This window comes from Adelges cooleyi, unplaced genomic scaffold (assembly GCF_023614345.1).
Source record: "Adelges cooleyi isolate 19-005CV unplaced genomic scaffold, UGA_ACOO_1.1 ACOO_flye_CR_arks_rails_tigmint_CR_PRNA_118, whole genome shotgun sequence".
Classification (NCBI taxonomy): Eukaryota; Metazoa; Arthropoda; class Insecta; order Hemiptera; family Adelgidae; genus Adelges; species Adelges cooleyi.
Window position 1 is genome coordinate 1,640,737 of NW_026095771.1, and position 70,414 is coordinate 1,711,150.

At 31.0% G+C, this 70,414-nt stretch overlaps 3 protein-coding genes across 4 annotated transcripts; 1 reads left to right on the forward strand and 2 right to left on the reverse strand.

Moving 5' to 3' along the window:
• Positions 1–8,649: 8,649 nt before the first annotated feature.
• Positions 8,650–12,599, reverse strand: LOC126847749 (uncharacterized). Of its 2 annotated transcripts, none has more exons than XM_050588145.1 (6): positions 12,535–12,599; positions 12,164–12,214; positions 11,458–11,631; positions 10,175–10,267; positions 9,847–9,961; positions 8,650–8,901 (listed from the first exon to the last, which is right to left on the reverse strand). In XM_050588145.1, the coding sequence occupies exons 2-6, from the start codon at positions 12,203–12,205 to the stop codon at positions 8,651–8,653; spliced, it is 675 nt and encodes a 224-aa protein (XP_050444102.1). In that variant the 5' UTR covers positions 12,206–12,214; positions 12,535–12,599; the 3' UTR covers position 8,650. The 2 variants fall into 2 exon arrangements, with proteins under 2 accessions (XP_050444102.1, XP_050444101.1); XM_050588144.1 differs by having other exon boundaries at positions 10,148–10,267.
• Positions 12,600–54,438: 41,839 nt separating this feature from the next.
• Positions 54,439–59,355, reverse strand: LOC126847750 (uncharacterized). The gene is made up of 7 exons (XM_050588146.1): positions 59,215–59,355; positions 58,701–58,872; positions 58,247–58,320; positions 58,035–58,182; positions 57,594–57,667; positions 56,634–56,781; positions 54,439–54,539 (listed from the first exon to the last, which is right to left on the reverse strand). The coding sequence occupies exons 1-7, from the start codon at positions 59,299–59,301 to the stop codon at positions 54,463–54,465; spliced, it is 780 nt and encodes a 259-aa protein (XP_050444103.1). The 5' UTR covers positions 59,302–59,355; the 3' UTR covers positions 54,439–54,462.
• An 8,114-nt stretch (positions 59,356–67,469) lies between these two features.
• LOC126847710 (cytosol aminopeptidase-like) lies at positions 67,470–69,957 on the forward strand. The gene is made up of 3 exons (XM_050588088.1): positions 67,470–67,474; positions 68,271–68,858; positions 68,919–69,957. Exons 1-3 carry the CDS (start codon positions 67,470–67,472, stop codon positions 69,955–69,957), a joined length of 1,632 nt encoding a protein of 543 aa, XP_050444045.1.
• Positions 69,958–70,414: the final 457 nt, after the last annotated feature.

Consider the following 70,414-nt stretch of genomic DNA (forward strand, 5'->3'; position numbering starts at 1 on the left):
TTTAGAGTAGTGGAGGAATTATAAATGTAGTATATTAAGAAGCAGTAACAAGCCAGTATATTAAAACATCAAGTTTCTGGCTAATATTTTAGTGTTTAATATCTGGCTTAAAACAATTCATAAAGAATTTGGGCCCTTAAACTATTTCAAATTTATCATTTAGTTCTAATTTGAACGTTGAACGTACAACATATCTATTATCTTATATCTCCTATATATTACCCCTATCCCCTACCCACTATATCTTACCCTTATTTTTTACCCTTATACCTACTCTCTATTTCCTACTCTTGGGATATGATAGGGTGTTTATTGAATGGGGTTGGGGTGGGAAGTGGAATTGGGTTGAAGGTAGAATGGGATTAAGCTGTTTCTGATAAGAAATAATGTTGAATATGTAGAAATATATGTTGAATAATGTAGAATGTTGTACGTTCAACGTTCAAATTAGAACTAAATGATAAATTCAAAATAGTTTAAGGGCCCAAATTCTCTATGAATGGTTTCAAGCCAGATATTAAACGCTACAATATTAGCCAGAAACTTGATGTTTTAATATACTAGCCACCTTAGATACTAGCTTTTTACTGCTTCTTAATATTCTATATCATTATCTATAATTCCACAACTACCCTAAATGTATTCAGTACTTCAACGAGGCATGAAAATGCACTTTCGTGGTTGGAGAATCAGCTGAAAAACTTTTTTGATAACATTTTAAAACAGTCCGTAAAAATTGTTTAACAGCAAATATTTTAAAAATATTATTTATAATTTAAATTTAGTCCAAAATCTATATTTACTTACAATAAGGCCGAACAAATACACAACACTCATGTTGGATTTCATCTTAAATACCTAAAACAATAAAAAACACATAATTTGTTATAAATAATAACCTTGGTATACGATACAAAGTGTTCAAAAGTGGTTAGCGCTCTAAAAAATAACAAAAAAAAAAGTTTAAAATTTGGATAATTTATAAGAAGTTAAATATGGTAAAGTTTAAATGTAAACATTAATTATTTTTTGAGAAAAAAGCATAAAAATATGTTCAGTTTTAATGGTTTTTGTTGGCAATAAGAAAAACCATTTTAAAATTTAAAGAAAAACTTGTCCTACGATACCATTGTCTTACGAAAAGCATTTTCAAATATCGCTTACTTTTTTTAATGCTTGACAAACTTAACGCAAAGAACATAAAAACACACTAATGCTGTTAGTGGTGCTCGGGATGCCGTTTGTTGGTTAGATTTGTGACTTTTCGCATACGCCATTGTTTTGTGTTTACTTAAGACAAAATATGCTTTATTCAAGATGTTATTACGACGATAACATACTTTTAGACCAATTCGACTCAATTGTTCACGCCCTACTTTCCGCCACTTTGTCAGGTCGGTGTACTGCGGTACTTACAAGAATGTGACACACCTAAAGTTATATAAAGGGTACAGCGATGGTGATGACTAATAAAAAAAAAAATTTTAAGTTATTTTAATGAAACCACTTTAATTTTAGTTTATAAGTCTGGCAACATAATTTAGCTTCAATTTTTAAATTTAATAAGTGGACATGCAATCTCTTTTATGATAATTTTTTTTTTAAATTTTTTTTTATTGATCTTTAAATTATTTGAACAGCTATTAGAACTAAAGATCTCAGGTATTTTAAACGATATACTTACATCATGCCAACATGGATTTCGCAAAAAAAAATCAACTGTAACTAATTTATTAGTTTTTTACTCAGACTTAGTCTCTGTAATAAGTAGTAAGAGTCGAATTGATGCTATCTATACTGATTTAAGGAAAGCTTTCGATAGTGTTAATCATAGGAATTTAATTTTCAAACTTGAACAGCTAGGTGTATGTGGTTCTTTCTTAAGTTGGGTTAATTAATATATTTCTAATAGAAAACAGATTGTAAAAATTAATAATTGTTTATCGAAGTGTATTGATGTTACCTCTGGAGTACCACATGGTGGTCGTTTATCTCCAATATTATTTAATATTTTTGTTAATGACTTAGATACTGTTTTTTATTACTATAAGTACCTTTTGTTTGCCGATGACTTAAAGCTTTATCTGGAAATAAATAGTGTCAATAATTGTAGGAAACTGCAAGCTGATTTGGATAGATTCCAAGAGTGGTGCAGTAATAACTCCCTTTTTATTAATGCCCTTAAATGCTCCCGAATTACATTTTGTAGGAGCAAAGAATCACCTGTTTTCCATTATAATATTGACGGTGTTGCGCTGAATATAGTTACTCATATAAAGAATATAGGTATAATTTTGTCAAGTGACCTTTAAGTCATTTAAGGAACATATTTCGCGCATAAAAAATAAGGCTTTTAGGATGCTGTTAGGTCAATTGTCGAATATGGCTCGATTATATGGTGTCCTTATCTAATTGGATAAGTCAAAGATCTCGATAAAATACAAAACCGGCTTCTGTATATGATAAGGTTTAAGTTAGGGATGCTGGATTCTAGAATAGATGACATAGCGGTTGAAGTTAATTTGGATTCGCTTGCCAAAAGAAGATTTAATAATTTAATGACATCAAATTTGTTTATAAGTTATTAAATAATGATATTGACTGTACCGAGCTTTAAGCCCAAATTCCTTTCAATGTTCAAACACATCATAACAGATCCCCTCCTTTCCTGTATATTTCTACTCAAAAACAAGACTACATTACGCATGCTCCTCTGAATAGGATTCTTTCTAACTGTAATACTTTAGGTAATGTTGATTTTTTTTTCGACTCCCTCCCCGAAATTCTTGCTCAAAAATATTATGTTTTATTAAGATTATTATTTTTGTTCATAATATTTTATTGTTAAAATTTAATTTTTATTAATTTAGTTATGTTGTATTTATATTGGTTAAAGTGTTAATTTACTGTTTAATTTCTGTACTGCATGCCTATATGGGCGTAATTAATAATTTATTTGCTTTATTTGCTTCTAATAAATTATTATTATTATTATTATTATTATATTTTATATTCGCATCATAATAATCTTTTACAAATTTGGTAACGTATTCTACATTTTTGTGTTTACAAGTACACTGTTCACACTAAAGTACATATTTAACAAACATTGTTTTGAAAATCATTTTTACAAAGAAGTGTTTTTTTTTTTACAGATTTTCTATAATACACAGTTTATTTGCATAAATATCACAGCGAAAACGTATCCTACATATTTTGTATTTATCATATTATATTTTCCAAAACATGTATGTGCCTTAGTAATACCGTTAACACTTATGGATATTCAAAATCATTTTTGGTAAAAAAACAAAAATTCGCATAAACAGCACCGTCATGACCTAAATTAAAATTTTTTTGGCTATCAAAACGAACGTGCGACCGTATATTTTTGTACCTAAATACACATTTGGTAACAAAAATATATTTCCATCGAGCATCTTTTTTGTTGAAAAAATACATTTTTCGTAATATTAAAAATTAATAAAATTAGGTTACATTCTTGGAATCGTCAATTTTTTTACAAATAAAGACTAAAACGCGGGTCACTTTCTGAAGTGTCTACCAAACCGATTTTAATAATTTTTTTTGGCTTTATAGTTTAACATCGTTTCTATGAAAGGCTATTATTTGTGTGTATAAGTTATGAACGAAACTATATAAGTAGATATTAGCCAGACACCAGGCGTGGATCGAAGGAGGTGCCTCACCAACCCCATCCCTAAAAAAGTATTTTCTATAATCGCCAAAAAACAACGGTTTATTAATTTCGATTAATAATCATTTAAAAATCGATTCAATGTGCTTTAATCACATTGAAAAGTGAATTATTCCCTATTTTGAATAATTCATCTATTAAATAAAAAAGCATATTTTTTAATTGCATTTAATTATGAAAAATTTGGCCTTTTAGCCCCAACAGAAAAATATAGTAATCTTCTCATAAGCGACCTTTTGTTTTATAAGCGCCTATAAATGGGATATGCAATGGATATAAGTATAGAAAGTGATAAAACGTTAATTTATCTTTTTTCGAGTACCACCATTGTTAAAACTGTTTTTTATAAACAATAATATATTTTTACATTAAAAAAACTCCTTCGTGTGGTATCTTTAACTTTTCAATATTTTCCTTTTCCATTTGGTCTAGCAGGTTGTTTACATTTTTTTTTAAATAATATTGTTTTTATATTTATATACATATTTATATGTGTAATTGTTATAAACATATATTATTCTCGCGTGATAAGGTTCTAATCCCACCGAAATGTCGGAAAGTGGCTGCTTCAATCTTCTCTTTTGGTGGCATGTACAGTTAGCCATCTAGTTTATAATATATATATATATATATATATATATATATATATATATATATATATATATATATATATATGTAATATTGTGTTTATTACATAATATCACAGACGACACGATTTATTGGGAAAAAAACCTATCCGTGTACTTATTAAGACACTTAATGATTCTGATACGACAAAACCACTGTCGTTATCTCGTTATTTTATCGCCTGCGTTATATTACCGTACCGAAGGTCAACTATGAGTATATAAGGTCCAACTACCTGCAAATTATGAAGAGGACTGTTGTTTTTTTGAATTCAGATTAAGTGTTGGTTTTTATGCAGTATAACGCCCCAAAATGTATTTTTTATATTATTATACTGTTATTCATTTAAAGAGATTCACGCATGATTGTTTAAATTATCTTATATAAGATATGTAATTTGCTTCGTGCTAGTTTTAATTTTTTAGTTTATAATTTTATAGCTCTAATTTTGTATAAAATATTTCATTTTTTTATTTCTATGTTCAAGTTAAGATATATTTTAATAGTATTTAAAAGTCATGAATGATAGTACTTTATTTTATGACTAGATCAAATCTCGTGAACATTTAACATCATGATACTGCTTCTATACTATTATTAAAAAAACATAATTTTTAAAATCTCCGTAAAAGGTTATTGTTAAATAACGGCAACAGCCGACCGCTAGTGGCTATACACGTTAGTAATATTTAACTAATAAGTAATATATGTAGGTAAAATGTATTGTATTCTCCATCACAGTATCAGTATACAATTTATTTTAATTTAAATGTAAAAAAATCAATTTTTATTTAGAAAATAACAAGAAATTAATATACAGGGCGGGGGGGCAGTAAAACGGTGATTTTCCTATGTATTTAAATCGAAAACCATTTCACTGCCACACCCTTTACATTTGAGGATCTATGAAAAGGTTTTTTTAGTTGCATTTTATTTTGTACATTGTCAATCTAGTAAAGTAGAAATATAATATAGCTTCGAAATAATATAATCTATGAAGTATAAATAATTTGTGTGAGATTGCACTAATGGAAGTATATAATACATAAATATTAATTTTATTGAGAATAAGTGATTATAATTTTAACTATGGAGTACAAACTATGGTTGGAACTAATATTCGGATTTTGCGGATATCCGAATTATTTGATATCCGGATAATTCGGATACGGATATCCGAAATCCGGATAATTTCGGATATCCGGATAATTGATCAACTATCCGGATATCCGAAACTATCCGGATAGTTTCGGATATCAAATAATATTTCAATTATCCGTAGAACCAAAACTATCCGAATAGTTAAAAATTATCCGGATAGTTTCGGATATTCATTTAATTTTTAACCAGCCGAATATATTTTTTTGAGTACTCAAATTTATGTATTTTTTGAAACTTTCACGGGTTGAAATATCACGTGGATGATTTTCAGATATATCCGTGTCAGTGGTTATTAACCGGCAACGGAACAGTCGTGACAACCCTGAGGATGGACTCTGCTAAGAGTCCAAATAGTCGGTTAACAACCACTGGAGACGGATATATCTAAAAATCATTCATGTAATAGTAAAATTTAATTAGGTGTCATTATTTTACTATTTGGTATAATTAAAAACACTGTATATTTTTAAGGTATATTTGTCATATAAAAATAAAATGAATATCCGCAACTATCCGGATAATTTTTAATTATCCGGATAGTTTCGGATATCCGGATAGTTGATCAATTATCCGGATATCCGAAAATATCCGGATTTTGGATATCCGAATATCCGGATAGGCCCAACCCTAGTACAAACGATTGAAACATCAACCGTCGACCATTCCAACAAAATTTTACAAGACATTGTATATGTGTTATTTGGTCAACTACGTTTTTGCAAAAAAAAAAACCAGTACAGTGGGGTCAGGGCATAGTGGGGACGGAGCATAGCTGGGTCGGGGTATAGTGGGGACGGGAAGGTTACAGGTTTACAGTAATTTTTAAATCTGAAAGTGATAAAATCACTTTCGAAAAAACGCTTCGATGCAAATCGGTAGTTAGTATTTTCAAGCCAGTACAGTCCAAACCAAGCACAGTATAAACCAGCAAAGTAAGAAAGTTTTAAATGAAGGTTCTGTAGTTACAAATGAGCATCAAAGCGTTTATTTGAAAGTGATTTTATTCAATTTTATCACTTTAATTTATAATAATCCCTGTAGACCTGTGACCTCTCTGTTTCCGCATTTCTTTGATTACATTATGCCTATACTCTACTGTACCAGTTATAAATAAAAGTGATAAAATTGAATAAAATCACTTTAAAATAAACGCTTGTATATCAATAATGAACATTTTTTATGTATTGTGGATTTTTTATTTAGTATTGGGAATAATATCGAAAGGCGCTTGTATGCTTGTTGTAGTTTGTTTGATATATGTGGCCACCACGTTAGCCTTTTATCCAATGTGACTCCAAGATATTTGACTGAAGGTTTCCAAGGCATCCTCATTATCGAATTGTAGTGGTATCGGAGTACAATAACGACGTAGGCTAAAAATAAGTCCTGTGCTTTGTGAAGGATTTATTTGTATTTTCCAGTTTTTGCACCAGTTTAGTAATATATCGAGATGGTCCTGTAGGTTGACAGTTATCGCTTCAATATTACGGGATTCACTGTAAATAGCTGTGTCGTCAGCGAAGAGGGCAATATTAGTACGTGGTGACTGCGGAAAGTCAGCTACATAAATATTAAATAATATGGGACCCAGTTTAGAGCCTTGAGGAACTCCAGCTGAGATAGACCGAAGGTCAGAGATATTATCATTTATTTTGACAGTGAATTTTCTATTCGATAGGAAGGAGTTAATTATATTAAATAAGTTTTTCGGCGTATTGATAATTCTTAGTTTGTACAAAAGACCCTTGTGCCATTATTTATCGAAGGCCTTAGAGATATCAACAAAGACTGCCTCAGTATGACAGTGTCTTTCAAATGAAGTGCTTATATGTTCCGTTAGACGAAGAAGTTGTTGCACCGTTGAGTGATTTGATCTTAAACTAAATTGGAATTTTGGAATGGCATCTACAGAGGACAACTTGTTGCGTCGGCTACTGGTGACGAACTGTGATAAAGTAAACTATACGATGGGTGTTGAGTCCGATGACTACAGTAATCATATAGCGTTTTTATTCAACGGTCAAACCGCACCAATCAAGTCATGGAAGAATAAATCAAAAATCACGTGGGTTCGGGTTAAACCCCCCCCCCCCCAGAGCCAGGAAAAAAATTGTAAAAAAGTGATATATTATAGGTTGTATTGTAAATTGTTGTAGGTTTTTATTGTATAACTGTTACAATGTTACTTTTCTGAAGTAAATTAGAACTTAAAATAAACAACTATAATAAATAATAATTTAATTATATTTTAATGCAGTTTTGACTTTTGTCTACCAAATGCTCAAACGCATACCTATACTGTAAACTATTAAAAAATATGTACATATAACTAATAACACAATAATATTTATTGTTATTGTTAATTTTTATTAATTAATATATTTTCAGGGATGGGCAAAATAGTTACCAAAATGCATTTCAAAAGCAAAATTGCAACTAAAAACAAGGAGTAAAAACGTGTAAAGAAAGTCCGAAATTTCGTTGGTGTAAAGAAAATGTAAATAAACGTTTTTTCAAAGTGTTTTATAAAACTTTTTTACTCTCAGTTTGAAATAGTCAAAATAATCATAAAATGAATAAGTAAAATTTGAAATTATTTTTTCAAAGTATTTAATTTGGAATTTACAATTTTATCAGAGATAAAAATATAAAATGCGGCCTTCTAAACAAGAGTTAAAATATCTTCGGAACTATTTTTTTACAACCCCCCCCCCCCTCAAAGCAAGACTGAATGTACGCCAATGATTATACAACCAGCGCTACATTATTTTTAAAAAAGTACTTTCTTAATTATTTAATTATTCGTTAACTGGGTGGAAAAAAGAGCCATAGTAGAGCACAGGCAATGTTGTTGCCTATATTATGTCAAAATTTGGTGTCTCAGTTTTAATTACAGCGTTTGTAAAATTAGGCCCACTAAACGGGGTTTTTGATAAAAAAAACTTGTGCTAGACGCCTTCTTAATACAATATAATAAGGACTAATCTATTTGCTTTGATGACAACGGGGCGACATTTAAAATTAGCCTTAAATCTTCAATAGATAACAATATACCATTAATAGATAACAACAATAATAAACATACAGTTTATTATAAAAAATAAACAATAAAGCTCCAATCAAACAAAACAAATATAATAAAATTTAGAAATCATTAATATTTTTGTTTTTATAATAATTTTCCACGTCCGTCATGAACATAACGATTAAATCTTTTAGTTTATTCTTTGCATATATATTTCTTAATTTTGATTTTGTGAAACGGTATATATATTTACGTGCACTGATTTGCAGTTCACATAAATTTGTCGGATTCTTTGAAACTATTTCACGAATAAAGTTCACAGTAAAGATAAGCTGTCCAATAAACTCTGAGTCTAGTTGTACTTTCGAAACTGTATACAAAAAATATTTCAAGTTTAGTCTCGTCGTTGTATCAAAATAATAAAATATTAGTTAGGTAACATATTGTAACATATGTTGGCGTAAGTCGGAAAACAACCATTGAAAAAAAACTGACATGATACCTTGTCGCTTTTTATATCTTATTTTCATTGTACTTAGAAACTTTTTAAGGGGCGTTCTGTTTAAAATTCGAAAATCGACTTATTAAGGACCATCCTAATGTACTAAAAGAGGTTAGGATGCGGCTTGTTGTTAAGTATTTTTGTATGAGCAATATTTACAGGAAAAAAGAGGTTTTAATAAATTCCGACCATATAAATTAATTTATCCGTAATGTATAAGCTACTAAGTATTATTTTTAATTTTAAACATTGTTTCTATAAGTAAAAGCAATTTTGGTTTATTTAAAAATAATTTCAAAAAGCAACACTAAAAATTTGCAATTATTTTAGAAGTAAATTAGTGTAGAGTGTTAAAAGAATTACTCGGTATAATATTTTCAAGCTGGCTTTACAGATCTTTGTTACACAAATTTCCACAAAGTTACAGACATTTATAAGTTTGGGTTTTGGAAAACAATAAAATTGACAAACGCTTGACTACAAATGTGTTTTTCAATAGGTCCATTTTTCTAAATGGACCTATTCAGAAATAGGTATAATTTATATATTAAATTTCTCTTGATATACTGTAAATCTAAATTTTGTGATAATTTCTGTCTTTAATTTCTACTATACCAAAAAAGTAAATTTTTTTAGAGATGTAAGCCCTCTCGGTAAGTTTTTTCTAAGTACAACTGAGAATTAAAAAAATATAAATTTCTAAGAAAACCCAATAAAAAAACAATAGACTGTTGTACAGTATTGAAAATGAACAATTTGAATTCCCTTATTTTCGCTTTTCTTATTAGAGAAAAATACTTTTTTAATACTCACAGAATCTTAAAGTTGTTTCATCTTTTACATCATTTAGTGCTTTTAAAAAATCAGGACCATTTATCAATTCTAATACATTTTTGGGTAATGCATTTCGATTTAATTTAGACAAAAGCTGAAACACCCACATATTAGTATTAGTATTATTACTTGTATCATAGTGTTCTTGTCGACTGTCGTCAAATACCCTATGTATTAATGTACACTAGTTTTGCAGTTCCAGTTAGGATTGGTCAAAGCAAATGTATTAAGCAACATTAGTGCTTGATCACTATATAAAAACTAGTTTTTATGTATTTACATTTATAATAAAGTTTCTTATAGGTACGGGCAAGATGGTTCGCTGATTGTTCCCTGATGGTTCTGATGTCCCTGATGTCTTACCACCGCTTGGTACCATAGGCGAACTATTCAAAGAAACCTAAAAGACATACACTAATATTAGTAATAACATACTTCACTTGCAGTGGTATTATAGATCTCACAAAAGAGTAGGAAAAATATGCGGTTGTTCAATACAATTACATCTAAATCTATTGATACAGCCAACGAATACTAATACTGGTAAAAGTGGCCCATATTATATGATGGTAGTCAAAAAGTATTTGAAAAATTATTTAGTAAATATTAAGAAACTACATTATCCACACTTTTAAGTTTTAGTTTTAATAAAATATTAAAAATCTGGATTTAATTAAATTTATTTTTTTTTGATAAAACTAAATGTTTAATAAAATCTAAATTAAAATGTGGAGATGGGCCATATAATTTTTTTTCCTGAGAGCAAAAATGCTCTAAAAAAACAGATTATTTAAAAAAAAACAATCTGTAATAAATGTTTAACAGTAAGCATTTTTAAAATAATATTTACGAAAAAATAGTTTCATTATTAACATTAGAAGGAACTCCCACATTTGGGACCCCACATAGGCAATTTATTATGAACTTATTGAGGCTCTGGGAGTTAGTGATTGCCCAATATTACAAGGAAATAAATAGGCAATAGCTTGTGTGCTGTCAAGATTGATATCATATATTTATGATTGATGATTGAGTTACTGCGGTTATTTTAAATCATATTATAATAATATTGTCCATACAAAAAGTAAAATACTATTTATATTTAAAAAAAATATATTTTGAAATAATGTTTATTTCTATTAAAAAAGAGAACATTAGTTCTAAACATTTAAAAAATATAAAATTTATATATAGATTAAACTATTGAGATTATTTCTAAAAAAAAATAAAAAACTAATTTAAACTATATATTATTTTTCTATTCCAAAAATGTACGAAAAAAATTATACTTATTAGTGGTTAGGTATATGAATATTTAAAGAAAAGGATCAAACTATATTAATAATAAAATAGATAAAATTTAGTCCAAAATCTTACTTTACGTACAATAAGACCGAACAAATACACAGCAAAATAGCGCAACACTCATGTTGGATTTTGACCGTCATCAAATACCCAATGTATTAATGTACACTAGTTTTGCAGTTTCAGTTAGGATAGGTCAAAGAAAATGTATTAATCAATTAAAGAGGCTCCGGAAATCATCAGTACATAACCTATTTAAGTAAAACTTAGTTTTTATATATTTACATTTACTAAATAGTTTCTTATAGGTTCGGGCAAGATGGTTTCCTGATTTTCCTCTGATGGTTCTGATGTCCCTGATGGTTCTGATGCCCCTGATGGTTCTGATGTCCCTGATGGTTCTGATGTCCCTGATGTCTCACCACCGCTTGGTATCATAGGCGAACTGTTCAAAGAAACCTAAAAGATATACACTAATATTAGTAATAACATACTTCACTTGCAGTAGTATTATATATATCACAAAAGAGCAGAAAAAATATGTGGTTGTTCAATACAATTACATCTAAATCTATTGATACAGCCAACGAATATGTAGGTTAGGTTAATACTAATCTTAGTACAAGTACCCAATATTTTACGATGGTCTTTTAGAAGTCATCCACACATGACGTACAACTTAAACAATAAAAAAATCACAACAAACAAATAATTATCACAGATATAAATTTATCACAGTCGTTTTGGGACCATTTTCATGTCTCGTTGAAGTACCGAATTCATTTAGAGTAGTGGTGGAATTATAGATATAGTATATTAAGAAGCAGTAACAAGCTAGTATATTGAAACATCAAGTTTCTGGCTAATATTGTAGTGTTTAATATCTGGCTTTTAAAACATTTTGAAACAGTCCGTAAAAAATGTTTAACAGCAATTATTTTTTAAATATTATATACAATTCAAATTTAGTCTAAAATCTATATTTACTTACAATAAGACCGAATAAATACACAACACTCATGATGGATTTCATCTTAATTACCTAAAACAATAAAAAACACATAATTTGTTATAAATAATAACCTTGGTACACGAAACGAAATGTTCAAAAGTTGTTAGCGCTTTAAAAAATACCAAAAAAAAGTTAAAAATGTATATACTTTATAAAAAGTTAAATATGGTATAGTTTGAAATGTAAACGTTACCAAAGTTTAATAATTTTTTGAGAAAAAAAGACATATATAAATATGTTCAATTGTAATTGTTTTATGTTGGCATTAAGAAGAACCATTTTACAATTTAAAGAAAAACTTGTCTTACGATACCATTGTCTTACTAAAAATATTTTCAAATAACGCTTACTTTTTTTAATGCTTGATAAACTGAACGCAAAGAACATAAAAATCACACTAATGCTGTTAGTGGTGCTCGGGATGCCGTTTGTTGGTTAGGTGTGCAAATATTCGCATACGCCATACTATTGTGTTTACTTAAGACAAAATATGCTTTATTCAAGATGTTATTACGACGATAACAAACTTTTAGACCAGGTGTGTCACAAGAATGTGACACACCTAAAGTTATATGAAGGGTACAGCGAAAAATAGGCCTGCATTTACGTACAAAATATTTATTGTAACATAGTTCAAACATTTGAATAAACAAACGACAAAACAAAATTAGTTTAAGAAAAATAATCACTTGTTTTCGATGAACAACAAACGACAACATGATATTTTTAACTTTTGTGTGGTAGAATACAATAATAAAGCTATGCAAAAATTGTGGGAAACTACTTTATAAAATGTAAAAAAAAATGTATTATATGTAAGGAAAAGATATGCTGATTATAAAAAGTATTTGCAATCAAAGATTAAAGTAAAATTGAAATGCAAGTTTAAAAAATAAAATATTACTGATTAGGCATTAAAGGCCTTGCATGTTAATATATATGAATTAGAATAATGATTTTTAATTCAACTTCCCAAAGTAGCGATAAAATTATATTTAATTATTGTATTGTTGCAACTTGTAGTTTTTAATAAGATTGCAGTAGTGAATAAAAATACATAAAACTACTAACTATAAGTAACTGTTGACTGTGTCTAATTATAATTTATAAGTATTTTGTCTATTATTGGATATCTTTGATTCCAATTTACATTACTCTAAAATTGCGTTCACACTTTTAGGTTCCACCAAAAGCATAATTCGCATAACAATCTAAACTCCTCTTTTTTTCATTACTTCTATTTCTAGTGATGACTAATTAAAAAAAAAAAAAGATGTCGCTTTTGATAGCTATAAATTTAAGTAAATAAGTAACTATTCCTAAAATACAAAGTTAGTCTATCTAAAATTGTGATTAATTTAAGGGTACAAAACATTTTCAGTTGGACAAAATTGTTCCTATTGCCATTGAGTTGGGCCAATTATTTATTTAGTCGTTCTAACAAGAAATTAATCGTGTCCCTATATTAACTATATTTTAGTTGGTCCTAATATGTATTTTTTCTGTTTAGGAGGATGGTATACAAATCAATAGTAAAAATATGTGACATATATTTAATGTTGAAACCTTAACGACCATTCATTAAGGATAAGACACTACTTTGTTGAAAAATAATTTTAATTTTTAGTTTTTCTAAAAGACTAATTTTCGATTAATTAGTTTTAAAACTATTAGGCGTCGAATTAAATTGAAATAGGTATAATATACATTATTTAACAAATATTATTCAAACTATGTAGATACAGTTTTATTAAAGTATGACGCAAAAGGCAATGTTATTTGTAAAATAACAGACCGTTCTATGTGTCTAAAAATTACCATGGCCGAAAAAAATACTTCGATAACAAAAAACCATCTGGGTTAGCGTTGTATAAAATACTTGTCCAATATTCTAGATATTTTTTGAACTAAATATTTTATTTTACAAAGCCTTAAGTTAGAAAATCATCGATGAAACAGTTTTTTTTAAAGAATCCCGATCAAATATAAAAATATATTGGGCACAAGATGTCCCTTTTGATAGCTTTAAATTTAATTAAACAAGTAACTCTTCATAAAATACAAAGTTGGTCAAACTAAACTATGATTAATTTAAAGGTTAATAACATCTCCAGTTGGACTGACTTAATAAAAACTTGGTCCAACTAATATTAGTTATTATAGGGATTAGGTGTACAGTATATTTGTATTTGAAATAACTAAATAAAAAACAGCCATTTTTCAGCCGAGTCTGCAACCACGATAGAACATTTTCATGTCTCGTTGAAGTACCGAATAAATTTAGATTAGTTGTGGAATTATAATAAAAAATGACGTGGAGCTTCCAGTTACAGCACAAGGCCAAGAAGATTAAATATATATGTACAATCAATTTTCTGGCTAAAATTGTAGTGTTTATTATCTGGCCAAAAGTAATTTATCATAGAGAAGCAAACTATTTTGAATTTATTATTTAGTTCTAATTTAAACGTTGAACGTACAATATCTCTTATCAGATAACAGCGTAACGCTTTTTTCGGTTATGTGACAGAGCTAAGACATGAAAATGTCAAAAGTCCTTTCTTAATTATTTAATTATTCGTTAACTGGGTGGAAATAAAGGCCATAGTAGAGCACAGGCAATGTTGTTGCCTATATTATGTCAAAATTTGGTGTCTCAGTTTTAATTACAGCGTTTGTAAAATTAGGCCCACTAAACGGGGTTTTTGATAAAAAAACTTGTGTTAGACGCCATCTTAATACAAGATAATAAGGACTAATCTATTTGCTTTGTTGACAACGGGGCGACATTTAAAATTGGCATTAAATCTTCAATAGATACCAATATACCTTTATTTTGGACAAATAAAGTATAATACCTAATTGGCGGAAAATAGGCCGTGTGTTTTGTTTAACTGTACGTGACAAATTAAAATATAAACAACGATTTTTAACATACAGTTTATTATAAAAATAAACAATAAAGCTCCAATCAAACAAAACAAATATATTATAATTTACAAACATCAATATTTTTGTTTTAATGATAAATTTTCACGTCTGTCATGAACATACTGATCAATTTGATTTGTTTTCTCTTTGAATAATATCTAGTTCTTAATTTTGATTTTGTGAAACAATATACATATTCACGTGCACTATTTTGCAGTTCACATAAATTTATCGGATGCTTTGAAACTATTTCACGAATAAAGTTCCTGGTAAAGATAAGCTAACCAATAAACTCTGAGTCTAGTTGTACATTCCAAACTACACAAAAAATATTTCAAGTTTGGTCTCTTAATTGTATAAAACTAATAAAATATTAGTTAGGTAACATATTGTAATATATGTTGGCGTAAATCGAAAAACAACCATTAGCACGAAACTGACTTACCGTACTGACGATACTCTGTAGCTTTTTATATCTTATTTTTATTGTACTAAGAAACTTTTTAGGGGGCGTTTTGTTTAAAATTCGAAAATCAACTTATTAAGGTCCATCCTAATATACTTAAGGACATTAGGATGTGGCTTGTTTTTAAGTATTTGTGTATAAGCAATATTTACAGGAAAAAACAGGTTTTAATAAATTTCGACCATGTAAACTAATTTATCCGTAAATTTGCATAAGCTACTAGGTATTATTTTTAATTTAAAACATTGTTTCTATGAGTAAAAGCAATTTTGGTTTATTTAAAAATATTTTCAAAAAGCAACACTACAAATGTGCAATTATTTCAGAAGTAAATTAGTTGGTAAATGATAAAATTGACAAACGTTTGACTACAAATGTGTTTTTCAATAGGTACATTTTTCTAAATTTAAATTTCTTTTGATGTACTGTAAATCTACATTTTGTGATAAATTCAGACTTTAATTTCTACTATATCAAGAAAGTACATTTTTTAGAGTTATATGCCCTCTTGGTTACTTTTTTCTAAGTACAACTGAGAATTAAAAAAATATAAATTTCTAAGAAAACCCAATAAAAAAACAGTAGACTGTACAGTATTGAAAATGGATAATTAAAATACCCTTGTTTTCGCTTTTCTTATTAGAGAAAAATACTTTTTTAATACTCACAGCAAATTAAAGCTGTCTCATCTTTTACATCATTTAGTGCTTTTAAAAAATCAGGACCATTTATCAATTCTAATACATCTTTGGGTAATGCATTTCGATTTAAGTTAGACAAAAGCTGAAACAACGACATATTAGTATTATTATTATTACTTGTACCATAGAGTTCTTGTCTACTGTCGTCAAATACCCAATATAATAATGTACACTAGTTTTGCAGTTTCAGTTAGGATAGGTCAAAGCAAATGTATTAAGTAATTAAGGAGCCTCCGGAAATCATCAGTGCTTGACCTATTGATGTATAAACTAGTTTTTATATATTTACATTTTTTAAAAATTTTCTTATAGATACGGGCAAGATAGTTCCCTGATTGTTCCCTGATGGTTCTGATGTCCCTGATGTCTCACCACCGCTTGGTAAGACCACCCGAAAGACATACAATATTATTAGTAATTACATACTTTATCAGCAGTGGTATTATGGTATAATGCAAATATATTTATGATTGTTGATTGAGTCGCTATTTTAAATCATATTATAATAATATAGTCTATATAAAAAGTAAAATACTATTTATATTCTTAAAAATATTGTGAAATTATGTTTATTTCTAATTAAACAAAAAAAACATTATTAGTTGTAAAAATTTTAAAAATCTTATAGAATTAATATAGAGATTAAACTATTGAGGTTACTACTAAAATAAATAAAAAACTTATATAAACTATATAATTTTCTATTCCAAAAATGTACGAAAAAAATAATACTTGTTAGTGGTTAGGTAAATGAATATTTAAAAGAAAGGATTAATAATTAATTAGAAAAAATTTAGTCCAACATCTTTATTTACTTAGGTACAATAAGACCGAACAAATACACATCAAATAGCGCAACACTCATGTTGGATTTCGACTGTCGTCAAATACCCAATGTATTAATGTACAGTTGTTTTGCAGTTTCAGTTAGGATAGGTCAAAGCAAATGTATTAATAAATTAAAGAAGATCCGGAAATCATCAGTGCATAACCTATTTAAGTAAGAACTAGTTTTTATATATTTACATTTACTAAATAGCTTATTATTATTATTTATAGTTTTATTTAGTTCGACAGTGGTTTTGTCGTATCAGAATCATTAAATGTCTTAATAAGTACACGGATAGGTTTTTTTCCCAATAAATCGAGTGTCTACTATAATCAGTTACACGATTTAGTCGTCTGTGATATCATGTAATAATCCCAATATCATGATACCGATCATTGGGCCCTAACCCAATCTAACACGGATAGACGTTACCAACAGTTTTTAGTGCCTGTTCGTTTCTCCCATCTGGTACACCGGGTTTTTATTAAAAAAAAAAAATTGATGTTTAATATGCTATGGATACATAATGAGTTCCAACTACTGACAAATTTTCAACCCAAAAGGTTTAAAATTACCACTAAAAACCCCGAAAAACAAAAAAACTTGTACCCCCCCTAGGGGGTAGGAAATGGGTATAGTTTAAATTTGACACAACTGACGTGTGTGGGCATACCAAATAATTATTTCTTATACATTTCAACTCGATCCGACTCTTTTTCTCGAAATTATAGCCAGTAAAAGTTCTAATTTAAAAACCCGTACGGTTTTTTTTTTTGTTTTTTCAAATTTCGTCTGTGAAGAATTAAACTTTTTCAACTTTTACCCCCCCCCCCCAAAGCACAAATTAGATAAAATTCGTGATTTTTAGAGTTGCTATTCGAAGGAATTGGTCTAGTATTAAAAAAGTTACATTGCGTACAGCTAAAAAAAAAAGCCCACATCAGAGTAAAACCAATACCTTCTCGCTTTGCATCGAAGCTAAAATTATAAGTTATTTTTATGAAACCAGTTTAATTTTAGTTTATAAGTCTGACAACATAATTCGTTTCGAGCTTCAGATTCAATTTTTAAATTTAATAAGTGGACATGCAATCTCTTTTATGATAATTATCGGATAGGAACTTGAAAAAAATAAACGATTAATAATTTATGAATTTTATAGATTCCTAATGTTGTAATGCTGTTAATGTATCATTAACTGATAATGTTACTTTTATACACAAAATTCAGTTTACTGTAGGGTAAAAAAATTTCTTATAAATGATGAAAAAATCTTTAGCAAACATTTTTAGCTTCGATGCAAAGCGAGAAGGTATTGGTTTTACTCTGATGTGTGGTTTTTTTTATCCGTATACACTGTTACTTTTCTAATACTTGACCAATTCCTTCGAATAGGAAATCTATAAATCGAAAATTTCATCTAGTTGGTACTTGGGAGGGGGGGGGGTAAAATTTGAAAAAGTTAACTTCTTCACAGACGAAATTTGAAAAAAATATTCTTTTTTTTTTAATATCTTTTATAATCGCATTATAATAATATTTTACAAATTCGGTAATGTATTCTACATTTTTGTGTTTACAAGTACACTGTTCGGACTAAAGTACATATTTGGCAAACATTGTTTTGAAAATCATTTTTATAAAGATGTGTTTTTTTTTTTTTTTACAGATTTTCTATAATACACAGTTTATTTTCATAAATATCACAGCGAAAACGTATCCTACATATTTTGTATTTATCATAGTATATTTTTACAATATGTGTGGGCCTTAGTAATACCGTTAACACTTATAGACATTCAAAATCATTTTTGGTAAAAAAACAAACATTCGCATAAACAGCACCGTCGTGACCCCTAGATTTATTTTTTTGGCTATCCAAACGAACGTGCGACTGTATATTTTTGTACCTAAATACACATTTGGTAACAAAAATATATTTCCAGCGAGCATTTTTTTGTTGAAAAAATACATTTTTCGTAATATTAAAAATTAATAAAATTAGGTTACATTCTTGGAAATCGTAAATTTTTTTTACAAATAAAGACTAAAACGCAGGGTCACTTTCTGAAGTGTCTACCGAACCGATTTTAATAATTGGTTTTATAGTTTAACATCGTTTCTATGAAAAGGCTATTATTTGTGTGTATAAGTTATGAACGAAACTATATAAGTAGGTATTAGCCAGATACCGGGCGTGGATCGAATGAAACGCCTCGCCAACCCCATCCCTAAAAAAGTATTTTCTATAATCGCCAAAAAACAACGGTTTATTAATTTCGATTAATAATCATTTAAAAATCGATTCAATGTGTTTTAATCACATTGAAAAGTGAATTATTCACTAGTTTGAACAATAATTCATCTATTAAATATATAAGCATATTTTTTAATTGCATTTAATTATGAAAATGTTGGCCTTTTAGCCCCCACATTAAAAAATAGTAAGCTTCTCATAATCGACCTTTTGTTTTATAAGCGTCTATATATATTAAATTTAAATGGGATATGCAATGGATATAATTATAGAAAGTGATAAAACGTTAATTTATCTTTTTTCAAGTACCACCATTGTTAAAACTGTTTTTACATAAACAATAATATATTTTTACATTAAAAAAACTCCTCCGGGTTGTATCTTTAACTTTTCAATATTTTCCTTTTCCATTTGGTCTAGCAGGTTGTTTAAATTTTTTTTTAAATAATAATATTTTTTGCACAAATACAGGCTAATCCATTTGATGCAAGACACTCATATTCTCGGAAAATATGATTATTTTGAAAATAATTTTTTCTGTTACTTGTACCTACGTATTTTACTACATTTTTCAAATGGAAACATATGTTTTTAATTCTATAAATATGTAGAAAAAACATTTAAAACAATTTTAACTTTTGAATTTTAAATTTTCATCAATCTGTTCGTTTGACATTACAAAGATATTTTATTTCTCTTTATAACTGATGTCTTCGGTTTTCCAAAATTCAATAGCCCATAAAATTCATACCTGAGTTCACATTGTCCGTTAGGCGAGAACACCGATAACCAGACACAACGAAATGTTTTGAGATAATGACAGAAAAGGTGTTTTACCTGTTCAAACACAGTGACAGTGTTATTGACGGGGCCAATGTTTCTTAGCATGCGATGATACCGAGAACTGAGCTTGTATTATTTTGCAATATTTTTCGCTGCAAACTTGTGCGTTCAATGTATTCAGTATTATTTAACACTATACCGCAAAACCCGTATCAGTCGAGACTAATTTACTCGGCCGACATCGTACAAGGTATAAGGGTTTTAATATTTTAGCATAAAATATAGGTGAACGTTACATTCTACTGGAAAGTTCAGACGAGTAAAGTTGGTCCCAAACCCCTAACGCAGAAGACATATTCCAAGATAGCTCAAGCGACGTAAGCTGCTTATGTTAAATATAATATATGGCGAAATTGATTCACCGAAAACGCTGTGTGTTATTATTTTTTTTTTAAATTACAAACCACGATTATTTTATTAAAATGTTTATTTCCCAATTTATCGCTCAAATCACAGGGCACCCCAAGTGCTAAACATGTTCATGTTACTAGAAATATTGTAGGCTTTCATCTTCAGAAACTTTCATAAAGGTTTGTTGTTTAGTTTAAATGCAATCGTAAACGTAACGGCTAGAATAGGTAGTAAACTACAAATTATAATTAGTTTTATCTTTTTTTAATGCATACTTATAAAAAGGGAGTAAAGACAATATAAAACCGCTAAAATATTATTAAAATATAAAGCTGAAAAAAAACGTTATTCAACTTTGATACGGATCTTATTCAGCTGTTGTATTTAAAGACTTAACAGACTTAAGGTATTTGGCCAATACGAGAACAAAGGGTACGTTAGGACAACGGTAAATATTGTGGACACTTGACGAAAAATATTAAAATTAATTAAACAATATTCTAGATGGTAAATAAAATGGTATAAAAAAAATCTTTTTAAAGTTAAAAGGAATCTTTTGTAGTGAGTTTTGGCTACTTCGACCACAGTAGGGAGGAAAGTGTCTCTATAGAGCGTGTGTTGGAGATTTTTGCTGAACCCCAAAGTACTATACCATAAGACCATACCGGTTTAAGTGACATTTTGTAAGTTTTGTTTTTAAATTAATTTGTGATTTATTGTTTAGTAATGGCCGAAGAAGCCTTAGGCGCTGATTTAGGACTATTCTTTTCGCGTGTAAGAGGGGTTGCCCATGTGAGACGTTTATCTATAATTAGTCCCAGATATTTTGTTTTATTCTCAATTGGGATTGGGAGTTGTTAATTAAAACTGGAGGTTTTTTTTTTGCGTAGAGTAAAGGTACATTTACTCAGCAGATTTACTCTCATTAATTTTGACACGCCATTCTTTATACCGTAAGAATTATTAGTTATAAAATAAAATATTAATTTATAATATTATACTGTTAAGGTTAAAAATGATCTCAAAACTAATTCTTTACCGCAATCACTGATATTACTAACTAGGTGTTGTCTTTAAATGTGTTCGTACCTATTTTATTTGCAAAAGTTATATTACATAAACTTTTTACTAAAATTTAAACATGTGCATTTACCGAAAAGAATGTGGCTTTATCGTTCCTAACATAAACACGGTTGATTTGCGTGGTTTTACATGGTTACAATATAAGTCGTCTTATGATGTCTGATGTTTCAATGGGGTTCTGCGGCTGGTAAGAAGCAATACATCTGTACAGCGAAATACCCTATGATGTGTTCGGTAGTTTCACCGTTTACTTTATGATCATTAGTCGCAGATTATTAGAATTTACTGCAATAGAATCCTTTTGGAAATGACGACTTGTTATTGCAATGTCAAAGTGCCCTTTTTGTGTAGTAACGAATGACTACGATACAACACACACACATAAATATAAAACTATTATATATATTATATATATATATATATGTACATCTGCCTGGAGGATTATGTAACGTTGTCTATTAGTTCTACCATGCAATATTTTTTAGTTCCAATCCTATCCGAGTAACAATTATTAATGAGGTATGTAGTATGTATGTATTCTTTATCCGTAGGTATAGTGGCTTTTCACTGAGTGCAGTATATTACATTTTTTATACTTTTTATATTTTAGTTTTGCTAGGTTTTGCTAATTTATAACTCAATAATATAAAAAATATGCAATATACTCAACGTCTACCTCACACAACATTTTCCCCATATGTATTTGGACAATAAAAAAAAAATATTTTTAGATACATACATCTTACTTTATCATCACCTAAAAAGGTATTCGCGCAATTTCGACTCTTTTAATAATTTTAAATTTTGGGTTTATTTCGGATGATTTGATAATTGGCATAAGTATTATCAGTTTCCAAATGTCAATGGTTAGGGTAGGTTTACCGTTTACATACCTTGAGTTCATAATATTATATAATGACTATAACATATACGATTTTCTTTCAATAGGATCTGTAAGACTTTTAATTTTATTTAAGAAACCCCTCACCCCACTAAAAAATGATAAAATTACACTTTGACTTACTGGTTCTTTTTGATTTTCAATTATTGTGCCAATCGAGGTAAACTTAAAACTACAATTATTGCTTATAGCAGTATTTTACAATTTATACGCACTTTGCTCGAGTTCTATTAACGGGTTGGGATGTATTTTCTGGATGGCCTTTAGAATAATACAAACCGGTAAACACCGGTTAGGTTAGGTTGTACAACCCGCGAAAATAATTGTTAAATAATTAATTGTTTTGGAAGTATTGTGATTCTTTCATCTGATATCAACGAAAAAAAAAACAATAATTCATAAAGTGGAAGTGGACAAATTATGAAAAAGTTTATTACTTCAGTTTAGTCTAAAAAAATGTATAACAACACAAGTATGGCAAACCGAACTTAACGGAAACTTACACTTCTCCGTTTTGAGGAAGGTACCAGCCAGATAAATTGATTAATGCAAAACAAAGTATATTATATGTGTAGAAACAAAACGAAAATACAATCGCGAGCAACATCATGTAATATTATGTGGTACCGAATGTATGACGAAAACATTATTATACATTCTATAATTATAGATACCAAAAAAGAAACAAAAAAATGTAATCCAAAAGCTGCGACTATTTTTAGTGCTGATTGTCGTATCAAACCGTATACGATTTTGCTGATGTATTCCGAACAGCAGTCCGTGGACGGCTTAAAACGTTAAAGAGCTTTTTTAGGGTCTCCACGTGCAACGGACTCTCTTTGGCTTCGGCCATCAGCCTTTGGAGCACTTGTTCCCATGCGGTAATTGCCGCCACCTCATGTTTGTAATGAAGCAAGATTTTTATCAACCTCAGCACATCCCTCGACGCCTGTCTGACAGTAAGTTGTAGGTACCTGCAGAACGTTGATGTTAGTCATGTGAAATATAACAATTGCTTACTGGTGAGAGATATTTACATTTTTTTATCGTCCAGCTCTTCCTTCCGATTCTGTGTCGCTTTAAGACAAAACATTTTTTTAAGACAAAAAACCGACGTTTTAGAATGTTTAAAAAAACTTTGAAAATATTAAAAAGTCCGCAAAATCCGACCGTTAAGAAAACGTATACGCTCGTTAAGATTATAAATAAGAGATAAGGGGTTAGAGATTAGAGATAAGACATATTGAATAAAGAATTAATAATAACATATTACATATAATATTTTTGAGATTAGATATAAGAGATTAGTAACGGAAGTACCCAATAGTACCACAAGTACCAGGGTCCTAAATATGTATAAAATTGATAATAACTTTTTTGGCTTTCTTGACCGAGCATAGGCTGAGGCTTCAGGTCTTTCCCACTAAACATGTAGATAGATGGTTCACCCTTTTCCACCTCGAAGTAATCCACTAGAACTAACGACCGGTTTTCCCGGGTTCCGGAACTTACCAAGCCCTTCTTCCCGAGTTCCCTTTTTAATTCCTCCATAGTTAATTCACTAATATAGTTTCCCCTTAGCCATTGTGCCCTTGCCCACGCGTTGTTTCGATTAATTTGTGTTTATATCTTGCCACGTGGACGGAAAACAGAGCAAACCAAAAACCTACTTATAATTTACCAACACAACGGAATATCATAATCATTATCGATGTGATTGGGCGAAGGTACGTAAATATACCATTATCGTTACCATTTACCGGTGTTATTATCTAAAATGTTTAATGCAAATTGGAAGGTTGCTAAGCAGACCATCGTGTAGTTATATTTGTAAACTACAGTATTATTCTTAATAGTTTCAATCAAAATGTCTCACTCTACATTTGTCGTTTACACATTATGTTTGTTGATATTTTGCATTTCGTGGAAAGCATCGCCGTGTGTGGCATTTTCCTTGGACGGATTCTTCGAGGAACCAAAAATGGAAGCTGATATATTCTTCGACAACACCGCAGAAGTGGTAACCACGTGGTCCATATTCGGTTAACGTGAAACATGTTTCTGTGACCATGACCTCACCAAAAGCATTGTGAACGGTGGTTAATAAAGAGAAGAAGCTTAAAAGAGATATGACAGTGATAACACACAACTTTGTGGAGATAACAATGGAGAGAAAGCTGATAAAAATACTATAGTGATAAGTATATACTTATTGATGTGGATGACAAGCTAATAAGAAATATGATGGAATTTTTACCAATTGAAAATCATTGTGTACTTAACGAGCGAATTAGAAGTCAGTGGCTAAAATATGCAAAAGGTTGGAAATTGAAAACAACTACCTACCCCTAATTTTATTAGGTTATAATTATTGATAAAGGTTATGGAGCATTGGGAAGTATGGGGTGAGAAAACTTAAAAATGGAGAACTTTGTTAATGTAAGTATATATGCAGGTATGTTCAAGCACAACTCTGGAAAGCCTAGAGCAGTTTCAACCCTACTTAGTACCCATAGGGACGGAAATGGAAAGGGGATACGTGTAAAAATAATCAAAAACGACCTATAAGTATTAGTGTCGAATCCATAGTTTTCGGGACCATTCAAAAACATGTGCCACATTTGCTGATTTTACCCGAAAATGTGTAGCTGATTGGTTTTAAAATTTTAAAAAATGTTGTCTTTCCACTAGGATCGGGGTAAGCGGTCGCTATCGAGCAGTTATATAAGAGAAATGAGCCTGTTTAACGGATGGAACGGATTAGGTGCTAGCAAACCTGAGTATAACCGCAATCAAACGTATTCAACCCGCGGTACATTATCGCCGTTTTATTAAAATTATTTATCCATACAAAACGCTGTTGTATAATTGAACATGAAATATACAAAAATTGTTGTATTATATCGTCGAATGATGAGCAAAAATTAAAATAGTATCCAATTGAATATATTATTATGTTATTAAAATAAAATTATAATAATAATATATTAATATTGAAATATTATTTTCTTAAAGCTTATAAAATTTTAGCTGAAAATAATTTTCAAGTGCAAAGAATAGTTTTAATAGTTAGTAATTATTAATCGATAAATTTGTGTATGATAAAAAAAAAGAGGATAGTTTTAAGTGGGACCAATGTGGGATGATGTTAAGTATGGATGAAGTAGAGATGGAATGATAAAAGAGAAACTAATCATTCGTAGATGAAGATTGAATTTTCATTTTCCTTGAAAATAAATTAAAATATCTTTCATCGCTAAATCATATAAAAAGTAATAAAAAAAATTGGAAATTCTGCAAATTGCTGCCTTAAGCAATACACCTACGTTGTCTTCGTCTTGCACCAGCCCTGAAGTTGAACATACAGCATTAATATATTTTACAGTACTTTTTAAAATTATAAATGAACAATAGTTTGGCAACCTAATCCAAGTAGTAGCAAAAAAAGATACTGACCAATGAATTCGTTATTTTCCACTAAATCCCATAGCATCATATTTTGTTTTGTTTTTACTATGACATAAAGATTTAAAATAAACGATTTGGGTCGGAAAAAATATGTTTTCGTCGATTTGCATATCGAAAACAATAAACAGTTATTAACGTTCAACCGAAGAGTGGATAAGAGTAAATTGCTGAAAACCACTGCTTGGCTGTAAATTACATACATATGTTCACTTGATATTTTAACGGTGTGAAAATTCGCTTTGATTTCGAATTTCTCCCAAATGAAACGTCGAAATATGTATTGCAATACTTTTAGATTATAACCTATTTTTATAGGTATGCATATGGAAATGAGTGGTGAGATTGGCTTTTTATACCGTCTACTGTATGTATGTCATTACCTCGAACGGTATTGTGATTTTAATATATTTACATGTTTATTACGCAGACCCTCGTGTTTTTTGCCCGAACCAAATGAAAATTTAATAAAAAAAAAAAAATTAAAAAAAATGGTAGTTTTTTTCAAACGTTGAAAACCAGCAGTGCTCGACGTGCTTTGTACGTAGTACGGTTAAGCACTATAGTAGTACCCACTGTTGGATTTCTTTCATATCGCCACAGTCTGCATGTCTGCGGTTCCATTACGAAAATAAATAAATAAACCATCGTCAAATAAATGTGTACCTACATACAAGAATGAACGCTAGTTATTCGCCGGAAATGCAAAAGTATGAAAAATTAAGTAAAAAATTTGTTAAAATTGGTTTACTGAACTCTACGGTGAACTCATTGCCAAACGACGGGCAAATATTTTTATTTTTTAGATATTTCAAGGTCTTTCAACGTTAGACTAAATTTAAACGATATTGCATTAGATACGTGTCTCTATTGGTATTGATAAATAAAAAAGCACACCAGTTTGTCAATTAAGCTGTTAAAATACAATACTATTTTGCCCGACTTGAGATTTCTATGAGAATCAGCTTTTCAACTAGCTCAATCAAATGTTAAAATTAATGACTTTTCTTTACAAAAGAGTTTCGAAAACTCTTACAATGTTTCACAAAAGGTTAGTAAAACACTAACACTTGTTCCAACCTAGTTGTTTTTTTTTAATACACTATTTATTTTAAATTAAAAAGCTCAATAAAAGATGCAAAAGCTGTTGAAGTTAATTAAATATTGTGTTCATGGAGTTAGAATATAAAGTATAAAATAAAAGTTATTTCTTATTTTCAATTGATCTAATTAATGACAATTTTTCGTATATAATTTAAAAAAAATTGTATATTAAAGTATATTATAATAAAAACCATATTACTACAAGTTAGTTTTTTCAGTATAGTGACTAATCAAACATTTGGACACAACACGATTATTATTTCAATCATATTTCGCTTTTGAAATTTTTTAAGCCATAAAATATTTTAATGAAGTTATGAAATTTATGTTTAATGGTTAATAGATAATAATTGGTCACTGGTCTGTATTCTTGACCTGTTTATGTTAAAATAATTATAAGTTCCCTTTTAGGTGTTATAATTTAACGATAAAGATAATAATAAATATTAGACAATATTTTGTTTTGTTCAATTATTGATAGAAGTCGTAGTCAGAGTTTAGAATGACTAAAAACTTAGAAAAATACTACACAATAACATTTTTTCTATAAAACCATAAAAAATTTAAAAAACCCAAGGAGAATAAAAATTAAAGATAAAATAAATGAATGTGATTTCAACTATTTTAGAATAGGTATGACAGTTATTTTGATATAACAATTATAAGAACAAGTTTTTCTTCAGAATGAACTGAATCAGATAGACATAATTCAGATTGTAATACTAGTGATGACAAAATGATTTCGTTTATTATTAATAAATTATAATAATTATTAAGTTTTCTTACTAATTTTGTGGTCAAATGTTACTTTAATTTATTGTTACTTCAGTTTATGTTTAATTATAATTTATAAGAAAAGATGATTGAATGTTTACAGACAAAAAAGTAAAGACCATAGAGGTTTTGATTAATTGCTGTTATTTTCTAAAATGTTTCTAAACTGCGTACAACGTAAGTTGGAACGTTGCCAAGTGCACCGTTGTGTAGTTTTTTTTATTATTGTGGATTACAATTATTATTGTAAATATGCGTTTTGTTTAGAATGTATCGATTGAGAATTATCGTTTTTATATTATTTAGTTTAATATTTTCCGTTTTGATGAAACCGTCGCCGACTGAGGTTTTTTCTTCGAATGCATTCTTTGACCAACCCGAACAGGAAGCTGATATACACTTCGACGATAACGATGAATTGGTAACCACATGGTCTATGTGTGATTAAAGTAGAACATGATTTTTCGACCTTGATCTCACCAAAAGCGTTAGGAAAAAGCGACACGATGTGATAAGAAGTTAACACTCCTGTATTGGTTCCATTGAACATATTCATTATTCATAATATGTTTATCGTTGAAGAAGAGGAAATTTCTTCTTCTTTCTTTTTTTTTTTTAATGCGTTCATCAGCTTTTGACCTGAAAACTAAAGCAATCGTTTACCTATTCTTAATAGTTGAATCTAATTTAATTACACCAATTCGTTTGTAAATAGTCTAACAATTATTTTAGATAGTAGTAGTGTTTAATAATACAACAGTTCATGCGAAGCGTTTTATGAAGTTCTGTACTATTCCATGATAGTATTTTTATTTCACATCCAATAAGCTTTATAGATTATTTTGGCAATCTGTATCAGAGGATAATACGTTAGACAGTATGGTAGAGTGATAAGAACGGCAATCGTTGATGGGAGATATTATAGTGATTTGGACTTCACTTGAGAATGAAAAAGTCTTCTACGTCATGGTATTGCAGTTGTTTAGAGAAAAAGACGTTTAAGGAAACGTATGATATATAATACTGTGGGTGGAAAACACCCCTCGCACCCTTAGCGATGCGAGTGGAAAGATTATATACTATTAGTAAAGTGTTCATTAATAAATAGTTTAGCTACGTCTAGACAACACCAGCTAGTAATTTGTATGACATCTGTGACCAATCAAAGACATGTTCCACGTTTTCTGATATTCCGGGAAGAAAGTGTGTAATTGATAGGAATTTCTATATTTATCTCTGTCCACTAGGACCGGAGTAAGCGGTCGTTGCCAAGCACTTATATACGAAGCAAGTGCACGTGGGACGGATGGTACGCCTTTAACCAAAAAGTTTCGATATGGATGACCGTGTTTATAATCGTTTCTGGTTTTTTGATACTTGCGGTCATAACTGTGTTTTGTTTTTTGGTTTGTAAAATGATCAAAAACTTGAAGAAAACCGGAATTGTGGAGATGACGTCTGGCGAATTCGCCAAAATCGCCGCTTGCAGGCACATGAAAAACGAGTGCACGGTCGAATGCCAGTACGGTAACGAAACAGCGTAATCGCGTTAATTTAGCTATGTTAATTTAAGTGCACCGAAGTCCATCCCCGTGGAAGTTTATCCGGATTTCTTGTCTTGTCGTCAGATATCCAGGAGAGCCGCGGAAGCAGTGAAATTCGATCACACAACCTATCCAAGTTTCCGTGGGACACACCGGTTCGGTCTTGTCCAGCGCTGAACGTACTGTGAAATCCTTAATTAAAAAAGTAATTGCATAAACATTATTTCAGCTCTTTGTGTGTGTGTGTTTTGTGTTGCTACAACATTTAACATTAGCTGTCGAGAGTGAAGTCTAAAATTCAAAAAAGAGATGCTACAACTAAACCAGATTCTACGGGATGGCCGGAGCTGGTAAAAATCATCAAGATTGTCTTAGAACGTTGCCTAACCTATCCATCCCGGTGTTAGTTTAGATTAAATTAAGGAAGGTTCGTTAACGATGACAAAAAAATCTTTTCCAGGTACTTCAAGTCTAAGATAACTGGACAGGCGACGGCCTATGGTAAACCACCGTTATAATATTGGCCTTCGGAGTGATTCGGGAATTGCAAAAAGCACCTAGCGCCATCTGTTATGTTAGTAGCAAGTTAATTTACTAAAGTAATGAAATATAACCCATACATTTAGCGTTGTAATTGAAATCATGTGTTTTATTATGTATTATTACCCACGGTGTAGAAATGTTTAGACACCTTATCATAGGCTATACAGTTATCTTATTTTCGGTTAGAACCGAACGGATTTTTAGATCTCATGAAATTTAAGGTTAAAAATCTTTGTTTGTATCTGGAACGGAATTAAACTTTTGTGAGAACAGAAAATATATTAGAAAGATACAAAAAACAGAACTCGATTTGTTGTACAGAGTGATTCAGATGTCATAATATACTTAGTATCATTTATAAAATAAAATGTATGTTAGGTTATGAAACTTAAAAGTAACGTGTATATTTAATTGACTTTTAAAATTGAGAATAATTTTTCGGAACATTTATTCTAGTCGAAAATTAGTTTTGAATAATATTATACAAGTTAAAAATTTGGGACGGGAAGTGGAGTGCGGTTAAGCAAAGCGTACAGATAAAAATAATACCACACCGACCATTCTAACCGTCCTAAATTTTAAACTTAAGTAACTTTAAAATGAATTATTCAAAACAGAAAAATGGTCAAAACTTGTAGTAAAATTGTATTTACATGATTGTATTTATGTTACGTTACCTTTGAAGTTTCAAAAGTTGATTGAATTCTAGAATTTACAGATAAAAGTTTAAATGTTGTTTAATGCTGTAAAATATCTCCAAAAAGTAAAAATTGTAATAAGAGAAAAAGAGTGTCTTACCTTGAAAGGATGAGTTTATATGCACTAGGTAGTTTAGCTATTAGCTGTAAGTACATACCATACTGTCAGTAGAACAATTTACCACTCGCCAAAGTTACTTAATGAAAATAAGAAATAAAAAAATCCCCATAAATCATAAATCTTATCCAAAAGGCACTTTGTTGGGGCAAAAATTAAAAAATCGAGAAAAATGTACATATTTTTATACCTAAAATTAAGGTGCAATAAAATTCCATAGGCTTTGTGAATTAGCTGTCAAGTCCAAAGTATAGATTTTTCAGGAGACAATAAAAACGTTTCTATTCTTTCATTTTTTTTTTAATTGCTTCGAAGAGTTATTGTAATCTTGTAATTTATCAGAATTGTATTAAATTTTAACGACTTGACAATGATGAAACAAAGAATATACACTTTATCTGAATCTGACCTAACGCATTTAGCACTTATGACCCAAATGACACAAACTTTTTTTTTAAAATAATTATACACCTTTTGCACAACCATTTAGTGACTTGATACTTTTCTTTTGAATTCGGTTAGCTGTTTTTGAATTGACTCGTTTTGCACACGAAAATAAAGTGATAACAAGACACCGTGTGTGATTATTACAGTGTTACCAGACGGCGCAACGAAAAATGTCCTTTTTATGTATAATGTCCAAAAATGACTACTCACTGTTTTCACGAAGACCGTCCAATTGATTTTTATTAAAAATGTCAAGGCTTAGTATAATATTATCAAATAAAATAAAAGTATCAAAAACCCTTTTCCTCTTTTTTTCCCTTATACAATAGTTTCGCTTCGAAGCGTTTGTGTGATTTTATCGTTATCATTAGTTGTAATAATTCTTGTCACAGATTTATACATAACAAACTATAGTATCACGTGTCTATCTGTCATCACTATTTATTACAATTACAAAACTCAAGTTGATGACACAAAATCACAGATATACCTAATATATTATTTTTTATATACACATAAATCCCACAATAATAGCCAAAGTCGACTTCCATTCTTGTCACAATCTAGTTAGCAATCTAGTTTACTACGTTGTATATCTGTGACTTTGGTAGACCCTTGACCTCCCAATGCACAATACACACTGATTTTGCTCAATGTGTTTTTTAAACTAAAACCCACAGTATGATGATAAAATGTAACCAATCGGTATTTTAATTACAACGCAATAACGCGCATACATATAGGAATTGATTAATTTCGGGGTCGAACCATGTGCGGCATTTCTGGCCTTTATAGTGGAAAACTTTACGGACAGTTTAGTTGTGTTCTTAGGCAGAGTTTGGACCCGGACGAGAGTAATTGAGAACCAAGAGAGCGGAATTTATCGTTCGGAAGGATTTGTTTACAATGCGTACAATGTGCTCAAAGTTAGCCCGTGGTCAGAGATCCGACAAACGATACAACAACAATGATGGTAGTGTAAAATCTTTATTGCCAAACTGCAAACACACTATATAATATTAATCAGCGGTGAAGTGCTCAAGGTGAACGACAAGTGCGTTTAATTATTATTTTAAATAGTACCAACCGCGTAGAACACACAGTCATAAAACCCACTCTGTGTCAAACTATTTTTTAAAAAAAACACTTGCATCTTTTATTATTTTTTTATGCAATTAAATTTTTAGTTTTAGAAAAACAAGTGAGTTACGAGGTGGACTGAAAACGAGCTGTCAACACAGTTTGTTAGAAAAAACAAGCTTGGAGTAGACTTGATAGTAGTGGTCAGAATGAAAATATATTTGGATTCCACTTATTATTTTCTTTCATTTTATTTTCTTGATCAGATGGATCACCCTGTACATTAGTCGAAATTTAAATCACTGAAAACACAATTTACATAATGATAATATTATGTTGTCTTACAAGTATTCTTAATAACACTGGAGATTTATAGTAACACTACAATTTTTTTTTTGTTCTATTAACATTACAAAAAAAAATAATTTCTCTTTTTATAAATTGTGTTTAAAAACATGTCAAGTATTTGCGTTTGTTCCTAATTTCTTTTTTTTAGTTTTGTATCATGAAATATTATTTTACTTTATTTTTAAACGAACGTATTTTTATCTATTTAAAAACGACAAATCAAACAAAAAAATTATACGTATTCAAATTAAATATTTATTTTTAATAATATGTGCAAATAATTAATCCAGTTTAGTCTATTAAAAAAAGGTTTCTTCCCTAAATTGTATTCTTCGAGGGAAAAAAATAATACATAACTTATGTTTAAGCTTTCAAATATATTACAAATGTATTTTTGGAAAATCGTCTTGGAAATAGGTAGTTACAACTTCCAAATTCTTTTTTTTTGATTGACTAGTAATACTTTTGCAGCACAGTGTTCTTTTTCCCAACAGTTTTCCAACCGCTTTTAGGTTTTAAGCAAAAAAAACATCATCTTTTGATAGAAAAAAAATTGAGAAATCAGTCGTTCATTTTAGAGACATACATGTCAGAGAGCTATATGAGACGGGTTTTTTTTTTTTAAAAACGTACTCAACATCTTTTAATGTCTTACAATTTTCATAGAAAAATCTGTATAATGTTAGTAAAATAATAATTGTCAATTGTACTTAAATTATGGCCAATAAGTTGATAGCAATATACCGAATAGAATAGAGGTATCTTAATACATTAACGTACATTCTTCTACTTTGTTGCTGATGTTTGTGTTGTGGTTTTATGACTTCAAATGGATTACTCGTTCCTATTCTTGTTGGGCGTGTTTTGACGGTTAGTGGAGAATTCTTAATGCTAAGTAAATACATGACGTGATCGGTTGTATTGTGTGGGCGTCGATTTGTTTTTGCCGTTTCCGGGAAACAAATCCGTCCTATATTATTATAATAACATTATTACTCTGTACACCCTGTACATTCATTTCAATTGACACGGTGGAAATTTCTTAAAAACCACTTTGGCATACACAATTTGTTATCAAGACAAACATCTCCGTTGTACATGCACAAACAAACGGCCACCAAAGGTTCTTCACAATCGATGATAATTATGGTTATTATAATAATTGTTATAATTGTTGTACAAACGTATAAACGGAACCAAAATAATCGTCGCGGTCGGTGTTTACATAATAATACAAATTAAATACAACCTAAACCCTATAATGTACCTTATAATCTACACAATGTAGTTTGGACCCACTCGAAAGGTTAACGGATACACTTCCTGTTTCTAGAATGGTGATTTTTGGTAATTTACATATTTTTTTAGCTTCGACAAGTAGCCGGGAAGGTAATGGTTTCCAATGGTGTATTTTTTTTTTTGTCTGGACATCTTCCAAACGGCCGAACCGTTTCATTCGAAAAGCATGTTAGATAAATTAGCCCTTTCCCTCCAAAAAGGATGGTAAATTTTTCTTCCTTTCACACGGTCTTGGGACTAAACATCTAAAAAACAACACTAAAGGTAGATCTAGCAGTTGATAACATAGTATAAAGTTTTCATAAAAAAGTAGTAATTTTTTTTTAATTTATAGACCTCTACACTGGGACATCATTAAAGCGCAGTGTATATGTAATTTTTCAATGAGGTTTAAACATTTGATTGACATTTGTCAGCTCAGCAAATGAGGTATCTATTTTGATATTTTATTTTTAAATTTTGTTATAAAAAAAGAACCAATTTTTCTATTTCAAACATTCGTGGAGAAAAACTCCAGTTCAAGCATACATATTTTTAGTCGGTTAATTTTTTCTATTTGAAAAGTTTTTTTTTGGCAATTTTTCTAATTTTTTAAACTCATTTTTACAATAATGCTTTTGTTATGTGCCTGACACGTTGACCAGACCTCGTAGACGTGAAAGTCTACGGCCCACGCACGTCCAACCGCTAATTAAACGTTTTTGACCTCTTCGATAATTACCACTGTAGCTGTTGTGGCAGCTGGCCAGATTGGTCGCAAGGAAGCCGTCGAGATATCCACACACGGTATGTCCGGCTCGTGGCTATCTTAAACCCAGGGTGGTTCGTTACGACCTTGTGTTTTTATTTGTATGTTTCATAGGCGATGATGACGATGTCTGGACATGTCATTTAAGTGGCTGAACCGATTTTTTCGTGTAGCAACTCTCGAGAAATCATAAATCGTACTTACCTGAAAAGTACCTACTTTGAAAACGACCACTCCTTCACCTCAAAAATTGAGAATTCACTCTTGGTCACAATAATTATTGTGTTCGAGCAAAGTACTCATCTCCTGTTTACTTTGATTTTGTGAAATTAACACCTTCTCTGCTTGGCCAAGGTTTTATTAGATTTTATTTATTTCCAGCTAACACCTGTTTCGCACACGAGTACGAACCTCTCAATAGGAATTGTTTTAATATTTTATTTTATTTTTTAAGTCCCAGCACCCGGCCGATATTTGCGGTATTTTTTTTTTTTTTTGTATCGTACAAAATGCGCGTTCTCGGCTCCGTAAAAACCGGTCGAGCGAGCACCACGAGTGGGCTTGGACCGCGTGGCCGTTCGTCAAATTGTTGTAGGTAATAATAATAAAAGTAAATGTTATGAAAAATACTAATAAAAAAATCGTTTGGCCCAAGGTCAGGTCGTATAGGCAGGTGAGTATCTAATTTATACTATTCGCCACGGGCAACGGATTTCACCGCTATAAATGTCTCTATTAATCGACGATCGGTGTAATAACAAGATCGTTTAGAAGACATAATCCGCGTTGTTCGCCGCATAATTATTATTTAGGAGACTTGTAGGCGTTTTCTCACTTTCGGGGATCACAAACACTACACCGATCGACATTAACGACCCGGGTCCTGTATAGAGCTGTATGTAATGCGCCTAATACAAACATGATCGACGATTCAGATTTATTGAGCAAGTCGGCGTTGTTTAATATTTTATTATTTAAACCGAACAAGGAGAAGTCGTCTTTCAGCATTGCTGTTATGGCTCGCTGCAGTTCATTTGGCCAACGTACCGTATGATACTATATAATAGAATAGATGGAAGTGGTGATACTATGATAATGTGATAATATTATGTTTTTATAACTGACAAGTCTAATGTTTTGTACCATATTGTTCCACAAAATTACAAATTAAAAAGGAACGTTTTCTTTCTTTCACATTTTCGAACGCGGTCTTAGGACTAAAAATAATAAAAAACAACACTAAAGATAGACGAGTTAGATGAGGGTTGATAACATATACATCTTAAAAATCTGCAGTCAACTTTATTTTTTACTAAAGGATCCTTACACTAGCAATCACTAAAGTATGTTGTATAGGAAATTTTTTAATACAATTTTTTAAAATAAAGGTGACATTCATATATATTTGTATACAGCAATGAGTTATCTATTTTTAATTTTCAACTTTGTTAACTAATACAGGCCCTGTTTCTGTAAAATGTTTCTACTTGAAACATTCCTAGGAAAACTTCAGTTCAAGCTGTGAGAAAACCATTTGAATACTTCATATTATTATATAAAAGGCTTTGATCAAGGTATAAGTTTAAAAAGATCAGTTTTTATGAATTATTTATATTTAAAAGTTGAAAATTTTTAGTTTAAAATTAATGACGGGAGTAAGGGTGAAGAGTAGATATATTTTTATCTACACCCATTTCTCGTTCACACTCATTCTCCTGTCCTTAAATTTTAAACTAAAAATAACTTTAAAATCAATTATCTAAATCTGGTTATCGACCAGTCAACATTTTCAGTAAATTATTCTAAACTTGTATAATACTTAAATAAAAAATACAATTTTCTATTATTATTTAAATGCTGTAAAATGCTATAAAGTATTGATTATTTTCAAATTATACATTTTCCGATATTCTTAGAATTTTAAAGTGTTCATTTTGAACGTAGTGATTATTTTAATTAACTGTTGAAAGAAGTGTCTGAAAACAAAAGGTTCCAATTACTCGAAATTCACAATACACTGATAGGTACATTGTACAACAGTTAAAACAATATAGCACCGATTTTAACGAAGAAAAAAATATAAAAATGTTCTTTCTAAAGATATAGTAATACAAAATTTATTCTTTGAAGAATGTTCTAAAGGTTTTTTTATTTTACCTTTGACACAATAAAATAATTAATTCCGGAAAGGCCGTTTGTCTGAATAATATTTTTGGTTAATTATAAAACGAAGCTGTTCATCGTTAAGTCGACACAGAATTGATTGCAATATTGAATAAATCTTAAAAACATTCCCCTTTTAACATAATTGGAAAAAATATTGTGAAATAAAATTCGAATTTTCGGTTTTCATTTTAACTTAAATACTGTTCAATTGTTTATTTATAACTAAAAATTAATTAAAGATATAAGAACAATTTTTAGACCGTGAAATATTGGATACGGTTCTTAAAATTATTTTTAGATTAATATTTTTTTTTAAATTATATTTACTTTTATTATTTTAAATACACTTTTTGAGATAATATAAATATATTACCTACGTATTGTTATATATATATATATATATGTATATAAATGTATTTAAATAATACTCAATCATTGATATTACAATTTTATTTTACTTTCTTGATTTAAAACGGGAAACATTAATAACGAGAAGATAAATATTATTTGTCTTAACCAGTAGCATTCGTATAAGCTAATTTACAGGTAGATAATGCAGTATAATGATTTGAATTCTCGTGAGTTACATCTTTATAAACGCTTAATTTTCAAATTTCTCTTAAACTATAAAAGATCAAGATTTAATTATTATAAGCTCATTATAGAAGGAGCTTGCCAAGAAGACACAAAATATGAACTAAAAAAATTAAAATAAATTGTAATAAGGTTTAAAATAATTGTCAATTTTAGCTAATTTTTAATTTTGCCACACAGATCCTGAAAACCAAATTAAGGGATATTGTTTTTTAGGGTCTTGTTAAATTCACCTTGGCGTGTAAAAGTGCAGTGAAAAGTTTCAGAACTTTATCTGATATAGTTCATTCACTGCAGAGCATTAAATTTGTATACCTATCGGATTTCCATAAACTTTTACAAGTTAAATTTTAACCTTAACTAGATTTAAAAGTGATATTTATCCAATACTGGTCTGCAGTCAACATCTCGGCAAAACATTTTTCTTAATTAAAAAACTCAGTTTAGTGTTAAGGATTCCGTTTAAGTTTCTAAAGTACTTAGCGCTCTGGAAAATACTTAAATAATCTGTAAACTTTTTAATACAAGCAAAAATGAAATCGAAAAACTAAAAAATCGTCAAATTAGTTCAAGGAAAAACGAGCGCTATGACCTTAATGTATTTATTGAAAAAACAATAAATGGTAATTGTTTAGGTCGTCCAAGAGCAGAGAAAAGTAATCTCTTTCTTGGAAATACTATCGGCGGTTACCCTTAGTAATAATATTGTCTTACAACAATCAATCATTCGCATTGGTTTTAATTCTAAGTGACAGAATGATGCATTGCCGTTGCACAGATCGCCATAATATAGTTTATTGTGAATTTTTAGAAGCTCGTTTTTCGCAAGATCTCCAGCGGCAACCATTCAGTATGTTTTTTTAATAAATTACCTAAAAGTATTGTTGTCGACTCCGCTTTTTACAAGAGTTAATAACGTTGGAGAATACCTACGATACAGAACTGGACTGAGCGTTATTTAAATGGCAGTTTTGTTTAAAACAAAATGTAAAATACAGTAATACATTTTAGAGAAAAAATGTTTGTGAGTTTTGGCACATAAATTGCACATGTCCTCAAAATTAAAAGCACATTCAGTATTAAATTATATTATCTTGAAATGACAGTAGAAACTTATCTACGATTTAAAAAATTACATTTTATAACAAGTGATTTTTTTATTCAATTTTTTTCCAGTGTTTTCAAGTTTTTATATTTTTCGGACAGCTATATGGACATTAGCCATTCCTGTATTAAACATTGTTTGAAAATATAAAAACTTTTTTTAGGATTATATCCGTCCAGAGCTTTTTTTTTTTTTTTTTTTTATTAAAAATATATTTACAATCTGTAATATTAGTTACAATAAGTAAATTTGAAGAAAAAAAATATAATACAATGACAGGACAACGTGAACGAAGGGGGTGTCCAGTAACACTACTTCAACTAGATTTAATTACATAATTATAATTGTTTTGAATTCCTTAAAATTATTTTTTTTTTTTTTTAGTTATTGAGAAGGTCGCGTGACCAATTTCGTTTTAATCGACGAAGAGGATTGTTTGGAAGAGTAAGAGAAGAAATATTGGATATCAGTGGACTCGGTTGATTTATAGGTGTAGAGTGGAATTTTTTATAACGAGTGGATGCAAGAACAGGAATAGTAGGAATACTGAGGTCGTGATGGAGTGTACGATTACTTACATACCACGGCGAGTTAGTTAGGAGACGGAGGTTAATTTATTGAAAGGATTGAAATAAATTTAAATTTGAGGTTTTTGTCGATCCCCAAATCTGGATGCCGTAGGTCATTGCAGGACGAATAAGTTGTTTGTATAGGAGGATTTTATTATTAAGAGAAATGTTTGAACGGAGAAGATGTCTTAAGCTATGGAGTTTTAATTTAAGAGATAGTTTTTTAGTTTTGATGTGAGTAGCCCAGGTTAGTCGCTTGTCAAGATGAATGCCTAAGTATTCAACAGAGTTTTCTATTGGGATTTTATTATTGTTAAAAGTTAATGGAGGACTAACTTTGAGTCCTAAAGTGAATGTAATATTATGTGGTGATTTATTTTCATTAACTTTACTTTTCCACTGGTTAAACCAGGTTTCTTGCTCGTTAAGATGTATTTGCAGTTTATTAATGACTGAATTAATATCTGGATCGGAAGAAGTTATGCAAGTGTCATCTGCAAAAGTGGCTAAGTTAGTGATGTTTAAATGAGGTATGTCGGCAGTAATTAGATTATAAAGGGTAGGAGCGAGAATGCTACCTTGTGGAACACCAGCTTTTATAGGAAGAGTATTTGAAAGCTCATCATCTCATCGCACTTGAAAAGTACGGTGTAAGAGGAAAGATTTTAAGGTAAGATATAGAGGAGTGGGAAGGAAACGAATTTTGTAGAGCAGGCCTTTGTACCATACACGATCAAACGCCTGTGCTATATCAAAGAATACGGCTGAACAAAAATTTTTTTTTTCTAGAGAAGAGGCTATGCTCTTATGTAAATAATTTTCGGAAATTTGTAAAGTAAAATATTATTTTAATATGTACACATTTAAAAACGTCATAAAGAACTATATAAAAACAAATAACATGCTAAATAGGAAGGTAGACACATGAAACATTAAAGCTCACTTGTCGAAAAATAAAAAAGGTGAGCTAAATACTTCAAGGGTTTTAAATTTAAAAGTATAGTTAAAGTAATTCAAAATATATTTTAATCTAAGCAAAGCAGAATAAAATATTAGAATTCCTGAAATACTATAGTCTACATTTTGTAAGACATTTTGATCTATATTTTTTTGTTTTTGGACATAATGGTATGTGTACACGTTTAGATTTTTAACTGTAGTTTGACAAAACAAATTATGGGACTTTATTTTGTTCTATGACTTGGCTTAGATAAAATAAAAACTTGACCAACCTAACAAACCTCTTAATTTTTGTTTATACTTCAAACTATTTATTTCTATCAATACTTGGTTAGGTTAGGTTAGTTAACAATAATTTGCTAACAATACCTTTCTTATATTATCTATCTATGTTTTTAGAGTTTTCGAAAAACTAATGGGCTTGTTAAAAAAACACCTAATGATACAAAGTCGGTTCATTAACGTTGTATCATTAATTAATTATGTGTACGTTAATTGTCATGTCCAACTGACAGCAACATATTAGTTATTATTCAATTCTCGTTTTATGAAACTTTTCCATTAACGTCTAAATTTCAAAACAAAAAAAAAACAATTATTTATTCATACATTTCTGTTAGAAACATCCATTAGGGTTGCTCCAATCTGTTGTTAACACAACAGAGAGTTTGACGAATGTCTATATATATTATATTTTTAAATTGAATTGGATTTGTTGTATTATTTCGTCCACCGATTTTTTTTTTGGCTGTTCTTACCTATACCTAATAGGATTTTATTTCTACATACAGCTATGTGATGACATTATTGAAATCCCAAGGAATAGTCTGAGTGTTGAACTTTCGGTCTACCTCTAAGTGCGGTAATTATACAATAGGTGGATATTATAATTTGATTGTGTGCAATTAAAGCAAAACGTGCCACTGTCGTTGATTAATCTACGTTTGTCGTCGTTTGTGTCTTTCGACGGCAAAACGCGAATCGTCCCCTACAATGATTTACACGCTCAAGTTGGTTTTCTCAAAAAGTAAATTAAAATTCTCCGAGCCCGACCGTTGTTAATTATTATCGTTAACGCCTGTTGTGTAAGAGCGTTTTCTAAATTGCATTCCTCCAGTCGGTCCGAGTCGACAGCGGTCGGATATTGTAGTACACACCGAAACACGGATCGTTTTGTGCAGACTTTGTTTTTTTTTTTGTATTTTTAAAAAAATATCATACGGTTTTGGAGAGCAAAACCACCGTTGAAAATTATAAAGAAAAGGCAAAACAAATGGACAGGTCATATTTCTCTAAGACACGGAGGGCGCTAGGACTTGGATCTTGGAAGTGATGGTTGATGGAAAAAACCACAGAGAAGCCACCGTTACAATACACGAGCCAGAAATTAGAAGACCAAGAATGTAATTCATACCAAGAATTGAAGAGGACTGAGGAACGCCATCGACAGATAAGCATGGAAATTGCTGCGAAAACAATCTTTAGATAGACCTACTTGTTGTTCCAACCTACTTGTTAGGTATTTTTAAAATATTACAAAATCATTGTCTGACCTTAAGATTAAATATTTAAAATATGGCAATGAAATGTTTTTAAAAAGTGAAGATACACTGCCAACAAAAGAATGGATGGGGTTATACTATTGAAAAATCAATGAAACTTGTCCTTTCTTTATTTTTGTTTTACAAATTTTTTTAACAAAAGCAAATTTTATTTTGACGAAACATATTGTTTGAAGTTATTTAAAGCTAAAAACTATCCCTCAATTCCTTTATTTCGCTTTTACTGACATAATCAAAATTACCTTCACTTTTATTGATAGAGCAAGTCAGTCGCCGTGCCCATCCGGAGAACTTTATGGTCCCTCTTAATTATTTCTATAATATTAAAACTGTTGTTGTAAATGTTTTTTTTTTTTATGTTTTACAGGAAGATTAGATTCAGTCAATTTTCAGCTCTTAAGTCCTAAAATTGCGCCTACTAATAAAACAACTTCCAGCTGTGTCTATGTGTGGGATGATCAAAATTTGAGTGAACGATTTTTAAGTGAAGTTTAACTTAAATTTTGTAATTGGGAATCTCGAAATTGGGGAATTCGAAGCTTAAGCACAGTTAATTGCTAGTGTTCTTTTTAAATGAAAACTATCTATTTTATACCAAAAAATGACCATTGTTTTTTTTTTTTTTGTATGTATTTCTAAACGGGTATTGTCGAATACGGCACAAGTGGTTTTATTAACGATTCCACAGTTCGTTTGTTGAAGCAGTGCTGAACGAATACAGCGAAAACGGCATAATAAATTGTATAAGACGTTTGCTAGTTTTCAGCCGTGCCCGACATACTTACGACCCTACCCGAGAACCGTAAATAATAATAACGCTTGTTTGATTGACCCGAAATAACCCGTAAAAAACAAATACTTTCTACCTGTTTGATCAGACTAACTTCATAACGCTATTATGAGACTGATATATATATATATATACATTTTTTTTAGTATACCTCGAAATAGTGTTTTTTTTTACCATACAATACCCGTTAGATACACATACATGTTATACATAAGAAATTATACGGCTCTGTCAGTTAGCTCCCACTTGTGTTATTCGACAACGACCCCTATTAAAATGAATGTTATCTGAAATTAACATAATTAATTATTAAATATAACAAACTAATTCGTAGTACCTACATTCAGAGCTTTGAGTTCAGTGCCTTAATAGTTTCCACTTAAATGTTAAATATACAATTTTAAGCACAGAAGAAATTTTCACTAGATATCCTGAATAAAGTTTCTAATGTGGGATGGCTCAGTAAGTATACGGAAACACAGATAAGATAATATTTAACATTTCTTTTTTTTCATACAGAAATTAATTTATAACCAGTTTAAAAATTGTAAAAATTCATTAAACATGACAATGTTTACGATTTATTAGTTTTAATGTATTTAATAAATAAATGTAATACAAATCAAAAGTGTGTTCTTACAAAATGTGTTTTTATTGGCTTTGTACATTTTCTAAGTTACAGTGTTCTTATTGAAATTATCTAAGTACAAAGTTTAACTAGATAGTTCAAAAATGTAAGGTCATTTTTAATATTTTGTTTGAACAAAAAATGTCTAATCACTAAAATCAATATTGTTATTAAAACTGAATCTTTAGGAAAATTTGTATTTGGTTTATGAAAGAATCCTTTTTTTTTATTTCATTCGATACATAAAATATCGGGTTGGTCAGCCAAAATCTCTCTAAGCTAGTACTACAGTACATAAACCAGCATAATTGGAAAATATAATATATTGTGTCCAAGGAATGTTAATTTGAAAGTGATTAAATTACTGTCAAACGCTTCAATGAGAATTTGTAGATAGCAAGAAGTCAAGAACACAATACAGTACAAAATGCAAACCATGTCCCGGCACAATATTCAAAGCTAATACCGTCCAAACTACTAATTTAATGACAATAGAGTTGCACTGGGACTCTCGAAACAGCCTGTCAATTAGGAATAATATATTTATTATATTATATAGGTTATATATAATATAAACTCTGTTTTATAATACAAATTAGAAATAGACCAAATTAAAAAAAACCAAGCATAATATTGTATCTACGCATATTCAGGTGTTTTCTAGACAAATAATAAAAAGTAAAATCATTTAAATATTTATCAGTAATAAAATAAATAGCATAATTTAAACGGGTTAACTTACAAACAAACAGTCTACGTATATTTGGGTGTTTTCTGATTACTAGGTTCAAATTTGGTAACTATATAGACACCTACCAGTGATTTTGAATTCTGTAAAAATATAAAGATACGCTGGCCTCTTTAATGAGTTATTAAAAAAAAACATTTTTATTTAAAAACTCACTTTTTGTGTAACTAAAATATAAATTAAACGAACATTTTTTAATAATAAAAAGCAATTTTTGTTACATTAAAAAAACAAAATAAATAAAATTTGTCTCCAACACAAATTACTAAAGTAAAACTCAATCAATTTGAGTTTCCTTATTAGGTAAAACATCTGTTATATATATATTACCTATTATAACTATAAATATCTATTGATAACGTGAATAAAAAGTTATATACCCGTGGCTTAAAACAAATTAAAAATAGACAATTTTTACAAAAAAAGCATAGATAGGTACTATCATCGTAACGTATGCTCAGGTATTTTCTAGTTAAATTTAGAATCCAAGACTACCTAGATTACTATAACTATTTACTAGATACTCTCCTAGTTCACCCTTAGCTTGAAATGTCACTTATGTGAAATATTCAATATCCAACAAGTAACCCCTCAAATGCTAAGCTTCTAACATTGTAAATATATTTAACCTTTAAACGTGTACACGATGCGAATAAATAAAAAAAATAGATAATATGAATATTTGGTTTTACTAAAATAATGAAGAAAAACTTGTATACACTTACTATAAACAACCACGTGTCTGTTAACTTATTAGGTAACAGGAAAAATTATGTGTGAAGAGTCTAGAGGAATAGTCTAACGGACTATGAAAATGTAAATGTGAGCTGAGAACTGAAAAGACTAAGAGTAGAGAAAAACTGATGGTATTGTGAATTTATTTTGCTCTTTTTATCATGAAATATTTTATCAACAAATATTGGTCTGGTTTCTTTTTGGTCTACTAATTTCGGATGTCGCGACGGACGTTTGTCAAAACCTACTACCTTACACCAACTATTATTTGCTATTAACAGCTCTTTACCAATTCTTAATTTAATAATTTTAATTAAAATGTGACCTGTATAGTGGAATAATATGGCGTCCTTAAAAATACTTTACTCAACTAAGCCATTTTTATAATAAGATTCATTGAAACTACAATTCGGTTCTCCAGATTTGGTGAAAAGATACTAGAATTTTTATAAATTTCATTAAAACATATTTATACTAACCAAAAGTTTTAGAACATTTTTTTTTTTTTGATTCTGACACATCAAACCGTACTCTTTTGATTCATCATTTTGTTTTGGCAATCTTTTTTAATGAAGTATAAGTAACATAATATATATTATTTTTACTCTGAACAGTAAGAACTTCAATTTTACACATTTCGAATTTTCGAACTACGCATACAATTTTTTTATTCAAGTTCTTACAGCTCCTAGAAAAAATAAATTTCCATCACCAAACTTTTACCGGAGGTTCAATATACATATAAGTAAGTGCTGTACAAATTTCAGAATTTTTACTTTAAGCCCTAAAAAGTTATAGGCACTTAAGTATAGAACTTTTTAGTAAAATGGTCAACTTTGGAGTTCTTATAACAAAAAAAGAGCATATAACTTCTTAGGACTTGAACTAAAAACTCCGAGATTTGTACAGCAAGTGGACGTCACTATTATTCAATAATTTTTTTTTTGGAGGGAGGCTCGGCAGACGTTTAAAGGGTGGGGGTGAATAGTCCTCGGAGATACATCGGTTTACACAAGTCGGAACAGACTCGCTCGGGGGGTGGCAGTTGTGACTAACGTACAGTTCCGTTGGCAATGCAGGTAAGAGCATCGATCAATGTGTCTTGTTAACAGGGTACCGATGATTTTGTTTCCTGCCGGAGGAAGAGGAGGGGGTGAGAGGGGGGAAGGAAAATGAAAAAAAAAATAAAAATCTAGAAACATCAGTAATGAGTTATTAGTAGCAAAAAACGATGAGACTTCGACCGGAACCGGTACACACCGGAGCGGAGGCCAAAGCCGGAAGTCATTATAGGTACTAACCGCAACACGTGCAGTTGGTGTTGTTGTACTTGACAAATTTAAATGAACGCCGGCAAACCCCGTAATGATATAGTGTTGGCACGACAAGAGAAATAATTGATGTTTTTCGGCCGGACCCTTTGCCGGGCGTTGGAAATAACAAATTACACGAGTCGCGGCCCGTGTGTACCCTTTTGGACTGGTCGGATCTCAATGTTAAGACCGTGAGTGATCGCCAAGACCACGGGGTCGGTGTTTGCCGACCATTTGGAATCGTCAAGTGCTGGCTAAACTGGAACGCAAACAACGGCGACCAAACCGATAATAGTGGACCCGGCAAAAGTGTCGGGGATTGACAGCTGTGGCTGAAAAAAAGTATTTAAAGTATTGTTTTGTTTGAAAACGTTTTATATATTTTTAATTTTATTTAAAGCATATTTATAATCCGTACACAAAAAAAATACAATAAGCATACTGTTGTACAATAATAATATGAGGAGGACGTGAATTGTGGGGATGGATGAAGTGAAGAAGAGCGTCAGGTGTTTTGTGTGACAGGTGGATAAGAGAACTGTACAGAGAATCAGTGTGGAGGAGATGATAACGCTATGTTGGGTGAGTGGAGTGACTAGAGAGGATGGAATAAGAAATGAATACAAAAGGGGGAGTCTAGGAGTTGCATAAATTGTAGGGAAAATGAGAGATAATAAGTTGAGATGGTTTGGTCACGTTATGAGAAGTAATGAGGCAGAGGCAGTGACAGTTGTTATGAACATTTGTAGAGGGATAGAGAGGAAGAAGCAGACCGAAGAAAAGACGGATAGACGGTATAGAGAGTGATATGAAGATAGCTGGGGTGATGGAGCGAGATGTAGAAGATCTAGAACTATAGAGGTATAGGATTAGGGTGGCCACCCCGTGTAGTTGGGGTTGTAAGACGAAGATGAAGAAGAAGGTACAAAAAATACAATCAGCAATGTTGCTTAACATGAAAACATAATTGAAGAACAAGTCCAACTGAAGTGGGGTCACTTCAGTTACCAACTTATTTCTTTAGGAGCTCTATGTGGTTTCAAGTAGGTAGCTTGACGTAGGAATGGTCATCTTCTTTTGAGTCGGCGGGTTGGGTTTTTGGGGTTGATGGACTTTGTAGGTTTGAAATCAAAGTGTTTGAGTCATTTTGTGTTTTGTTATAAAAAGTTTTGTATTGTTCAGTTGTTATTCGCGTTATTGGAAAAACTTCAACTAAAAAAAATGCATTCCCGGTAAATGTTCAAAAATACAAGTTTCAGTGAATCGATTAAAATTTAAAAAAAATCATGATTTGGTGCATATACTGAAAAAAAACTGGTCAAAGATAACTGTATAAATATATTATTTTAGTAGTACTATAAAAACGGTTTGTTAAGTATATAAATTGTTTTTTAATAGTCGATATTCGACTTTAATAGACCATTTGACCCTTTACTCGTTACTACTTGACATTATAATAATATAGGCAATAGGTTAATTGCCCATAATGTCTGGGTTGTACGAACGGCCATTGACTGGTCGTTTAAGACGCTCTAACAAACATCTAGTGGTCTCTCGAACGTCATTTAATTATCTGTGATTGGTGTATTAAATTCTAATGAACCGTTAAGTTCATCAATTATTATTATTAATGCTGCCCAACACGAGACTAACCAATTGATGCAATCCTGAAACGGTATTGTGGGTTCCCGCAATACCGTCGATTAATTACCAATATCAACAGCCTTCCACGACTTGAGTAAAATGTTTGTTTCATACCTATTCGACTACACTGCCACATTGTGCCCCTACACTACTGTGCTTGGATTATTTTTTATGTTATTCTTATTTTATTTAATCTAAAAATTACCAAGTCCGGAGCTACGGCTGCTGTGGCGAATCCATATCTATATTTTTTTTATTGGCTCTCAAAACAATTGATATACTACATTGTTATTATACCTATCATTGCATTGGATTACCGACCCGTGGGTTTCCAATGCCGGCCAAACGTGTAATTATAACCGTCGTCTACGTTTGTGTAGGTATTGTTTGTGCTGGTGATTTCGTTTTCACGAAGGGCCCGAAGCGTGACGGTTTTGGCCGTTTCCAAAAAAATATGTTAGCCGTGCACACGTTGTACTCAACCGTTTTGCTCTGTGTGTAATAATTATCCGTCGAAGAAACCATCAATTAGCCAGTCACAGATCTCGAGATATTTCGGTTTTATGTCTGTTCGGTTAGTGCCCATAAGCGGCCGCAGAAATGCTTGTAGAACTCTTGTCAAAACCAACTGCAGTGGGCAGTGGCATGCACTTTGTTCGATACAAACATATTGTTCGAATAAAACTGCTCGGAAATGACATTTCATTTTCCTTCCCCAACCTTCCTATGTTCACGATACCTTTACCCTATCTAACTCTCCCCTATCTTTATCTACAGTATCCTCACTTTGCTTTATTTTCATCTATATCCAATATCAATGCAAATTTCCCAAAACGTTTGGCTAGAGATTGACAAGAAAATTGCGCATGGCACAGCCGGTCTCCAGAACTACCTACAGTGAAATTTTCAGATTTAAAACTACACGCAATAAAGTAAAATAAAGAAAACAAATTCAATGGTGCGTTTTAAATAATTAATTTATCATTTGTTTTGTGTAGCTCTAAAACCGCCGAACCGATTTCTTCATACAGCAACTCTATAGATCAGAAATAGTTATTGAAAGGTACTTTATTGAGCCAAAAATGTAAAAAATTCACCCCTTTTCCCTTATAATTCTATGCTCTATAATTCTGTTTTTTTCAGAGTTAGTCAAATTAGTTTCAAATTTGTGCGGACTATTATTTAAAGTAGGTACACAGTACCACACCGACCAAAACAATTGCATAAGTCCTTGCGCCTAGGATTCTGGAAACGTTTTGTCTTCATTCGGTTTTAGGTGAAGTCTTGGGGCTCGAGGTATGAAAATCACACTACAGATAGCCGATCTAGAACGGTGCTATAATGTATACAATTTTCCGATTAACCGTAGGTATATCACGCGGTGAACGGGTAAACGGAAAACAAGTAGGTACGACGATGTGGTTCGACGTTATTATTCACTAACGGTTTTTGGCGGTAAATCTCGGCCTGGCTGTCGCCGCACAACCCTAATGCCGGTTTAGCCGCGTGATAAATTAGAGGAGGCCGGCGCGACGATAAGTAATTCGGCACCTTGCAAAAATAAGGGTAACGATGGGGGACGAGGGTATACGACGGGGATCGTGGTAGGTGCAAAAGAAAAAGAAAATATTATCACGAGACGAGCCTTAAGGTGTCGGGGCGCGCGCGCGCACGCAAAGGGATGACAAGACTTAGCGGCGGAAGACAAAGGGTTCGGCGACAAAGGGGGGGAGGGGGAGGCGCTGTATATAAAAATACCATTACAATATATATTATATATATATACACACAGATTGCACGAGGTAGTAGAGCCGTGAGGATTTTATATAAGCGGTAGTGTGTGTGTGTGTATTATATGTACATAGAGGACATGACAGAAGGGCGGCTCCGGGGGGTGGATCGAGCAAGACGATGGGGGGGGGGGGTGGTGGCGGCGAGTGTCCTCTTGTTAATACGTGTCATCAATCTTGCTTTATTGGCAGGGTGTGGGACTCACCGCCGCCGCCTTTGCTGACAAATGTCTGGCGTACCGCACCGCGTTCCCGGCCTCGTCGTGTAACGTTTCTTTAGTTGAATTACACCCAGAGGCCCTTTTCCGTCTCTCCCGTGTTCCCGGCGCTCCTGCACTCTTCGTTCCCGGTCCCGGTCCCGGTCGCCCGGATCTTTCTCCGGCCACAGCAGCCTCCGGGCTCCCGGCCGCCGCGTTGACCACACTGACCCGGCCGCTCCTCGCCCCCACATCCCCATCCCCAATAGTTAAACACTATTAATCAAAAGGATTCGACCCGCATTCGGTGGCCGAAACGGCGTTTCGGTCGATCGACGATTCTTACATTAACACAATGCCTACATAATAATAATGTCGTGTGTATCGAAAAACGATTTTTTATAATTATCAATATATACAGGGTGATTCGTTAAGGATAAGACAGTAAATTTCTCGGAATATATTAATATTTTTTACGATATTCTTTTCCGAGATTTGTTGGTACGCGCATTGTACTATATTTTTCAATATTTTGAAATTTTTTATCACCAATCCTTGAAGGCCAAAATGGGGGATTTTAGTTTTTTTTAAATGGCAACATATTTTTTTAATTACATACATTTGTAGACGAAAGATAAAAAAACATTATTGCGTTTGAATTTTCATTTATTTGCTCAACAGCTAAGATTTTGTTAAGATACTACATTTTCTCTTAATAATTATCATGTTTCTTCGGTTTTCCAAAACCGGTAGCACATATAGTTCATATTTATGTTCGCATTGTCCATTTGGGTATAACACTCTAACAAAAAAAAAGTCACTGGTATAAAAGACTTTGAAATAATGATAGACAAACGATTCTTATCTACAGATTACCACCTATTCCAACACAGGTACACAGGTTGGTTTTACAAACCCACTTAATCAAATTATTTTTATGCGTGTAATAAAACTACTCGTCTTTGTAGTAACGATTGAAAATATTAAGAAATACAGTCAAAAAATCAAATCTTAATAAAGTCATAACAAATGAACAAATAAATGAAAATTCAAAATTCAAACGCTAAAATATTTTTTTAAATTTTTTGTCTATAAATGTATGTAATTAAAAACATATGTTGCCATTTAAAAAAAACTAAAATCCCCCTTTTTGGCCTTCAAGGGTTGGTGATAAAAAATTCAAATTATTGAAAAATATAGTACAATGTGTACCCAAAAAATCTTGTAAAAAAGTATTGTTCAAAATATTTATATATTCCAAGAAAATGAGTGTCTTATCCTTAATGAATCACTCTGTATATATATTTTTTTTATCAGAAAAATACAGGGTGATCACTGTATCGTGAACCACTCAATATGTCATGAGGTCTTAATTTTTTTCTTGTTTTTACTCCCTTTTGAAACTTAAAATATGGTAACGCATATTAAAAAGCCGTATGTATTACCATTTAAGTTTTAAAAGTTGAAAAAACAATAATTGGTTTTGGAAGGGGGTAAAAACAAACAAAAAAAGTGAAAAACTTATGTCACGTTGTATAAAAACCATATGAAAAAACAACCTTTGTGATATTGAGTGGTTCACGATAAAATGATCACTCTGTATACAATCCGAGGTGACGAATATACGTTGTCGTTTTTATTTTTTAACCGACTCGACAGGTCCTCGAGAAGAAAATTTAAAAAAAAAATACCCACCTTACCTGACCACTTGAACGCTGTGTAAACATTGTGATTTGAAAAAAAAATAATAATGCACATAATATAATATTATATGGTATACCGTTCTGGGCGACCTAGACGTTTTTCAAAGCAATACATTCATATGCGCATAATAATAATAACATATTCGCCTTTGTAATATTATGCATAGAGGTTTTTTATGAAAACTATTTTTATTATTTTCGGTGGTTTAATATAATATTTCACTGACCCTCCTGTCAATATTCTTACGGAATGGTGGTTTTATGTGCACCTGAAATGGTTATGATTAATAATTCGCTTTGGCGGTCTAGAAGTGAATTTTTCAAAAATCTGTAGCCTGACTGTTTTTTTACCAAGCAAAAACGAAAAAAGTGGGAAGGAACAGCAGCTTTACTTTGACCGTATTATCTTTTAACAAATCCGTTACAATCATATTTGATCGGCGTTTAATATTGATGTCATCTACAAATTCACATTGGAGCGTTTCCTCCTTGAAGTCTTAAAACTATACTGCACCGATCTACACGTTATAATATCGAGTTATTTTGTAAAACATAATATTAAATAAAAGTACAATTTTCAAAGTGCATAAAATATAATGATGAATGATACCTAACACTATAATATTATAAAAGTTCATAATACAATAATAAAATGACAAACAATAATATAGTGTGTTTAGGATAAGAGATTTAAGTGCATACAATATAACCGTGTATTTTGAAAACTCAATAATTATTTATTTTTCTAAATGTCTGTAAGATGTGCAATGTTAATGTTTTACAGGTGCAATTAGATTCATATTTTATTATTCTATTAAAAGCCATTGAGTATTTAAAAATGCTTCATATTTCTGCTTTTCTTGACGTTGTTTAACAGCGTTATTATAATCCTGTGCATTGTTACCACCAGTTGCCATGTCCTTTATATAAACAAAAAATAAAGGAAATTGTCATTATAATTATATAATAAATCAATTATATCATGTACATGTTGTTTGTTCTGCGATGACTATTTAAAAAAATATATTATAATATTGTGTATAGCAAATAAATAAATAAATAATACAATTTTTATTGAAAACTAGATTATGGACAAATTTTTATCTCATAACAAATGTAAGATGCCACCTGTGTATTATAGGGTAGGCAATTATTAAGATACAAATCACTTTGTCAAGATACAAATAACTTTATGAATACTGATTACATAACCAAGTATTGATTAGTTGTTTTAAAGACGCCTTAAATTTTCTTCTATTGTCTTACAATTATACTACATCTTGACTCACACTGTTTCTACTTTTTGGCATATTAATGATCTGTATGAGATAATCTTTAATTGCATAATACAGTGTATAATAAACATACTACATGTTTATGTTTGTTTTTAGACACTAAATACTAAATCAAGCCTTAAATATTGCATTTAAAGGACTAGGCACATCGTTTGATTGTATAGTAAAATTAATAAAACAATAGTTCATGTCTATATAGTAATCACTATGTTGGTCTCTATTCTCAATAATACCTTTTTCTTTTTTTTTTGTTTAATAAAACAAACACCAACTGACTTTTAAATATTCATTATATCATAGGTACCTGTCTAACTTTACGTTGCGTATCATCGTTATAATTATCGACTATGGTTAATTCCATTCCCTGACCTGATGATCCAGTTTTGCCATTGGTCGTTTTCATTGCTTCATTTGCATTGGAACCACTAAGTGCCACGTCTTAAACAAATAAACACAAAACAAATGTCGTAGAAAAAGTTTTTTAATGCTTTAAAAGTTGTAAACTTTTATACGTGTCCAATAAATTTGACAATAATGGAATATTAATAGTAATTAAAATATAGCGGATTCGCTGTAAAAGAGCACAAAATAAATAGGTTGTATACAAATTAAAGCAGAATATTTTGCAGCTAAAACCAACAAAATTGGTTAAAGTTGTACTTTTAAACCTGTACTTGTATGGTTTAAGGTAAATAATTATGGTTGGATGTATAAATTTATAGATGGAAGGGTCTGCCAAGGAAATATACCATTGTGTTCTACCTGTGTATGTAAAATTAAGGTACCTTTACAAATATATTTATCACACAGAACGACATACCTGAGTGTAGTATTGTTAACATCACAAAAGCCAAAATCAACACGATTTTTAAACGGTTCATGGTGATTCTAATGTATAAATAATATGAACGATAAAATTTTTATCAAAATGAACAATACCAAGAGTTTACGGTTATAGTTCTAAACAAAAGAATACAACTTTTGTAAAAAATAATACTAAAATCAGCTTTGTTACACAAAAAACACTTCAGTTGTTTTTACAGACTTTGTAAGTGGCTTGTTTGTTTTGTACATGTTTTTTTTAGGTTTGAAAAATACTTCTTAATAATTTTGCGTTCAGGCTGTGCTGGTTTGGATTGTGTTTGGTTTAGACAATTCGTGACCATTAACTGTACTGCGTTTTTTAAAATCTCTAGATTCGCATAGAAACGATAAAATCATATTTAATTTTAATAATAATTTCTTTGATCCAATTTTGCTAACCTAATCTGTACTGGTTTATATTGTTTGAATCGCCATAATAAAATGAACTATCATACGAATTTGACTCCTTTCAATATTAAATGATCCACAAGAATCTAAAACTCTGGATAAAATATACATAGATAAAATAGCATAATGATTTTAATGTGTACCGTGTCTGTAATTTGTACACTTTTTTTATTAAAAATTTAATATATTTTCTAAAACAATCTGTATTGAAATCGCTGTTTAAATTTAATATACATTTTTGTCGTTTAAAAAAGCTAAGAATTTACATTTAAAATTTGTGGCTTAAAATGTATAACATGGTATTTATATTTTAGATTCTACACGAAGCAAAAGAAGTACCGATTTTTAGTAATTCGTTTTTCCTTTTATCGGTTTTTGGGTTTTTACAAATCCACAGATTTTTAGGCTTGTTAAACGTGATAACTTAGTAAATTTTAGTATTGTAAAAAGATAATTTTAGCTTGTGATTCGAGAAAAAGCGGTCTGAAAAAATGCAAATTTCAGTTGTGTATCTAACCCAAAAACATAACCATGTTAAAATGAGCTGATATTGGGCAGTGATACTTGAAAGTAATAAAAAATAACTAACGAACGAAATACAAGAGCAAAATTATATTTTATTAATCAATAAACATGAAATTTGTATGAGACATGCAATATTTTAATAACAGTTGATATTATGAAATCAAATTATCATATCCAAATAAATATTTATTGACGATGTCTTCGACTTCATCCATAGTAAACTTGTAGTCTGAAAGTACAAAATATTTTTTTTTTCTTAACAGCTTTTATTTAAAATATTATAGCTCAACGATTATAATAATAACATAAATAATACAGACTAAAACTAAAACAGAAAAAACAAACTACCTATATACATAATTTCATAGAAGTATAACATAAAATTATTTACTTAAATATGAAACCCAGCATCAAGGATGAATTTGAGGATGTATTGGATGATAGGAACAGAGCGAGAGTTAAGAATATTATAGGAATTAGGGTCATTAATACCCAAAGAGGATAGGAGGTTAAAAAGGATATCTCTATGGGGAGAAAGAGTGGGACAATGAAAAAGGAGATGAGAAAAATCACAAATGGCTGGTAGATCATGCAAGGTACAATGAGGAGAGGAGTTCAAAGAGATGAGAAAAGAGGAAGCGGGAAGAGGGTTGTGTCCAAATCTTAAACGGGAAAAGGAAGAAATTTCTTTACGTGAGAGAATGAGGCCATGAAACCAAGACCTGCGACGGATGATAGGGCAGATAGAGCGATGCCAAGTGGAAAAGTTAGGAGGTAGGGAGGACCATTTGTCCTGCCAAGCTTCCAATGTATTTTTATTTAAACCTGGAAGGAAGTCAGAAAAAGGAGTGGTTAGGCCTTGAGACAATATGAAGGAAGCGGTGGAAGTGGCTAGGGAGTCGGTAGTCTCATTACCAATTATCCCATAGTGCCCTGGAACCCAAAAGAATTGAACGGTTTTGCCAGAGGACTAGATGCGGAACAGAAAAGATCTTATATTAAGAATAAGGGGAGACAATGTAGAGCTGAAGGGATTGGAAGAGAGAGCAAGAAGACAAGCCTGGGAATCTGAGCATATCAGAAAATTATCATAATTATCATAATTGGAGGAGTAAATAAAGATAAATAATGTTACGGACACAGGATAAAAGAGCAGAGTTAAGTTTTTTGGGGTGACAAAACGATGCGGAAGAGTATAGGAAAGACCCATAATCAACTTTGGCTCGGATCACATCGTTAAAAACAAGAAGAAGGGAAGAGGGGTGTGAACCCCAAGAAGTACCACAAATACAACGGAGAAAATTGGACCAGCGTGAAACAAAAGAATTTATATATTGAAAATGTGGGACTCATCTTAACTTGGTGTCCAATTTGATTCCCAAATAGGAAATCGAAACAGAGGGAGGTATGATATGTCCCTTGATAAGAACTGGAGGCAAATTAAGGGGAATGCGTTTTCTAGTAAAGAGAATAAATTTACTTATTTCTGGGGCAGCTAAAAAGAAGGAAGAAAGCAATTCACGAGATAGGATGGAGAGGGAATTGTTGAGCCTGAAAGTAACATCATCAAGATTACTACTGGAAACATATAGAACAATATCATCCGCGTAGAAAAGAGAGGAAAAACCGGGAGTGGATAGGACAAAACTAATGGAACTCCAATAGATGTTGAATAAGATAGGGCTAAGGCAACTACCTTGAGGAAAACCACGGTAAGAGATCCTAGTGTCGGTTAAACCAGAGGGAGAAGAGAAGGTAAGTAACGGTGAAAAAAAAGAGAGGAAATAAAATTGCATAAAGAATGAAGAATATTAAAGGAGGTTAGGCAGAGGATAAGAGTGGGAATGTGGACTGAGTTAAAGGCGCCCCTAATATCCATAAACGCCACTGAAAGAAATTGCTTGCTACAAAAGGATTTATAAACGGAACCTACGAGGGACGAAAGACACTCCATATTACCCAAACCTCTTCTGAAGCCGAAGAAGTTGTTAGGAAGAAGACTATTTTTTTTATATATACCAATCGAGCCGGTTTTTTATTATATACTCAACGATTTTGCAAAGTGTGGAGGAAAGAGCAATTGGGCGGAAGGCTGGAGGAGAAGAGTTAGGCTTAGGGATGGGAATGATATTAAAATGTTACCAGGAATCTGGGGCGAAGTACAAAATATTATTATATATTTTTTAAACGAACGGATCAGGCCAATAATTGTTATTAACAGCAAACGAGTTGAGTATATTGATACGGTAGACTTGTAAAACAGGAATGATAATGTAGTATTAAATTGTAAATTCTAAGTAAAGTTTATCTGATTATTTATTACCTGCTAATGTCGCTTCCAATGGATTACTTAAAGCGAATTCTCCCGTTGTGCCCGTTTCCGCTTTTATTACATCAATTACACGTTTTAACTCTTCGTCGCTTAGGCCATCTGACGTATAGTGTTGCGTGACTATTTCTCTTATAATTGTCTATTTTTATAAGAACAAAAATTATTAGTCATTTAAATTTTCAAATTAAACTGATTCTTCTTTGATAAAATAAAAATGCCTAGCTTACAGATATATATAATATATGGCTTGAGGATTTATTTAGCATAAAAACATCAATTTAATTTTAGTTAGATAATTTTTTTTCCTATTTGAAATAAAATCGTAAAAAAAAAACATTATTTCGTTTAATTTCTCCTGTTCTAGATGAAAAACTGAAAGAAATCATTCAGAAATAGTTCTTTTATTAAGATTGAAAAGTAAATTGTATGAGATTCTAGTGAGACCAGCTATAGGTTATATGGGATCGAAATGTCGGGCAGCAGTCAGGAAAACTGAACAGAAAATCAGTGTGGTGGAGATGATAATGCTAAGATGGATGAGTGGAGTTACTAGGGAGAATGGAATAAGAAATGAATACATAAGAGGGAGTCTAAGAGGTGCACCAATTGTAGGGAAAATTAGAGAGAATAGGTTGTGATTGTTAGGTCATGTTATGAGAAGTGACTAGGCAAAAGCAGTGAGAGTTGTTTTGAAGATGAATGTAGAGGGAAAGAGAGGAAGAGGAAGACCTAAGAATGGATGGACTGATGGTGTAGAAAGTGATATGATGATAGCTGGGGTAAATGAACGACGTGTAGAAAATTAAGCTGTATGATGGTGTAGGACTAAGGGGGCGGACCCAATGTAGTTGGGAGTGTATGGCGAAAATGAAAAATAAAATACAAAAAATACGATAAGCGAATTGGGTAATCAATGTTACTTAACATTAAAAACAATAGTTATTTGTTTACCTTAGTTGGCGGATCATCGGAAGCTATAAATTCTTGGGCGATTTTTTCAACAACATCCATAGGATATTTATAGTCTAAAAGTATAGAATATTATTATACATTTTTTAAATATCCAAAATCACCGGAAAAGGAGTTAAGAGTAATATTGTGTTATACATGCAAAACATTTGTATTATTAATTATTGTAATTTTATAAAAACGATGCGTTACTATATTATACACCGAAGCTAAAACTGATAATGTATCTCACTCTCTTTCTCCACTTTTTTTTGTACACCATTAAAAAAAGGTCCCAAATTTTCAAAATTTTTTACATGGATAATGATTTATGATTTTTTTGTTTAAAAAATTAAATTATCTACAGATATTATGTGAGTGAAACACTTGATGAATATAACATCTTGTCAATAGTTTTTGAAATTTTACTCTTTAGCATCTTACTTGCTGCTTCCCTTTGCAGTTCATGAAAACTAGGGAACTCATTGTATACTCCCGTTTTCTCTTTTACTTCGTCAATTACACGTGCCAATTCTTGGTAGCTTAAGCCATCTGGTTTTTCGTGTTTCTCGAGTATTTCTCTTATCGTTGTCTATTTTTATTGGAATAAGAATAGCCATTAAAATGTTACATAGTAATATAGTTAATTTATTTACTTGCGGATCTTGGAAAGTAAAATTTAAATATCTTATGAGAAAGTGTTCAACTTGGTCCATTGTAAATTTTCTGTCTGAAAGTACAAAATTTTTTCTTACATTTTTTAAATAACTAAAACTGGCAAGTTTTAAACCGCAAAGGAATTCAAAATAATAATGTGTTACACTTGAAAAAATAATTATTTAGTATTAAAAAAAACCGATCATGTATCTTACATTTCGTTAATTTTTTTTTACACACCCAAAAAAATGTTTTCTTTTTTTTATGGTTGTGTTATTTGTCTTTTCTATTTTTCATGAGTTGTGTTTTTTTAGTCAAAAAAAAAAATTAATAATTAGTTACAGTTATACTAATGGCATACACTTGACTGCTAAAATTTCTTTACACTTGTTGTTGAACACTTTTATTATTTATAAGACATTTATTGAATATTATGTTTCTACTGTTTATTACCTTTAAAAACTTCTATCATTTCCCCAAGACTAGTGCCCCTGCAACCCGGCATAGGATATCGTATGAGCTTGCCCAATTTTTCTGCCACGTCATCGATTATTTTTTTTAGACCTACAACGTCAACACTATTGTCTTGATTCTGATATTGGACGAATGCGTTTCTTATCGTTTCCTATTGTTTTCAGAATAAGAATGCAAAATTAAAATGTACATTATAAATTACACGTCATACAACTGAGCCCACTCGAGCGAAATAAAACGGCCAAACTACTACCAGAAATGTGCATAATATGTGCATAGTTATCTTAGTAGTTTAAGCATTTTTTTCTTATTGTTTCCAAAATCTGTTTATGATATTCAATAAAAACCATTTTCAAACAAATTTCTTCGTTAAAAACATTACACAATTTTTTGAAATAATAAATTCATTTTCACTTAAAGTTAATCGATTATCTCAGCAATTATTATTATTTAATTTTTATATCCATAAATACTAAGCGCTAGTCATACTTACAAGATCTCTTGGAAAAGGGATACCACCCTGACAGCGCAAAAAGTACAACGCCACGCAGAAAATCAAAACGGTATTTCTCGAAAACATTTTAGTTTTGAATTGAAGACTACTATAAAACTACTAGGTGTTCCTACCGGCTCTTTAAAAGTTATTGCATAAATGTAATATTATTTGATGGCGTCAAAAAAAAAAAAATTACTCTAATAATTAAAAAAAAACTATGATTTATTACGTTCATTTTTTTTTGCAATACCAAACACTTGTAAAAAAGTTATATTGGATTTTAAAATACTTCGTCCAAATAAAAGGTGCACAAATCAAACAATGTAAACCAACTAAAAATCGTGACGTCTATTGAACAAAATAAAAAAAGTTTTAATGGGCATAGCGAATTTTTTAGCTGTTGAAAATACTTGAAAATCGTTTAGTCACATTTATTCGTGCGTTGTTAGCTGTTGTATATGATTTTTATTAGACAAACTTTTCTGCTATTCACTTTTCCGTTATTTTACAACTACGTTTACTTTAAATACAGAAGGCTCAAGTACATAATATAGTACAGATTGTTTTTGCAATAAACCCAAGACCGAATAAAAAAAAAAAAAACAATGTTTACATTATGTTTACATTGACAGTTTTATAAAATCACTTTTAATAAACGCTTTGATATTTTACTGCGTGCACAGTACATCATGTCATACGAATACCGATGAAAGCATACTTCTCTTGTAATGAAAAAAATTCGCTTAAAATAATAATTGTATTTTTACTAAACTAGTGGATACAATATAACGTTGTGAAAACATCAAGCACAGTATAAACCAACCCAGTAAGAAAGAGGTGATTAAGTCAGGGAAGTGCAGGGTTCACAGATTAAAATACAAATGTCGATAAAATTATTGTACCTAATCACAGTATTATGTGCTTAAAAATTAATTTTTAGTATTAAGGCGCTACGATTAGGGTTAATTGGCCGCCTGTGAAAATATATTGCAATAGTTACCGTTATATGGTATTTATTAGCTGTACATCTAATTGCCAATAAGAATCTTTAAATGATGTGAAACTGTCAACGGCTTATAACAAGATAATACCTGACACTAGTTTTAATCAATTAGCTGTAGTCTATTATACTAGCTATAATATTATTGCTCTTAATTATTATATTTTATTATTATCCACACCTACAAATACGTTAACGTTTTGGCTATATTATAGTTTTTAGTTATCATTCTTTATATGCAGTGAGTACATAAATAGGGGGCTAAAGCACTCGTTTTGGATGAAAGTTACTGAAGCTGCATATGAAAATGGAATGGAACAACCTTTCAGAAATCGAAAAAGAAGTAAAAAATAAGGCATTTTAATCATCTATTAATAATTATCCAACCCTATTGAAACAGTGGTGTATTCAAGGGAAGGACAGAGGGTGCTGTAGCTCTTCCCGTCATTTTAGTAAATATAAATTTTAGGTATTAGTTACATTCAGAGTTGGAACATTATCTTAGATGTTTTTTTTATCTAAATAATTTGTTTATTTGAAAAATGTATTCGAATACCCGTCGATTTCACCACCCCCTCCCCCCATAACGATAATTAACATTATTTTTATACCAATATTTAGTATGTAATTTGTATAAAAAAAATGTTAATTAAATGATTTATTCCAAATTTTTATAACATTTTTTTTTCTTAGGCTGATTATTTGATTTTGACACAATTAGAAAAAAACTTTATCGCTATTATATAAATCATTTTAGATTTTTTCAAATAAAAAAACTATTTGAATAAATCATCTTGTATAGCTTATCGAATAAAGATATTATTCGTTATTCGAATAAAATATGCCCAACTTTGGTTACATTGCCGTACATGAATTTTATAATTTTGATAAACCAAACGTAAGCACTTCCCGGAAAAAAATCTTGGTTACGTCACATAAAAAAAAATAATTTAATAATAATTGTTACCCAAAGCTTAATAAATAAAAAATAATATAGAACAAAATAATATCAAAAGTAAATATTTAAATAGTGTTGAAAAAGGAAGCAAGTAAATTTATTTCTTATACTTTAAATTGTTTTTTTTTAATTTAGAAACAATAGAAATGGAATGATTTTAAATTCTTTTAATGTATTACCTACTTATGATGTGTACAGAAGAAAATTATGTCTACCAGTGGCCTAGCCCCGTGGAGGGGGCAAAAGGGGATCTTGATACTCAACCTTTTTAAAACAATCAATTTTTTTATGTACAAAAATGTGCAATAGCTTGAATTGTATATGCATATTTAATAATATTATTAATGTATATAATTTTAGGTACATTTCATAGATAAAGTGGGTTGCGCTAATGTGTGTTTTGCATAAAATGTATGCACTCAATTTACTAAATAACATTGTATAACCAATATCCAATAGAGTTTAATTACTTTTTTAATTATTTATAATAGTAGTGGTTTTATCCTTGGCACAAAAATCACCCATAATGTATAATGTCATTTTTTAAATCTATTATTTAAAATTTTTAGGACAACTGATAATTTTGAAAATTTGGACGATGATGAGAACTATAGCTCAAATGGTAGTATAGGTAACGGTACCCCGAAGACAGCATATTCATATACTCCAAGTCCAAATCGAGCTAAGAACTACAAAATCGCCAAAATTACGCCATTTCAAAATTATTTATTGGAAGAATTTGGACAAACCAGAATGATAAAAATGTATCCCGTGGTGTTACGGACTCGTACGCAAGCTGTTAAAATATAATAATTATGTAATACTTTTCTTAGAAAAATAACTTTAACATTCTTTAACCTTCTTGTGAACTAACAGATTTCTCGCTATCGTCTTTAATTACCCCACCTTCGTGATTTAAGGCACCGCAAACCACTGCTGAGGTATATTTTGGAGACGGTCAAGGACCGCCTGGACAACCGCTTATCTTTGAAAACTGGTCGTTTTAACACTTATTTAAGTTTAGACATCGAGTTAATAGAATTTTTTTGGCTTCGAGGTTTTTACAACTGAAAAGACGAAAAATAATAACATTACTTAATTTAGCTTATACCATTTGGTCCATGTGGATAGGACGGTGGTCTGATCAGAGTCCGTATGGCGAATAATTATAATAACAATACAATGTTTATTGACTAACTTGGCAATTTTCTGGTAACTACGACCATAGCTGTAAGTAGAGCATCGGGTGGCGAAGTTTCAAATCCACATTGACTCCCATTTTAAGTCATTGTACTAAACGTCCCGTCGATTTGTTAGCTTTTGTTGCGTTCTTACAACGGTTGTATATTTTTCAAGAACGCTTGTTTTTTATTGGCGAAAGCATTACTCAAGCAAATTAATAAGCGCGTATCGGACGGTATGTCTTTAAACATACCAGACCAATTTAGTGCGGGTTTATTTTGTATTTATAATTTATTGAGAAATTTACATAATACAATATGTTAAATTTTTCGTATTTTTACTTGTGTCAAAATTGAAATTTAACCACAAATAATTATTTTAAATCCAGAGAACTCCTTTGTTCCTATCTACTATCTAGCGAAACCACAGCCAAGATCAAGGGACAGCCTCCAGTTAATGGCCCAACAAAATCTTGGCCTTATAGACTCGCATAAAACCCCTAATATTTATAAGATGATATTGATTGATAAATGGTATGTATATAACCTAATGGTATGTTCTGCATAGTAGTTTGTGACTTAATTAAAAATTAAAATAAATTTCTTTATAAATTACTAATTACGTGCAATTAGCTATTATATTTATATGCATCATTCTAATATTAAGGCCTCTGGATACCGACCGTTTTTTTCAGCCAAAACACATCATTTTTTGTCCATCGCACAGGGTGAACCATTGATCCGATGGGCAATCTTAAAACAGATATGAATTTGTCATAAGGTTTACTTGAGATCGATCAGAGCACTTTTTCAATTTTTAATTTTAACCCTTTCCAAATTTGATTTTAAAATGTTATAAAATGTTCAAACGTGTTTTATGCGTAGTAGGAATAAGATATCAAAAAAATACGCTGATCGATCTCAAGTAAACTTCATGACGAATTCAAATCTGTTTTCAGATTACTTATCGGATTACTGGTTCAGCCTGTGCGATGGACAAAAAATGTACTATTATATTAACTAAAATGGCTTTTACTCATAGACAAAATTATTTAAATTAAAAATAATACCACGAGCTCATATAAATTAACCGGTAAATTAATTAACATGGTCGAAATTTAATAAAACCACTTTTTTCTTAAATATTGCCTATACAAAATTCCTTAAAAATGGTCGGTATCCAGGGGCCTTAATAAAGCAATACTTTTGCCGAAACTTTTATTTTTTAAACTAAAACAATTCCTTAAGCAACTATGGCATGTTACAATATTATAGGCATAAGTAATTGTTTAGTTTTAGATATATATATTAACATTCATCTTATTAGGATTAAAAGTGCCTAACACCACTCTAAAAATGAAATGTACATATTTGTTTCAGTTCAGAAGAACTTCTACAACCAACTTGGTACACCGAACAACCTAGGTATAAACGTCATACAAAAGAGTAAGGGGGATATGTATAATTGAAAATTGAGGCTAATTATCGTATACAAGGAAAGCAATTATGTTGTCACATAGAAAAACTCCAATATTGCAATTATTATGGGACTAAACCAGCGTAGGTCATTAAACGAATGACCCGGAATACATTCGTATTAAAAAAAAAATTAATATTGGTGTTTTCAATTACAGGGAGCAAAACTGTTGTAATCCAATGTCACGATGGTTGTGTTAACAATGTTGCAAAAACTTGATTGGCAAACATCATCATCATCAATTTTGTATAATTTATTTCATATTTAATCGACTGAGTGCAATCAATTCTTATAGGATCTACCCTAAGAAATTTCACTGTTAGCATTCAAGAAAAATACATGTATGTTGTAAGTTGTGGCATAATATAGTGACAACAATTGTCGTTCAGTGAAATTATTTTTTGTACATCAAATGTATCTGCAGCTGTTTGTCTAGTATAATTGATTATGTGAGCTGAGCAACCAATTCCTACTAAAATATCTGTTCAATAGACTAAATGTTTAAAACATTTAATATTTAACTTATAAGTTTTTTGGTGTTTCGTTTGGAAGGTTCATAAATTCTAAAATAACAGTTTTCAGTCCTTAATCTGAAAGAAAATATCTAACGAGTATAGGGAAGATATTTTGAAGAATCTATCATTACTGTTATGAAGTTTACATCTTGCAATTCGTTTGTTTATTAGATTTATTAGTTTGACATTTTTTATTAATAATAATAATAATAATAATAATATTCTATAATACGGAATCAACTCCATTTACAAAAATAGTATAATATATATATAATAATAATAAATAGTATAATAATAACAGGTAGTATAATATAATAAATAATGAATAACATATGCTGCAATAATTTAAAAATAATATGCATTTATAAGTCTTAACTAATTATCTATTTGACTTTAAATATGACTTGAGTGTATCAGTATTGACAAAATTAAAAAAATCAATATCGGCTGTTGGAGGTTTCTAGAATTTTTTTTTAAATTTATTTAAGTAGAACAAATCTTTAATTCGGGTATTGATTATAGGCACTTTAAACTGTAAACGCTCGACAAGGAATGGACAATTAATCGTACCAGCAATGAGTTTAAACAAAAATGTTATATTTTGGGTATTCCTTCTATATTGTAGAGAATCCATATTAAAAAAACCAGAAACTCCATTTTAAGCAGAATGGGGTTCTCTTTGGACATGGCATTTAAAGGATAAATACCTTAAAAAGTTATTTTGAATTGATTCTATATCATGAGAATGAGAAATAGAATTATTGAACCAAACAAGTGAAGCGTATTCAAGGCGTGATCTAACTAATGCAAAATAAACTGCTTTAAAGGCATCAGAGCAAAAAAATTCGTAGCAGTTTCTTTTTAAGGGGGAACATCCCAATGAGTTATCGACAAATTCCGTAGGAGCGCGCTGCTATTATCGGTTGCTATAAAAAAATATAAATAATTATATAGGTACGTCGGCAACGTGCGATGGTCTGGTGCGATAAACAACTTACAACAATGTTATCAGTTTACAATAATATTGTCATATACCCATCGGCCGAATTCACGAAACCGTTCAAAATAAAATGCGATCTCGGTAGCTATCTGAAAGCCACGTAAAAACTGGTTTTCAGGTAGCCGCTTCTTATTTTGAACAAGAGTATACAAGATAATAATAATATTATTATTATTTATATTATGAATGATATAAGAATTATTTGTTACTACGTGATTAGGTCCTACTGTGAAGTTTGCTATACTTCAATTTAGATATATTTTGTGTTTTTACCAAAACGTATGTTAAGGCATGTTATATGTCATTACCATTTGCGTCCCTGAAGTGGAACGTGAAAGCGGTAAAAGCGCAGTGTGGTTTTTCTAAAAAATAATGGCAAGCAAAAAACATGGCCAATTATTTAAAAGCTCATTTAAAATTGATGTAGTAATTTTATATGTTGCCTTACAACACAGTAGTCTAGAAAAGTAGTACCAAAAATCGGTCTTTATGATTCTATAATAAACATTATCTATATATATATATATATATATATATATATATATAAATGAGTATATGTCCTTTATGCATACATAAGTACACCATTCATCCGATCGCCATGGAAATGGGGTGGGGTGGGGATGGTATGGGGATGAGGATGGGGTTGGGGGTAGGGGTAAGAGATATGAGATAGGAGATAGGGGGTAGGAGGCGAAATTTATTCGGTAATTCAACGATACATGATAATGCTCTTTCGTGGTTGTAGAATCGGCTGAAAAACTTTTTTATCTTATTTGTAATTATTTTACCCAGCCGTGGCATACTATTATGTATGTATATAGGGTTTTTTAATAAACCCCGGGAAACGCCGGCTCGGGACATATTATATACGACATAAAAGCTGGAATTTTCTTATTATTTACGTTGGTTATCTGAGTAGGTTAGATAATCGTACTGAAAACCAAATAATATTAACTAATTAAATAATGTTATATAACATAAATATTATTTAGATTTTAACTTTTATAGACTCACACAAATGACCAATACATTTTTTTAATGTGCAACTTGAAACTTTACCATCGATATCTTTGTATTTAATTAGGCTCTGAATAAATAGAATTTATAAATAAAAATGGATGATCCTATGTAATTTTTTCTTATGAGTTATGACCCATTTTGTAGGAAAATTAATTCTGTATGAAATGTATTATTACTAGAAATAAAATTACTTTATAAACTTATTATTATCATATTTATTTTCTACAGTGTACATGGTCTACTTGTACCTATATTATTAATTTAAAATAAAAATAAAAAAATAAAAACCATAGCGCACATCATACATGGCTTAAGTAAGTATTACAAATAATAATAAAAATAATAATTGAACAGATCAAATAAATGCATAGTCGGGAATAACAATAACCGGTTCGTACAGAGATAAGCCACTATTGCCGCGCGCACCACCGTTACCGATAGCGTGTTCTTTTGCGTGCGTGCGTCGGGTAACACAGAAGCACCTAACAAACAAAATATACTTCAAAACTTAGATCTCTCTCAAGTCATTCAATAATCAAAATATTTTTGATCTGAAAAATGACATTGATTCAACATAAAAATATCTGTATACTGTCGTTGAGTTATTTCTCGAATTTTGATTATTAAAACAAATAATCGATAAAAATAATTTTACGAAAAAAGGTAAACTTTGAACCCTAGTAACTTTAAAAAAAAACATATATTTAAAAATCGGCCAACGACAGTATATCAGACAACATGTCTAGATTATATATTCTAAGTAATAGACTCCTAAGTACAAAATCCAGACCAATGAGAAGGATCTCAAAATGCAAACTTTCGGCATTAAAACAGCTTTTACTGGTTAAAAAAGCGACAAAAATGTTTTTAAATATTTTTTTGATTAATCATAAACCTAGTAATAACTGTAGGTATACTTAATTAATTGATTTAACAAGAAAAAAATGATGAGATATTCCCCCTTAAGAAATGCAGGTTTGATGAAGCTTTACTTTTTATATTTTTTATGTGATAATTGAAAGTAAGTTTTGTGTCAAAAGTAACACCTGGGTCTTTTACAATAGTTAGTCTAGGAATAAGACAATTATTGATGGTATAACTATGCAGTATGGGCGATTTTTTTAAAGTAAAGGATAATATTGAACATTTGTCTATATTTAGAGCCATACCATTTTTATTACACCATTCGACGAAATTGTGAATATCAGACTGGAAGCATGTGGCATCAAATTCTGATTTAATAGGCATAAATAATTTTGCATCGTCTGCTAAGAGCAATATTTTTCAGTATTTTAAGCTAAAGACCACATCATTAATAAATAAAAGGAACAGAAAAGGTGATAAATGGTCACCTTGAGGGACGCCAGAGGTTACCTTAATTTTGTCGGAGTGAAAACTTTTATATTTTATGATCTGGATCCTATTAGTTAAAAATGATTCCAACCATGATAATAAAGCATCTAAGATACCAATTATTTCTAACTTTTTTATAAGTAAAGAATGGTCTATTTTATCGAAGGCTTTTTCAAAATCTGTGTAGACAGCATCAAGTTGAGAATTAGATGAAAAAGAATCCATAATAGATTGCTTAAAAACTGTGAGATTGGTGACAGTAGATTTCCCATTTCGAAATCCATGTTGTTCGTCCACAAGAACATTTTTAAGTTATCGTATGAAAGAATTTTTCATGATGGACCTTCCGTTAATATATTGTTTGGCCAAAAAAAACTTCGTAGTTAATTTGAATTCACATATCATTGCCATTCAAACACCACAACTGGCTCGATGCAGACATGTGTATTTTACGATTTTTTTTATTTATTAGTTAACACCAGTGAGCAGTATGTTAGCTTATTTTATAAACATAAAACATGTCTCAAAATTTTTAAATTTGCGAAACAGTGTTCGTTCCATCGTTACCAGAAAGACAACGTTACCTCCTGTCGTAGGGCCCTGCACAAAATATGAAAAACCAGAGGAAAGATATACTTGCACAGGAGCCGAAACTAATAGCCGTGGTATCGTGCTGGGCGTGTATGAGCCGCAAAAAGCCGCAAACAATTTTATACAGATAAACTTCACGCGTTCGTCCCAGGCATACAACACCGTCGTTTGCGGTAAACTCAGCGACCAGTTGAAACGCAACAAAATCCCGGTTTTGGGCGAAGCTGCGATATACAACGACTTGGACGTTTCGGCTGCGCTCGTAGCTCTAGTGGGCCTCGGCAGCGAGCACGCAGGCTACGATTTAGTCAGGAAGTACTGTCGAAAAAAGGAGAACACCAGGATTGCCGCGGGCGTCGGAACCAAAGAATTGCAAGACCGGGGCATTTCGCAGGTATTCATTGAGGAGATGGACGATTTTCAGTCGGCGTTCGAAGGCGCGATACTTGCCAGCTATAACAATGATGAGCAGAAGAAGGATTGCGATAAAGAAATACCGCACTTTTCAACCGCCGGCTTCGCAACGTGCTATCTAGACGATAAAAGGTAAAAAACAGCGAACAAACCCTCGCTCGCGTAAATAGTAACGTAGAGACGTTTTTCCAGTTCTATATGCTTAGGAGACATGGACAACCTGCAAAAAGACAAAGCCACGCTGGGTATGCTCTACGCAGAAACGCAAAATTTCGTTAGACGACTGATGACTGTGCCCACCAACGTGATGAATCCGGAGTACTTCGTACACGAAGCAATAAAAGTCCAGAACAAGGTCAAGGCCATCTCGGTGACGACACTCCCGGAAAAAACGCTCACAGAATTGAACATGAACGGCATCTTGGCACTATGTGCTGGGTCCTGTCAGCCAGCTAAATTCTTAGACATCAGCTACAACGGGTGCGCCTGCACCGAGACACCGCCTGTCGTACTGGTCGGTCAAGGCGTAACTTACGCAAGTGACGATTGCCATGCGGCACGCAATCCCCAGCTTCGAGGTCAGACCCACATTGGTGGCGGAGCAATTGTTCTAAGTGTTATAAAAACTCTGGCGGAAATGGGAGCGCCAATCAACGTCAGAGGTCTGATACCGCTTTTCGAAATCACCAACGGTATCTGCCCGGGAGATGTAATCGTCAGTGCTGACAAGACTTCCATAGAGGTGACCTTGCCTAAGCGTTTTAACACATTGGCCCTGATGGATGCCTTGCAATTCGCCCGTACGCTTAAACCTCATTCCATCGTCAGTCTGGCTAACACGCCCGGGGTAGGTCCAATGGAATACGGGTCGAGAGCCACACAGGTCTGGTGCAACGACGAAGCTATTTGGGAGACTTTCAAGTCATCCAGCGCCCACACCGGAGACATAGTGCATAGATACCCTTTGGATAGCCAGTACGACCCTTATATACAAGGACAGTGCGAGAATCGTTGGAAGAACGCGTCTGACATTGACCCTCTGTGCACCGATGCTAGAATTTTGTCTAAATTCGTCGGCTACGAGATACCGTGGATCCACATGGAACTTCAGTACGTTAACTACGAGCCGCACAGAATTCCGTACTTGCGTCAGAACACCATACCGGGCCGCCCCACTAGAACAGTTCTCGAAGGGCTTTTGGAGATGATACGGGAAACCCGTCAACAATAATTCCGGAATATTTACACTACAATACAGATATAGCAAATGTGTCCGAATTGGTTATTTGTAAAATTATCGTAAAATGTTTATGAGCAAACTTATGTACATAAGTGTTAGTTTTGTGCTTCGTTTAAGTGTATTAGATCTTTAATAAACTATTAACCTAACCTTTGGCTTGAACCACTTAACTGTGTGTTGTCATCCTGCAACTTTTTTTTTTTTTGCAGGGCTCTGTGTAATGTAACTAATTTTTATCTGATAATATCAATTTATAATTCTCTATTATAAAAAAAAAAAAAAAACTTGGTAACTGTCAGCTAAGCAAAGATTTCAATAACGCATATTATGATATTTGATTTAAATATCACACAAAGATGTCTCAAATTATATCTATCTTAATAAAAAAAATATGGGAAAAACATGTACCCAATGAACTTTTTTTTCTATGTCTATATATTTATTATTG

Bases quoted from the DNA above. Each gene is read 5' to 3' on its own strand.
- LOC126847750 (XM_050588146.1), bottom strand. From the start codon at position 59,301: ATGTTTTCGAGAAATACCGTTTTGATTTTCTGCGTGGCGTTGTACTTT. The intron at 58,183-58,246 runs GTAAATAAATTA...CAATAAAAATAG, and splicing joins TTACTTTCCAAGATCCGCAA to ACAACGATAAGAGAAATACT. The intron at 57,668-58,034 runs GTAAGATGCTAA...CTATACTTTTAG, and splicing joins ACTGCAAAGGGAAGCAGCAA to ACTATAAATATCCTATGGAT.
- LOC126847749 (XM_050588144.1), bottom strand. From the start codon at position 12,205: ATGAAATCCATCATGAGTGTTGTGTATTTATTCGGTCTTATT. The intron at 11,632-12,163 runs GTAAGTAAATAT...TATATCTTTTAG, and splicing joins TGTATTTATTCGGTCTTATT to GTTTCTTTGAACAGTTCGCC. The intron at 8,902-9,846 runs GTGAGTATTAAA...TTTTGTATACAG, and splicing joins TGAAACAACTTTAAGATTCT to TTTCGAAAGTACAACTAGAC.
- LOC126847710 (XM_050588088.1), top strand. The intron at 68,859-68,918 runs GTAAAAAACAGC...ACGTTTTTCCAG, and splicing joins TGCTATCTAGACGATAAAAG to TTCTATATGCTTAGGAGACA.